This window comes from Oryx dammah, unplaced genomic scaffold, assembly GCF_014754425.2.
Source record: "Oryx dammah isolate SB20612 unplaced genomic scaffold, SCBI_Odam_1.1 HiC_scaffold_1, whole genome shotgun sequence".
Classification (NCBI taxonomy): Eukaryota; Metazoa; Chordata; class Mammalia; order Artiodactyla; family Bovidae; genus Oryx; species Oryx dammah.
This window is the reverse complement of record NW_024070185.1, coordinates 85,660,511-85,727,613: the sequence shown is the minus strand read 5'-3', so window position 1 is coordinate 85,727,613 and position 67,103 is coordinate 85,660,511. Positions and strand designations below refer to the sequence as shown.

General features: G+C 39.4%; 1 protein-coding gene across 1 annotated transcript; it reads right to left on the bottom strand.

Annotated features, from left to right (window-relative positions):
- Positions 1 to 6,393: 6,393 nt before the first annotated feature.
- Positions 6,394 to 39,998, bottom strand: DIRAS2 (DIRAS family GTPase 2). Its single transcript, XM_040246024.1, has 2 exons — positions 39,894 to 39,998; positions 6,394 to 10,284 (listed from the first exon to the last, which is right to left on the bottom strand). The coding sequence occupies exon 2, from the start codon at positions 10,246 to 10,248 to the stop codon at positions 9,649 to 9,651; it is 600 nt and encodes a 199-aa protein (XP_040101958.1). The 5' UTR covers positions 10,249 to 10,284; positions 39,894 to 39,998; the 3' UTR covers positions 6,394 to 9,648.
- Between the last annotated feature and the right edge of the window lie 27,105 nt (positions 39,999 to 67,103).

The following is a 67,103-nucleotide window of genomic DNA, read 5'->3' as shown; positions in this document are numbered from 1 at the left end:
GATGTCTTGTTCTCTCAGTTCTGGGGATTGGGACCTTGGGCAAAACACTTTGCAGATACATCCTAGACTCCCCATCCAAATAATTAACATCCTCTAGACAGCAGAACATAAAAAGCATAGAAATATTTTGATCCCTATCTTAGCTGGAAATTTTTTCCCTGATATAAAAAATCAAATTCAAAATAGTGTGATTGGGTGAGCAAATCAACCTCTAAACATTATGATGAAAAATCCTGCCCAGTTCCTTGAAGATAGCTTACAGAAATGCCAACAAAGAAGTTAAAATCAGCAATACTTAACTCACTACTCCAGTCTTTATAAAAACAAAAGCATAATTCTGAAATATCTCAAAATCCACTCAGACATTTTCCTATTTACCTTCATACATTTCCAGATATTCCAAATACCATTGCTCTGTACTTACAAAATGAAGAAAAAGTTCAAATAGTAATTACCATAGACTTCTATTAATAGTTAAATACACCCCAAACTCCTAAGAGAAAACTTGCATTATTTCTCTGTCTTTTGAAGTTATAAAATTTACTGGGGCTTTGAAATGTAAACATCCTGGAAGGTAATTAAAACTTTGCCCATACTAAAGGAAAAGGGGATAGAGTGGGATGTTGATTAAAAAAAAAAAAAAAAAAAGTACACACTGCTGAAAATGCTCTCTTGTCCAAAATCTAGTTTATAACCTTCTTAAAATGACATGTCAAACACAAATGCAAATCTTAAGAGTACAAAGCTTTAGCCATCTGGACATATAAACTTAACTTATTCCAACTGTTATGTATAAACTAGTGAGTTTTATATCATTATATCTAATTCATGACTGAAATTTTAAGATGAAATGAATAGAAAATAACCCATGTGTTTTTCTATGTGATCTAGGATAAATTTTGGTAAATAAAAGCCAGTTTAAGTTTGTTGGTTTAATGAATACAGATATATCTTTAGAGTTATCATTAAGCATAATATATTTTTTTCTACTTAGATTTACTAAAACTCAAGCTTATCTCTGTTACAAAATTATTAACAATAAAAATAACTTAAGATGATGGTTAGTTGCTTTAATGTCTCATTAAATCTTCACTCCTCAGGAGTAATCTAAGTATGATTGTTTTAAAAATGAATTAAAGAGATGTAAATGAGATGAGTTTTTAGATGAACTTTTTAAGTTGATTGTTTTATGATATATTCAGTTTCCCAAATCTCTTTGGCTTCTACACTTAGAATTTTGCTGATTGAAATGAGGTTCATTTCTTAAATGTTTGATAATTTCCAGATAAGATAAAACACTGAGACATTAATTGTTAAACAAGTTATCTACTTTTGATTTCTTATTATAGAGTCTAAAGATATTTGAGTCTATTAATAAATATGGCATATGCCACTTTGAAAACTTGTGCTATGTAAAAATGCATATATCTAGAAATTATGAAACACATTCCATAAATTTGCCAATCTAAAAACCGCTGTGTAATAGTTCACAATTGTTTACTTCTTAATTGTCACTAGAAATTAAAGTTTCTAGGGGTTGAGAATTCTAATTAATACATATAATTAAAACTACTGGAAATTATAAGGGAAACAATTTTATTTGCTAGGAAAGTGGGATGTAGTTTCAGTTAGAAAATGTATAGGATGTAAAGATGTATTTCTGTTGAGGAAAAATAAAATACTTCTGTCCTAAAATAAAGCTGAATGGGAAAACAAAGGAATAAATTAAAATGGATGTAGAAAGTTGAAGAAGGTTTATAAAACAGGAATCTTAGGAAAGATCAATGAGTTTGTTATAAAAATTTTAAATAACAAGTTTTACTATCAATAGTGTGCTTAGATAAAACTAAAACTTAATTTTTCTTCATCTGTTCTCATGAAAGGTTTTCCTGTATCTTTAATGTAATTTGCCTAGAAAAACAAAGATTCTGTGTTTTGCCTTTATCAGGTTTTTGATTATTTTTAAAAGTTAAATCTTTCCTATATTAAAATGACTTTTTACAACTATTTAAATTTTACAACTATTTAACTTTCTGTATTTGCCTATGAAATTTATAATTGTTGCCATTGTTTAATGAATAAGTATTGCTTCACAATAACCTAAGATCCTAGGGCTTCCCAGGTGGCACTAGTGGTAAAGAACCCGCCTGCCAAGGCAAGAGACATAAGAGACATGGGTTTGATCTCTGGGTGGAGATGATCCTCTGCAGAAGGGCATGGCAACCCTCTCCAGTGTTCTTGCCTGGAGAATCCCATGGACAGAGCCTAGTGTGCCACAATCCATAGGGTTGCAAAAAGTCAGACAGGACTGACGCGACTTAGCATGCTTGCCTGCAAGCTATGATCCTATTTAACCAAATGTTCTATAATCTCTTTGATATTTTTGACAAACTTCCCCTAAATTCAAATTCTAAATGAAGTGTTTTAGATCAAAAACTAACTCTGAGAATTTCTAGAGGGCTTCTGGCTCGCCTGAAAGGATTTACTGTGTGTCCTTACAAAAAGAGAGAGATTAAACTAATTAGGTGTATTTGATATGTTAAATTACATGGGAAACATTATCAAATAAGTGATAATAAATCTTCTTAGGTTATATTGCATGGGTAAATGTTATTAATGTAAGTACTCTAGAAATTATATCAAATTCCTAAAAATCTGATATGTTTCCAAGTATAATGTTATTGTTTGTGATTCTAACTGCTATTTTTAAAGTGTATGTCACAGAAATAATGTGATGTCAATTACATCAATGAATTTTCATTTGATCCTTAATCATGGGCATTCTTAAGTCTTTTTGCTCTTGCAACTATGTTTCATCTTCAGAAAAATTCATGGAAATGACTCTAAAGTGTTCTAAAATACAGTCTCTGATAAGTTTCAGATCATACCACTAAACTAGGTATGAAGTTACTAATAGAGAAACCGATGGCATTGTAAAACTGCTAGCTAAAGATCAACAAGAATTAATCAGGATGAACAGGATGATTTTAACTTTTTTGACTTTTTTGTTTGAAACATTGCCAATTTTTGTTAATGTTTTGTCTTCCAGATATAAGGAAACCTTTCCTCTTAAACTATGACTTACAGAGATTTGATAAATTATTCCTTTGTAAACAAATTGAAATGCTTATCTTTTTATCCCTACCTGATTGCTCTAGAATTGAAAACTCATTGAGTACTCTTTATGGCAATATAGTTATTTGCATAAGTTCACTAAGAATCTGTTCTCCTTATGCCAGGACACAATTGGAAGCATTGGCTATATTACCAAGGCTTTGACTAGAATGCCATGTTTCAGAGAGGCATGCATAAACCCAGATATGATTAAACAGATTTAAGAAACTAAGTGAAAGTCACTCAGTCGTGTCCAACTCTTTGCAACCCCTTGGACTATACAGTCTATAGAATTCTCCAGGCCAGAATACTGGAGTGGGTAGCTTTTCCCTTTCCAGGGGATCTAACCAACCCAGGGATTGAACCCAGGTCTCCTGCATTGCAGGCAGATTCTTTACCAGCTGAGCCACAGGGGAAGCCCAAGAATGGAGTGGGTAGCCTATCCCTTCTCCAGGGGATGTTCCTGACCCAGGAATCAAACTGGGTCTCTTGCATTGCAGGTGGATTCTTTACCAACTAAGCTATGAGGAAAGCCCTTAAGAAATTAAAGTTGACTTAATAGAGCTAATAAAGCCCCTTGAAAAAAATCTGATAGCTTGTGTCATGGTCTGTGCACAGGTTGGAAAAGAATTTTCAGACATGAGCAGGATTAGGGGAGAATAAAGTTGATCAGAGCGGGAGACGCTGTTGGAACAGCTGTTGGGCCGCTGTTGGGCCGGCTGAAGGAAGGGACAACTGAAGGGAGAAAAGTGAAGGTGCCAAAAATGTAGCAGGTTGACTTCCTGGCAGACCAGGGAGAGCTGATGCCTTTTACAGCTGCTGCTGCTGCTGCTAAGTCACTTCAGTCATGTCCAACCCTGTGCGGCCCCATAGACTGCAGCCTACCAGGCTCCTCCAACCCTGGGATTTTCCAGGCAAGAGTACTGGAGTGGGTTGCCATTGCCTTTCTCCATCCTTTCACAGGCTGGAGGCCAATTTTTATAGCCTCAAGACAGAGAAAATTCCTATGGGAAGGGTGGCATTATGTAACTGATTAGAAAGCTATAGGATGGGTAACAGGGTGGGTATTTTACTTAACATGAGGTCAGGGAGCTGGCCGATTTAGATCAGGAGGCGTATGGCAGCAGTTGCTATGGGGCTTGGTTAATTCCAGAGATAAAAGTCCTGTGATCTTGGCATAAGACTCCACACCTGTGTCATTGGCATAGAGCTCTATATAGGTTGCTTACACCTTTCCTGACAAACTAAACAGGTAAAAAAGTCACTTCCTGGAAAGTATAGGAACCTCAGAAAATGTTGGGAACTTCAAAATCAAAGGAATTAATCCAAATCTTTAGATCTTACAGGGGAAATCTGAAGACAAACAAGTCCTTGGCTAGCCTCCTAGCCTTGAGAAGCATTTAAAAGTTCAATCTGAGATTCCTTATGAAAAAATCCAGCAAAGAAGATTTTAAAAGATTCTATATGGTCAATCACTATTCTTGCTGCACTCATGTAAATAGCCAGGTCAAGTGTAATGAAGCTAATTTTTTCAAATAATCTAATGTGTCTATGTTTGGTAAAATTGAGGGTGATGTTTAGAGAGAAAAATTATGTTTCAGTAATACTCTTTTGTGGGTACTAGATTCTGTTGCAGGAAAAAGGAGCACAAGAGAATAGTCATGTCGCATCTCTTCAGAGTTGGGTGAATTTCTGGGGTGGGCTGCCAAATGAGAAAAGAATTCCAGAGCAAGCTATATAGTAAAGTGGAAGCGAATTTAGACAGATAAACACATTCCCATAGACAGAATGTGGATGTGGGCCATCTCAAGTGAGAGTGGCCCTGGGGTATGGGGGTGGTTAGTTTTTACGGGCTGGATAATGATATATGCTAACAAATGGGAGGAATAACCTAGCAATTGGGAAGAAGAGGTGAGGATTTCCAGGAATTGGGCCACCACTTACTTTTTTACCTTTTTGATCAAACCCCAGGTCTCCTACATTGCAGGCAGACTCCTTACCGTCTGAGCCACTAGGGAATCCCATAATTAAATTTTGGTTTTCTGTTATTCTCATGTCTATGTAATTATTAGGCCATCCGGAAGAACCTAGAAGTGTTGAGGAAAATTTTTCTTTGCCAACAGTAAGTTTCAAGACTCCTCCACACAATTCCAGTGTGCAGCAAAATTGGAGTATAAGTAGCCTTGCTACTCAGTGACCAGAAGCATCCATATCACCTGAGAGCCTGTTAGAAATGCAGATTCTTAGGCCCCCACCCCAGCCTGCTGACTCAGACTCTGCAGAAGCACAACGTCTCAAGTGCTTTATTTGCACATGAAAGCTTGATAAGCACTCAATGGGATGCCCTTTAATGGGGCCTAATGGGGCCTGCCAGTTGTAATTATTTCTGTAAATGGAAAAATCCCTGAATAATGTAGTATTAATGACCTTGAGAGGGGAAGGGGAGGGCAGTACTCGGAGAGTCAGACTGGAGAATGCTGTTAGAGGCTTAAAGAAACTGAAAGGTTCTGGTTGATTGTTGTATCTGCATGGATTAATTTTCACAATGCTTACAGACCTTCCAAATAGAGTCATACATCGTCCAGGGATTTCATTTCTCTTGAAAGCTCGGTGTGTGACAAGACAGCTCCAAGTGCTTTGTGCTTATCATTAATATAACTCTCAGGGCCACTCAGGCTGCAGATGTTAATGATTCCCAGTTTGCAGAAGCACAGGGTGGTTAAGAGCCTGCCCCCAGTCATCTAACTATTCATTGGCTAAATGATGGCTCTGTTGTGTTGAGAGCTATTGTCTTTCAAAATCAAAAGTAAGGTTTATTTTATAGTCAGTATTGCGAAGAAGGGGTAAGGACCAAGGAAGTCAGACAGAAATTGTGCCCAGGAACAGCACTGGGCTTTTTACATCAACTCCACTTAATAGCCTGGCCTTTGTGAGGAGGCAAGAGTTTGGGGGAATCAAAATTAAAGAGGAGCTTTTCTTCACCTCACTACGCCTATTCGAAGCCAAGGAGGGCCCTGCCTCGACTTCTTTCCTCTCACCTCACTCAGCCCGGAGCATCACATCAGCCCAGTGACAGGAACCAGTGACAGGAACAGCATCCCTGTACGAGCCTCAGCACACCGCGGGGCAAGCTGCTCTTGCCAAGCCCAGACCTGCAGGGCCTGACAGTCTCCCATGTGGTCATCAGGTGCAAGAAAGCAACTGTAGAAGAACTAGGTCATGATCATCACAGACGCGCAATGTCATGAACAGTAAGAAATATCACCACCTTCCAGCTGTGTGTCAGAACCAAAGCTTTATTTTAATATGCTTATTGTTTTCAGAACATCACTGGCAACTAGAAACTCATATGCAAGAGTGATTTTTATAACTGTAGATAAAATAGATAATGGAATTATAACAGTAAATACACCTTAAATATAAATATACACATTGCCATCCCACATGTATAAAAGTCATGCTCTGTAAATGCTCTGTCCACACACTATCTTTGTGGGACACTGAATTTCAGGATGGATCTTCGAGGGTTTACATGTGTCCCATTAGTTATATATTTCCAGAGATCTCATGTAGGAGCAACACATTACAAATTTTGAAAAAAAATTAAATATCACAGAACATTTTTTGAATATTTAATACTTTTGTTCTATAAAGAGTATTTCTTAAATATTATAAATGGTGAAACAAATATACTAGCTTACAGATATATACAATGTACTAATTTATACTTCAAAAATGCAGGAAGAGAAATTATATATATATATTTATATATATATATAATTTTAGATCTAATGAACAATTCAATATTGCTCTTGAGTTGGTCTTGCTGTATTGCATGCATGCCTAGGGCACGCCCATGGCTTGTCACCAGATGGAAGAGGGATTGGCAGGGACAGAATGGGACCCATGGAGTCCCAAGCTTATTCCCAGAGAGCCATCTTCTAAGCAATACATTGAGTTTTGTAACTTACTGAGGCGAGGTCAAAATCTTGTGTGTCCATACACAATGTAGGATGTGTCCTCAAGAATCACAACTACTTATTCGAGGATGGGGCCACATAAATGCTAAAAACATCTGATTCAGTGGAACTAACTCCTCGAGCCCTGAGTGTCAGTTGGAGAGCTTTGAAAAGATTATTTTGAGATAATCATCTATACCCTCAGTGCAGTTCATAAAAAATGATCTCAGAACAAAGACCCATGATTGAGGCATCAATAGCCTTCCAGTAAACTCACAGCCAAATTACAAAGGAACAAAATGTGTCCTGAATGACATCAGATTTTCAATAATTACAAGCTTCTCACATTGATAAAATTGTAAACACTTAAAAATGTAGACATTGCCTTGAGAGGGCTAAATGAATTTCTAACTTGGATCAGCAGTAATGTGGCAGTCATGGGGAGCCTGCAAATTGGGAGCCTTGTGGACAGGACAGCTCATGGCAGACATCACATTTGACCATTAGCTTAACCCACCTAAGATCTCTACAGTTCATTTTGGCCATGAAGTCCCATTTCTTCTTCCACTTAACCCAAATCTAAATTACAAATGGATGGCATCTCTCTGAGAATGGAAATAGAACAAAATATACATATATATATAGGGATAAGTTGAAAAGCAAATGTTCTAGAAAATTCAGCAATGAGATCTCACTGTGAAGGCTGTGCAACAGTCACTTGGAACAGAAGGAGCCCAGCAGACGGTGTGGCTGTTAGGACTTGGAGAGGGACTTGGTTCTGGGCCAGGAGTTCTGGGTTTCCCTGATCTCCACTGGTGACCAGGCCAGCCATCTCTACCCTCCCTACCCAAGTTCTATTCTAGGAGGCCAGAGTGGTGGGCAGACCATGGAGCCAATGGCTTGCAAAGTGCCTCCCACACACTAAATACATCACAAAGATGAGTTATTAGCAGAGCAGAGGGGATGAGAGGAAGGCAAGAAAATTAAACCAAAAAGGGGAATTTAGGATCTGTTGAGAGCATAGAGCTGCCCAGAAGTGGCCACAGCAGGAGGGGCAGGAAAAACACAGAAAGTGCAGGAGAGAGTGGTATCCATAAAGGTCCTGAACTTGACCACTCAGTACCAGCTAGCACTGCTGCCCAGCAGCCTGGAAGCATCCCTGTACGAGCCTGAAGGCAGCACTCACTCTGCCTGCCAAGCAGGTGACAGGAAGGTGTCCTGCAAGGGAACATTCCAGAGGAAGCCAGAGTGGGATGCAGACTGGAACCAAGAGGAAAACTTACAGGCTCTGTCAGTGGGAATTTTCAGGAAGCAGCTCCAAAACAGCCTTGATGCCAGCAGAAGAATTAGCTGAGGAGTCTGTGCCCTGCCTGTAACAGAGGCCTGCCCAACCTGTCTCCAGCCAGCATGCAGCAACCAGCAGTGGTTTGAGGATGCACATGAGATTCTTTCCAGAGTGAACCCAGCATAGGCCAGATTTTAGAAGACATTTCTAAAGGAACATGCACCATAATTGATTACTTGAACTGATTTTCCAGGAATATACTTGTTAGAGATAATCATCAAAAACATAGCGAACAACTTCTGTCTCAAAGCATTTCATTAAGGTGTAAAGTATGGCACAGACGTGTCGACGTCTATTAGAAAATTGATGTGCTTCTGGTCTTCAGAGGGCCTTTATTGGCTGTTACTCAGCTGGAGATAGAGCGAATTATTGAAAAAAAGATCATGTTGGAGGACAAAAAATGTCTAAAAAGTAGCTACTTTCATTGCTTTTATTTAAAATCTAAGGGCTGGAAGAGTTATACCCGTCATGGGTCAAAAGAAGGAAACTTCACATTTCTAAAACTCTCAAAATATAACACACAAAAATATTATTGTGATGTTTCAGTACTGTCACAATATCCTCACACAAACGTTTCAAATGGAAATTGAATAATTTCTGACAGAGTGGCACACTCTTAGTGAATTCACCATTGTATGTGAAAAGAAATACTCTAAAAGGTTAAAATGATACCTGCTAATAATTAGGCTAGTGAGGACATCCCCTCAGAGGGGCAAGGCTCACAGGTCAGCTGTATTACATTTAACTCAGTTAAAGAACCATAGAAGGGAACAACTTTGGCCTGGTCTTCTCACCTCCTCCTGCCCCTCCCATCCCTCAGGGATGTCACTGGCTTCGGAGCAGAGGAAACGCCAGTGCTCTTACATGTATCCAGATGGTACCTCCTGCTATCAGCAGAGCACACTCTCCTTCTGCAGGCAGGAGCTTTCCTGCCTCCTGAGGTACAAGGATGCCTCCAGAAATGGCTGAAGTCCCTTGGGTTCCCTGCGATGCCGAGCGTGTTGGTTTTCATTTTAAGCATCTGTCAGATTCCCTGATTCTGGAGAGGGGGTGCTTATTGGTGGTGGTGTGAAATGCCCTCTGAGGACAGTTGGGCACGTCTCAGTCAAAATGCAATATTTAACACGTGGGCATCTGACATGCTACCCTGACGACTGTGGTGTCACGTGGGAGGGTGAGGGGTGGAGGGTGGGGGTGGACACACAACCGTTGCTCCCACGGGAGGGCGGTTCACATGACCACGCACTTGCCCTTGAGCTTCTCTTTCCTTTTCTGCTGCTTGCTCTTTTTCCCGTCGATCTGGAGACTCACGGTCCTGCGCTTCTCCAGGTTGAGCAGCTCTTGGAAGAGCTCCTTCACGTTGAGGTTGAGCTTGGCCGAGGTCTCCATGAAGGCGCACTTCCACTTGCGGGCCAGCACCTCAGCCTCACTGCTCTCCACTTCGCGGTTCGGGCTCTCGTCACACTTGTTCCCCACCAGCATGATGGGGATGCTCTCCACGTCCCCTTTGATCTCGCAGATTTGCTCGTAGATGGGCTTGAGCTCCTCCAGAGACTGCCGGCTGGTGATGGAGTAGACCAGGATGAAGGCGTGCCCTTTGGAGATGGATAGCCGCTGCATGGCCGGGAACTGGTGACTGCCCGTGGTGTCCGTGATCTGCAGGGTACAGATGCTCTTGTCACAGCTGATGACCTGCCGGTACGTGTCTTCCACAGTGGGGATGTAGCTCTCCCGAAACGTGCCTTTCACAAACCGCAAGACGAGAGAGCTCTTGCCAACACCACCTGCACCGAACACAGCCACCCGGTAATCATTGCTTTGCTCCGGCATGTTGCTTGCGGGCTCCAACGATTAACTAGGAAGCACCTACCAAAGGAAGCAGATGTTTGAGAGAATTAGTGAAAGAAAGCCTAGGAAAAGACTGCTTTACCCTCTCTTGATAGCTTAAAGAAAAAAAAAATTAAGTGGTATTATTTGCTTTCATGGGTAAAGTGTCTGCCTACAATGCGAGAGACCCTGGTTCGATCCCTGGGTCGGGAAGATCCCCTGGAGAAGGAAATGGCAACCCACTCCGGTACTCTTGCCTGGAAAATCCCATGGACTGAGAAGCCTGGTAGGCTACAGTCCATGGGGTCGCAAAGAGTCGGACATGACTGAGCGACTTTCCTTTCCTTTCCTACATAACAATTCAAATTTCATTTAAAAATTCTCTAATTCTAAATCCAATTATAGATAACCCTCAGTTTCCAACAGGGCTGTTGATCTACTGAGTGGCTAACTGGAGTCAGTCTGTTCCTCCTTATTGGACCATGGTTCTGAGCAGCTTTGCTCTCATATCACCCAGCACCCAGGGAAAAGATGCAAAGTCAGTCCAAGGGAGGAAGAATCCAGGAGAGGTAATGGGGAGTTGGAAAGTAGTCAGTCCTCAGCACACACACACATCACAGCAGATCTTTACTATTTAACCTAAAGTGCTATGAACACTCAATATATGGTCATAATACATAATTTTTATAAGTACAGAGAGGGAGTTAAAGGGGAGCAGAATGCAATTAATATTTACACAATGTTTATATTAACTCATGAAATCCTCACCACCCTGCAGAACTGGCGTCATTATCCCCTGCAAAATAAAAAACCTGAAAACACAAAAAGAATAGGATCATGGCATCTGATCCCATCACTTCATGTCAAATAGATGGGGAAACAGTGGAAAGTGCCAGACTTTATTTTTTGGGGCTCCAAAATCACTGCAGATGGTGACTGCAGCCATGAAATTAAAAGACGCTTACTCCTTGGAAGGAAAGTTGTGACCAACCTAGATAGCATATTGAAAAGCAGAGACATTACTTTGCCAAAAAAGGTCCATTTACTCAAGGCTATGGTTTTTCCAGTGGTCATGTATGGATGTAAAAGTTGGACTGTGAAGAAAGCTGAGCACCGAAGAATTGATGCTTTTGAACTGGTGTTGGACAAGACTCTTGAGAGTCCCTTGGACTGCAAGGAGATCCAACCAGTCCATTCTGAAGGAGATCAGCCCTGGCATTTCTTTGGAAGGAATGGTGCTAAAGCTGAAACTCCAATATTTTGGCCACCTCATGCAAAGAGTTGACTCATTGGAAAAGACTCTGATGCTGGGAGGGATTGGGGGCAGGAGGAGAAGGGGACAACAGAGGTTGAGATGGCTGGATGGCATCACCGACTCGATGGACGTGAGTTTGGGTGAACTCCGGGAGTTGGTGATGGACAGGAAGGCCTGGTGTGCTCCAGTTCATGGGGTCGCAGAGTCGAACATGACTGAGTGACTGAACTGAACTGAATGTCCCTGACTTCACACAGCCAGTGAGGTGAGGTGAGCTGTTGCTCAATTGCTCAGTTGTGTTTGACTCTTTGTGACCCCATAGACTGTAGCACACCAGGCTTCCCTGTCCTTCACCTCCCAGAGCTTGCTCAAACTCATGTCCATTGAGTCGGTGATGTCATCCAACCATCTCATCCTCTATCACCCCCTTCTCTTCCTGCCCTCAATCTTTCCCAGCACCAGGGTCTTTTCTAAGTGAAGTGAGATGGGGATGCAAACTGACCTGTCTTTGTCCCACAGGCTGCTGGAGTCACAAAGGGCCTGAGTGTGAACTCTCATTAAGCACCAAGTATTGACAATTAACTAAGAAGCTTGGAGGGATCCTTTCATTCATCACAATTAAAATGATTATGGATGCTTTATTTTTAAGAATGATAAGAAGTGTTACTAAGATAATAGTATAAACCACTATTAATGGTCATTGAAATGGAGTAGAATGGGGTTTCCCTTCAATACAAATACCACCTCTTTCTGACATATAGATTATTAAATATCTTTCACACTGTACCTTTCTTGGTAAGAAAGGATACAAAATCATCCAAAAAATAGAGAATCAAGCAATATCCAACATTTTAAAAGTGAAGTAGACAAGTAATATGGTAATGTGAAATATAGAACCCATTTTCTCTAGGCAACATTTGCTGGCTTCACTTTTAACTTTCAATTTTACTTTTTTTGGAGTAACCGAGGGACAATAATAAAAGGCATTTCTCAAAATCATTTTCAGAGACCAGTAAAAATTAGATGTAATTAGCCATGGAAGATAATGGGTGTGTGCAGCGAATGTCTACTGGCAGACAGATCAGGTCAAAGCCCAGGACAGTGACATCTCATCTCATGATTTCTTTCTGAGTTCACTATGTACATTGGCCTGCAAATATGCTCAATTAAATACTCAGCTGTTCTCGTATGCACTTTGGAACCTCTAACATATCGAGAAACTTGAAGAAGCATTTATATACATATATATGCACACACACAACTGAATCATTTTGCTGTACACCTGAAACACAGCATTATAAATTAATTGTACTTCGAGTTTTTAAACAGTTACCACTTTTTAAGTAAAGAACAAAGTAAACCCAGAGAAAGAAAAAAGAAAGAAAGATTAGAGTAGAAATTAATAAAGAATAGAAAACTATAAAAAACAATTAATAGAATCAAAATTTGGTTTTTTGAAAATATCAACAATAATAATTTTTGCATTAGATTGAAGAAAAAAAGACTCAAATTATTGACATCATGAATGAAAGAAAAAACACTACAAGAAATAAAGGTTATAAGGGCATGACCAACTACAAGCTGACATGTTAGATAACTACGATGAAACAGATGCAAACTACTCAAGCTGACTCAAGAAGAAATACAAAATCTCAATAGAACTGTAATGGGATAATAATCAAAATATTATTTACAAAGGAAATGCCCAGGTCCAGATAGCTTCACTGGTGAATTCCAGGGAAGATCGCCTGGAGGAGGAAATGGCACCCCACTTCAGTATTCCTGCTGGGAGAATCTTATGGACAAAGGAGCCTGGTGGGCTACAGTCCATAGGGTTGCAAAGAGTCTGACAAGACTGAGCATCTGAGTACATACACATATATACATAAACATATATATGTGTATGTATGTAATATATATGTATATATAACATAACACTATATCAATGAAAGACAAAATCCACCATACCTCAGTAGATACAAAAAATTGACAACATTCAGCACTCAATAATGTTAAAATAAAAACAGTTTAAAGTAAAAGTGTAGTCACTGAATCGTGTCTGACTCTGTGACTCCATGGACTATAGTCTCTGTCCATGGAATTCTCTAGGCAAGAATACTGGAGTGGATTGCCATTTCCTTCTCCAGGGGATCTTCCTGACCAAGGGTAGAATCTGGGTCTCGCCCATTGCAAGCAGATTCTTTACCTTAAGCCAGCAATAGAAGTGAACTTCTTCAACCAGATAATGGGCATATAATGAACAATACCAAACTAACACAATACTTCATTGCAAAAAGGCTGAATGACTTCTCACTAAGGTCCGGAAAAAGAGTATTCGCTTTTATAGTTTCTACTCAACATGTTACTAGAGGTTTTAACCATGAAAATTAGGTGAGAAAATGAAATAAAAGGCATTCAGACTGGGAAGGAATGAAGCCAAACTATCTCTATTGCCGGTGGCATGACTTTGTATTAATAGATAGGAAATCCCAGGGAGTCCACTTAAAACCATTATAACTAATAAATTAGATCAACAAGTTTTCAGAATGCAACACACATTTTTTAAAAAAGCTATTTCTACATACTTGAAATGAACAATCTAAAATTAAGAAACCAATTCCATTTACAATATCATCAACAAGTATAAGATACTTGGGAATACCTTTAACAAAGAAGTAAAAGTACTCCTTTAAAAATTATAAAATACTGTTGAAAGAAACTGAAGACCTGCATTATTGGAAAGATACACACATTTATGTATCAGAGGACTTAATGTTGTTAAAACAGCAATAGTCCCTTGAATCATCTACAGATTCAGTGCAATCCTTTAGAAAATCCTAACTGACTACATAAATTGACAAACTGATCCCAGTATCCACAGGAAAATTCAAGAGACCCAGAATACTGAAGCAATGGTAACTGAAGGAAAAAAAAGAAGTTGGAGAACACACACTGTTTGATTTCAAACTTATTACAAAGCTACAATAATCAAGACAGTGTGATATTGCACAGGATAACAAATAGATGAATGAAAAACTTCAGAAATAAATTCTGACTTTTACAGTCAAATTATTTTTGACAAGGATATCAAGATAATTCAAGAAAATACCTTTTCAACAAATGGTACTGGTACAACTGATATTCATATGCAAAAGAAAGAAGCCTCCCTTATATCATATATAAAAATTAACTCCAAATGGATTGAAGATCTAAATGTAAGCCCCCAAACTAAAAAAAATCCTAAAAGAAAATACAGGCATAAGTTTATGATCTTTGATTTGGCATTGATTTCGTAGTGGTGATCCCCAAAACATGAACACAATTTTAAAAAATAGGTAAATCTTATTTCATCAAAATCAAAAAGTCTGTGTATTAAAGAACACTATTAAGAAAGTGTAAGGCAACCCAGAGAAAGGAAGAAAATTTCTACAAATCATATATCTGACATTTGATTAATTCCAGAATATATAATAAATTCCTGGCATTCAATAACAACAACAAACCAACAAAAATATTAAAATGGACAAAGCATTTGAACCAACATTTCTCTAAAGAAGCTATACTAGTGGACAATGAACACAAGAAAAGACAACATTACTATTACTAGTCACTGTTGTTGTTTTTCAGTTGAAAGTCATATCTGACTCTTTGTGACCCCATGGACTGCAGCATGCTAGGATTCCCTGTCCTTCACTATCTCCTTGAGTTTGCTCAAATGCATGTCCACTGAGTCAGTGATATACCTAAACATCTCACCCTCTCTCATCCTCTTCTCTTCCCTTGCCTTCAATTTTTCCCAGCATCAGGGTCTTTTCCAATGAGTTGGCTCTGACTCTTTGCATCAGATGGCTAAAGTATTCAGATGGCTTCAGCTTCAGCATCAGTCCTTCCAATGAATATTCAGGGTTGATTTCCTTTAGGATTGACTGATTTGATCTCCTTGCTGTCCAAGGGACTCTCAAGAGTCTTCTTCAGAACCACAGTTCAAAAGCATCAATTCTTCAGCATCAATTCTTCAAAACCACTCAGCTTTCTTTACAGTCCAACTCTCACATCTGTACATGACTACTGGAAAAACCATAGCTTTGACTATATGAACATTTGATGGTAAAATGATTGTCTATGCTTTTTAATACACTATCTAGGTTTGTCACAGCTTACCTTCCAAGGACCAAGTGTCTTTTAATTTCATGTCTTCAGTCAAATCCACAGTGATTTTAGAGCCTAAGAAAATAAAATCTGTCACTGCTTCCACATTTTCCCCTTCTATTTGCCATGAAGTAATGGGAAATGACTGGACAGTTTCCTTTTGAGTGATGAAATGTTCTAAAACTTACTGTAGCAATGATTGGACAACCCTGTGAATATATTAAAAACTACTAAGTTGCATACTTCAGTTGGATGAATTATATCTCAACAATGCTATAATTTTAAAAAAGACTTCTTAGGATAACACTCCACTGTATATGATGACGTTGTGTACTGATTCTGAAACTGATTCAGTGAATATTCTAAAGTTAATAGGCTCAGCTTTATTTGTAACAGCCAGTAGATGGAAACAACACACATCTTCACAGTAGAAATGACAAGCAAAGAATGGAATATTCATACTATAAAAAGCAATATACTGAATTAATTTATCCATACAATAAGAAAAAGCTATGAAAAGAACAAAAAATAATACATGCAACAACACGGTCGAATCTGACAGTTGAGATCTGCTAAGCAGCCTGCTGAGCGCCAGAAATGTTGCATATTTTCATTGGGTTACAAAGGTGTTAACACCATACTGTTATAAGATGGTTATACAGATTATTCTGAATTATTTTAAATTTATCACAGCAGGAGTTCCTTGGTGGCTCAGTGGTTATGACTTCGCCTTCTAATGCAGGGGTTGCTGGTTTGATCCCTGGTCAGGAAGTTAAGATCCTACATGCCTCATGGCCAAAAAGCCAAAAGATGTGGACATTGAGTAATATTCCTCAAACTGAGAAGGAACTTTGAGATTAAGAAATGAAGCAGGAAACTCCATGAAGTACAATTATGAAGTTTATTGAAGGTAACTTACGTATGGGGTGGATGAGGCCAACGGCAATCCAAAAGCATTCATAGCAGCACTCCACCCTGTTGAAAGGGCTACAGGGGAGTTTAAAGGGGCCAATGTGAAATATAGAATCTGATGACCAAGTGAGAAGCATGTATGCACCCATCAGGAACCAGTGGTTTTTCCTCCTGGAGGTTGATTGGTGTGTCTGTCGGGGGGTGGCTGTCTCATGACCATCTGTGCCAGCAAAGGCATTCATTCCACTTTTCATGTCAGGTGAAGGCTAGGGTAAAAGTTGATAGGAAACATATTCCACTTGTGAGTATTCCTTGTGAGTTAGGCAGAAGGGTCAGGGAGATTACCTGGAGAAGGGAATGGCTACCCACTGCAATATTCTTGCCTGGAGAATCCCATGAACAGAATAGCCTGGTAGGCTACAGTCCATGGGGTCACAGAGTCGGACACGACTGAGCAGCTCACACTTTCACTTTCAGTTATACAGAGAAGGAAAGGGGTAGGACTGAGAACTATGATGGAGCTGTCAACAAGGACTCAGTGTGGTTCAGCCACACAGAAGGAGATGAAGACCAGCAAAGTCTCAGGTAAGTGGTGTAGGGGAGTGAAAGTCACTCTGCAGTGGGCATAAGAGTGACGGGAATTGATGAGATGGTTGGAAAGAAAAGAAGTACAGATTCTATTTAAGGAAATTCAGGGATTAAGGAAAGGAGAGGGATAATTGGCAAAGGCTAAGGTAAGGGTTAGACAAGTGTGGAAGAATATCTATATGGGTCTGCTGCTGGGTATCCAATGGAACAAATCTGAAAGAAAACAAGAGCCACTGGGATTCAGGATGCACACACAGCAAGTTATTCTTCAAGGAGAGAAGGAAGGGCAGGTGACGGCAGAGGAAGCCCCAACTAAACCTGACCAGGCCAATCCCAACTGCTCCTGCTATCTCAGCTTAAAAACTTTAAAAACAAACAAATGAAAAATGATAAAATGCATGTACTTGGTTAAAGAAAAATAAAAATATTATAAAATACTCTTATCTACTCCTAGACCCCTTCCTTCAGCAGCTCTAGTCTCTAAGAATGGAAGCTCAATTGTTCCCTGGTGTTCACCTTTAAATTTTAAATAATGCATTCATTGCTTGAATAATACATCTTAATGTCCTGAGTTACTGATTTTTGGACCATCTTTCTCTCTCTCTCTGTAAAATTAGCTCTATTATCTTTCTGCATTGCCTAATTGTATCACTTATGCTCTATTTTTAAAGCACATATCAGTATTTAAATTTTCCAGCTATAATATTTACAATTTGTTCCAAAACTTATATTGTCTGCTATGGTTCTTCTGCAGGTTGTTTCTAAATGCTATTAATAAACAGCATTAAAAGGACTTTGTAAAGATTTTTTACTGAGGAAGTAGACAAAGTTGGACCCACTAAGAGAGAAAGGTCATTTTCACCAAACTGCTGATTGCATAATTTTCTGTGTCAGAAACACTGGGGTCTTACTTTTCCAGCTTTTTGTTTGTTTTTTTTTGCCTAAGTATTAATAACATAATTTTTGTATTTCAATTTATCACCTTCTTAGGATTTATTTTATACTTTGGTATAAATATTACTGATAATTTCTTTTAGATGACATTAAAATTTCTGAGCTCACATTCTTTTACTTGATTGATAGAATTCTGCAGCCAAATTAAGTTCAAATTCTTTTTTCTTTATAGACTTTAAAAATCATTTAACTTTATCATCCAGGGTTGCTGACACAAAATTCAAAGCCAGTATGATATTCTTTCCTTTGTAGGAAAGTTGTGTTTTCCCCTTCTCTTGGCAGGGTTAGGGTATTCTCTTTATTCTGGGAGTTATGACATTTCAGGATATATCTAGAACTGCTTTTTAATTGTGGTGACTTTTTCCCAGGGCAGGGCAGGAGGGTGGGGGGCGGGGGGGTGGAGCTGGTATGCAGCATGTAGCTGGTTAACAACTTAACCCTTTTGGCAACTTGGGAAATTTTTCATTTGCTTTTTAAAATTACATCATCTTAATCCTTGTATCTTTTTTCTCTTTCTGGAACTTCTGTTAGATGATGAACCAAGTGTACCTGTTCTTGATTTATCTAAAATCTTTTCCTTTATGTTGTAGATAAACTTTCTTGTACTCTGATTTTTTTCTTTCTCAAAGAAGCATTTTGTTATCAGGAAAGGTGATACCAGGCAGAATTTCAGTAAGACTATTAATTGAGATTTGTTGCTATTGTTCTTATCTGAGATTGCAGCCATGAAATTAAAAGATGCTTGCTCCTTGGAAGGAAAGTTATGACCAACCTAGACAGCATATTAAAAAGCAGAGACATTACTTTGCCAACAAAGGTCCATCTAGTCAAGGCTATGGCTTTTCCAGTGGTCATGTATGGATGTGAGAGTTGGACCATAAAGAAAGCTGAGCACCGAAGAATTGATGCTTTTGAATTGTGGTGTTGGAGAAGACCCCTGAGAGTCCCTTGGATTGCAAGGAGATCCAACCAGTCCATCCTAAAGGAGATCAGTCTTGAGTGTTCCTTGGAAAGATTGATGTTGAAGCTGAAACTCTAATACTTTGGTCACCTGATGCAAAGAGTTGACTCATTTGAAAAGACCCTGATACTGGGAAAGATTGAGGGCAGGAGGAGAAGGCGACAACAGAAGACGAGATGGTTGGATGGCATCTCAAACTCAATGGACATGGGTTTGGGTGCACTCTGGAAGTTGGTGATGGACAGGGAGGCTGGGCGTGCTGCAGTTCATGGAGTCACAAACAGTCGGACACAACTGAGCAACTGAACTGAACTGAGATACTTCTGGTTCCATTTCTTCATTGTGGTCCTTCTCTTTCACATGGTTGGTTTCACCAAATGTCTATTGGTCTCTTGTTGACCACTGATATACAGAAGAATCATACTGGCTGGAGAGGCAGCTAGACTGGGTTCTCTTGATGCACAGATCTGTTCACCAACAGCCTAGTCCCTGAATGGGAAGGCTATCTGGCATGACTTTTTACAGACAACCTTCAGCTTTTCTTGAACTTGTTTAGACTAAACAGAAAATGAAGGAAAGAATCAAGAAAAGAGGGTATCCTTTCCATTACAAGTTGTCATAAAATATAAACGTGTGTTTTATAATAAAAAAAATTTTAATGGGACATTTTAAATACTGAGAGTCAAATCAGAGGTGCAAAATTTTTGTTTATAAGAAATACATATTTGGTCTTTATCTATAGTTCTTAGCTCACAGCTTCCCAAACACTTGAAATTTCCTAAGAGGTAAGAGCAGTGAGGGCATCTTTGATTACACTATTTGGCCTATTGTCCTTAGTTCCTAAAAACACTTCAGAACCATAAAGTTGTAATGAGTGTTTTATTATTCATAAAAAGCCCATTTCCATCAACTGGGCTGATGCTAATAAGGTGACTTTTGGAAAGGACCTAAGACTAGAGTTTGGTTGCCAGGATAACTAAACAACCAAGAACAGAGGGCTGGAAATTTCAGTCCCACCACACATCTCTAGGAAGGAGAAGGGAAGGGGTGGGGGAAGCCTGTAGGTTGAATCAATTGCCAATGGCCAACTATTTAATCAATCACACCTCTGTAATGAAGGCGCTGCAAAAACTCAAAAGGACGGGATTAGGAGAGCTTCCAGGTTGGTTAACACATGGAGCCATGGGGAGAACTGTGAACCCGGAGAGGGAATGAAACTTTTGTGACCTTTCCCCATATTTCCCTAGACAGCTGTTTTATCTGGCTGTTCCTTTTAGCATAAACCAGTAACCTAGTCAGTAAAATGTTTTTCTGAGTTCTGGGAGCCACTCTAGCAGATTAAACAAACCTAAGGAGGGACTACTGGGAACCTCTAAATTATAACCGGTTAGTCAGAAGCACAGGTAACAACCTAGACTTGCAGTTGGCATCTGAAGCAGAGGTCAGTCTTGTAGGTTATCCTGTGGAGTCTGATGCCGTCTATGGGTGATAGTGTCAGAACTGAGTCAAATGGTAGGACATCCACCTGGTATCTGGAGAATCACGGGACATGTGGGGAAACCTCCTCCACACTGTAACTGGGTGAAGAATTATCAGAGACTTATCCTCAGCCTACAGGGTCCAGGACTGTATGGAAAATAGACTTTGATTCCCTGAGTCACAAGAGGTGCCCATTCATGGATCCTTTGAAAGACATGTTAGATTCACGTGAATAAAATTTTAAGAAAAGAAGAAACATCTCATGTAAAACCACCATCTTTATCTACATTATACCCTGAATTAAGCCTGCTTCAAAAAACCATATAATTGAATCCAGAGAAAAATCATAGATTACAAGAATTCAGCTGTCAGTATTTGGAAAAGCCAGACAATTTAGTGTACTATCTGATGCTGGGAGGGATTGGGGGCAGGAGGAGAAGGGGATGACAGAGAATGAGATGGCTGGATGGCATCACTGACTCGATGGACGTGAGTCTGAGTGAACTCCGGGAGATGGTGATGGACAGGGAGGCCTGGCGTGCTGTGATTCATGGGGTCGCAAAAAGTAGGACATGACTGAGCGACTGAACTGAACTGAACTGAACTGAATCCTGTCAAAAATGTCCCATGAACAGTCTGAGTTCAAGGGCACCTGCATTTCTTGAAGTTTATACAGGCTGTCTCAGATCAATTTTTGCCTTGGTTTCCAAAATGCTTTCTCCTTGAGTAAATATGTCTTTATTACAATATTTAAACTTTATTAACTTTAGGCAAATTTCATATTTAAAGTTGGTACTTAAGAGCTTATATTTAAAACTACTAGTAATAAAAAGTAAATGGGTCATTTAAGTAAAAGTAACTGGTTCCAAACAGGAAAAGGAGTATGTCAAGGCTGTATATTGTCACCCTGCTTATTTAACTTATGCAGAGTACATCATGAGAAACGCTAGGCTGGAAGAAGCACAGGCTAGAATCAAGACTGCTGGAAGAAATATCAATAACCTCAGATATGCAGATGACAGCACCCTTATGGCAGAAAGTGAAGAAGAACTAAATAGCCTCTTGATGAAAGTGAAAGAGGATAGTGGAAAATGTTGGCTTAAAGCTCAACATTCAGAAAACTAAGATCATGGCATCCGGTCCCATCACTTCATGGGAAATAGATGGAGAAACAGTGGAAACAGTGGCTGACTTTATTTTTCTGGGCTCCAAAATCACTGCAGATGGTGACTGCAGCCATGAAATTAAAAGACACTTACTCCTTGGAAGAAAAGTTATGACCAACCTAGATAGCATATTCAAAAGCAGAGACATTACTTTGCCGACTAAGGTCCATCTAGTCAAGGTTATGGTTTTTCCTGTGGTCATGTATGGATGTGAAAGTTGGACTGTGAAGAAGGCTGAGCGCCAAAGAATTGATGCTTTTGAACTGTGGTGTTGGAGAAGACTCTTGAGAGTCCCTTGGACTGCAAGGAGATCCAACCAGTCCATCCTAAAGGAGATCAGTCCTGGGTGTTCATTGGAAGGACTGATGTTGAAGCTGAAACTCCAATACTTTGGCCACCTGATGCAAAGAGCTGACTCATTTGAAAAGACCTTGATACTGGGAAAGATTGAGGGCAGGAGAAGGGGATGACAGAGGATAAGATGGTTGGATGGCATCACGGACTCAATGAACATCAGTTTGGGTAGGTCCCAGGAGCTGGTGATGGACAGGGAGGCCTGACATGTTGCAGTTCATGGGGTCGCAAAGAGTCAGACATGACTCAGCGAATGAACTGAAGGATTGTTATTGATATTACAACATAGATAAGGATATCTTTAAGAAATTAACAATTCTCAATGGAGCATACATTCTCTAGGTAAGAGAATGTACTTTTAAAAATTTTTAGAATTTCAACTTAATTAAGAATTCATTTCATGTACCTTCTTAGCTGAACATAAAAAATTGAAAGATTTGTTAATGAGAAATAGCTGCCTGATCATAAAGAAGAGTTAAACATCCCTGACTCACCTTTATCCAAGGAAGTAGAATCCTTTTTGAGTAATCTTGTTTCTTAGTGTTGTGAAGACACTCACCCTGGCAATATTTCTGCAGGTGCTAAAGCCGGTGACTCATCTGCACTCAGGTAATGGAGCTCCCATCCCATATACGGGGTCGGGGTTGGTGGGGGAGGGGAGTTCCTTAGGCACTCATCACAAGACTTGTGATAACAGCAACAATGGAGAAAAGTTGGGACATTTCTTGGAATGGAAAGGATAGAATAAATTATTCTTTAAGAGTTTTGTTACTGAGAGCCAAATAAGCCCACAGCTTAGGCACAGAAATAAGATTCACTGATGTCTGTCTAAATCGATTTCATTTGGGAAAAATATGAAGGCTAGGAATCCAAACAGCCAAATAAAATGCACTTAGTTACACTTTTCAGACTTACAAGAGCCTGACTATGTTTGGGGCATTTTCAGCTTTATGGCTTTTCCATGTGAGTAAGAGAAATAAAAAGACACACCATGTGAATAACAGATAGTACCATTGTCCTGGTCAAAGGATCAGTTACCAAGTTTGATCCTGAGTGACCAATGCAGTATGATAACCTTGCAGGGAAATTAACACCAAAAGATGAAGACAACTAGAGGGCAGAAACAATGCCAGCAAGGAGAAGAAAGTGCTCAATATCAGGAGTGATGGCTTAAGGTGCTACTCTGTGTAGCCTGATGTCCTTCCTTCACTGTCCACTTATTGGAACATGGCTCTTTGTATATGTACTTGGTTAGGTAGATTTCTATTTTTAGTCAAATGAAAGTTTACAAAATTGGCAAGTGGATAAAAAAAAATTCCTTCACACAATCACGAACTAGTTTATTACTCATGCTTTTGGTGTTTTAGCTAAGAATCCATTGCCATCATGAAGACATACCTCTATATTTTCTTCTAGGAGTTTTGTGGCTTTAGTTTTTATATTAAGGCCATTGCTCTATTTTGAGTTAATTTTTGAATATGGTGTGATGGAATCCAACTTCATTCATTTATCTGTGGATATCCAGTATCGTGAAACTATTTGTTATGAATGATCTTGACCCCTTATCAAAATTCAATTAACTACAAATGTAAATTAGGTTTATTTCTGGACTCTCAATTTTATTCCATGGTCTACGTGTCTATTCCTATGCCAGTACCACACAATTGGTCTACTGCACCTTTATAATAAATTTTGAAATCTGTAAGTATGAAGCCTTGAACTTTGTTCTTTCTCAAGATTGTTTTGGCTCTTTGGGGCCCCTTGTGGCTTCACATGAATAGATAAACTGGACTTGATCAAAATTAGAAACTTTTGTGCAACAAATGACAGTGTCACAAAAGTTAAAAGAGAACCTACACCATGGAAGATATCATGTATCTGGTGTACCAGATATCATATATATATTATGTATATATCATGTATCTGGTGTACCAGATATCATATATCATACCAGATATATGTACCAGATATCATATATCTGGTAAGAATCTAATATCCAGAATACAGAGGAAACACAACTGAATAACAAAAAGAAAAAAACAACTAAAAATGGATAAAGAACTTGAATAAACATTCTCTAAATAATATACAAATGGCCAATAAGCACAGGAAAAGATGCTTAACATCACACAGTATCAGGGAAATGAAGATCAAAACCGCAATGAGAAATCACCTCACACCCACCAGCATGGCTACTATCAAAAATCAAAGGAAAAAAACAAAACAGAAAATAACAAGTGTTAAGGAAGATGTGGAGAAGTTAGAACCCTTCTAGTAGGAATGTAAAACAATGCAAAATTCAACAGTTACCATGTAATCCAGCAATCTGCTTCTGCATATATACTCAAAATAATTTAAACATATATTATATTATTCAAATAGTTGAAAAGATATTTGTGTACCCATGTTTCTAGTTCCTAGCAGCATTATTCACAACAACCATAGCAACCTAAATATCCATCAACAGATGAATGGATAAACAAAATAGCACATATACAAATGGAACATTATATAGCCTAAAAGGAAGAAAATTCTGGTACGTCATGTGAAGTGAAATAAGCCAGTCACAGAAGAACAAATATCATAAGACTCCACGTACATAAAACATCCCTAGAACAGTCAAGTTTATTGAGACAGAAAATAGAATGGTGGTCTACCAGGGCTTGGGGGGAGGGAAGAATGGGGAGTAATTGTTAATGGGAATAGAGTTTCAGTTTTGCAAGATGAATAGTTCTCGAGATGGATGGTTATAGAACAATGTACATGTATTAAATGCCACTAAATGCAATTGCAATGGTAAATTTTATGTTACATATATTTTACCATGATAAAAATACATGATTATAAGAAAAAATATTTTTAGCAAAAATAAAACTATGAATTAAAAATTGCACCCATAATACAATTGGCATTGGCACAGCAGATAGCCCTTCTCCTTTGTCATCCATGTTACAAATTAAAAGCAATAAGAATCTCATCTGATCTCACCAGGCCAAAACAAAGTATCTAATTTCTTGCTGCTGCTGCTGCTAAGTCGCATCCGTTGTGGCTGACTCTGTGCAACCCCATAGATGGCAGCCCACCTGGCTCCTCTGTCCCTGGGATTCTCCAGGCAAGAATACTGGAGTGGGTTGCCATTTCCTTCTCCAGCTAATTTCTTGAGACCAAATGAAATGTACAGCTACTTCTAGGCCCTAATTTTATACTGTATCAGCGCTCCTGTTACACATCACTATTAGCCACTGCATTTAAAACTAAGCCCACAGTAGTCACTTGCCACGTGAAATTCAACTAGACTGAACTGGGATGTCCTGCCCTGGATTTTGAACACATATAAAAAAGAGTGTTAAATATCTCATTCATAATTTTGACACTGATTCCAAGTTGAAATGATATTTCATATACATTGGGTAAAATAAACTATATTATTTGAATTAACTTCAATTGGGTCTTTACTTTTTTAGATGTGGTTACGAGAAAATGCATGCGTGCTAAGTCACTTCACTTGTGTCTGACTCTTTTCAACCCAAGTGGACTGTAGCCTACCAAGCTCGTTTGTCCATGGAATTTTCCAGGCAAGAATATTGGAGTGGGTTGCTGTGCCTGTTTCCAGGGGATCTTCCCACTCCAGGGATGGAACCTAAGTCTCTTAAGTCTCTTGCATTGGCAGGTGGTTTTTTTGTTTGTTTGTTTTTGTTTTTTAACCACTAGTGCCACCTGGGAAGCTCTACTAGAAAATACACAATTATAGATTGGCTCAGAGTATTTATCTATTGGGCTGCACCACTTGAACAAATTATACTTTTTAAGCAAAGTTTAACACAGTATACTTAAACCAATATGCTACAAAATTTACACTTGATTTTTTAAATGGTTAGAATCTTTTTAATATTGAAAGGCAAAATGTCACAAGTCATTGGAAAAATACTTATTTTCCAGCTATAATATATAAAATAATACACCAAAACGCTTAATAACAAACTAAAATGCAGTCCTTTCTCAGAGTCCTGTAGGAAGATAATTAGAAGACAGTTACGAAGGTATCAAGAACCAGTATTAGAAGTTTCACAGGGGACATGTTTACTAAACAGAGCAAAGTAGAAACATTTCAAACATACTTCAGCACATCTATTATTTATTAGAATGATTCTCTTTCAATAATAAGATACTTTAGTACATATATTATTCTTTCACAGGGCTTCCCAGGTGGTGCTATGGTAAAGAATCTGCCTGCCAGTGCAGGAAACTCAGGGGATCCAAGTTCGAACCCCGAGTCAGAAAGATTCCTGTGGAGGAGGAAATGGCAACCCACTCTAGGATTCTTGCCTGGAGAATCCTATGGACAGAGGAGTCAGTGGGCTACAGTCCAAGGGGTCACAAAAAGTTGGACGTATGAAGTCACATGCAGCAGTACCATCCTTCTTTCAGTATTTATTATTTTGTGTTCTCTCTCTTCCTCTCCCTCCAATACCACTATCATAAAGGCAGGATCCCTGTGGGATTCACCCAGCAGCGCATAATTTTATTTAACCCAATGCTGGACATATCAGAAACACTTAGCACATGTTGATTACCTGCTGTTGAAATACATTTTTTGTGAGCTGACCAAGGAAAATTGTATGAGAGAAGATCAATGAACTCTTTAAAGAAACAAAATCAAGTTTTGAAAAAATCTACGTAAGAGTAACTGCTCATAGGCTGGCAATGTCAAGAGAAATAAAAAAAATCACATGAGGCTCTATGGTGACATTATAGAGACAGAAGCAGAGGTGAATGAATTTATTGCACTGTTCACCAGTCAGTTCTTGCAGCAAAGAAGCTGAAGCCGAAAAGGAGCTTTTGGGTACTTTATTTCTTAATATATAAGAATAAGACCTTTATAATATTTCATATGAAGATGGTGAGCCACGATGAAATTTTTTTTAACCACAGGATGGTTCACTAGTCATCTTGTAACAAGGCAAATATATGTGTTGCAGAACTAAAAGGCAAATTGAGTGTTTTTCTATTACACAAAAAGCAACTGTTCTATATTCATAACCATTTTCTGGGTGGCAGGCAGCTTTTAGCAATATGACATACAGCAGGTATTTTCCAAAAATAAGCACATTTTCTCCATCCCTGTAATAGAAAGGTGACATTTTAAAACATAAGAGAGGGATCAGTACCTACTTTAGAAAAACAACTGTCCTATGGAGAGGGCATTTTGAAAAGAGATATAACAGTGGAAACATTTTTATACATGATTTTGCCAAATGCAATGCAAATGTGTCCCTTAAAAGCTCTCTTACTTGTACAATCACAAACTTGAAAAGAAATGTTTTTGTCATTTTAAGTCTTCCAAATGAAGGGTTTCCATGGGTATGGGTACATTTGATAAGGGCATGTCAATGCAGTATCTTTCAGTTACATTGAGGATGTACAGTGGACATGAGAGGTGGCCAGAAGCCAGAGAAAGGCTCCCTGGAAAGTTGTTATTGGAGCAAAGATTTGAGAACAATGATGGTGTGAATTCTGAATATCTGGGAGAAGAACTTCCCTGGTTGAGGGAAGGGACAAACACAGATGCTAGCATATGTTCTAGGAAAAAGGATTCTAGAATGGAAGAAGGGGTGGGGAAAAGTAGATGGAGCCAGCAAGGTAACGGGCAGGGAATGTGTGGGTGGGGAGAGGCAGCTGTTACTGTGGTGAGGTCCAGCTGGGGCCACGATGGTGGCAGGGGGAGGTGGGTCAGTGCCATCACTCCGAATTAACTTGCCAGTTAGACAAACTCCCAATGGCTTAGCGTGTAAAAAATCCACCTGTAATTCAGGAGCCGCAGGAGATGTGGTTCGATCCCTAGATCAGAAGATCCCCTGGAAGAAGAAACAGCAACGCACTCTAGTATTCTTGCCTGAAAACTCCCATGGACAGAGAAGCCTGGCAGGCTACAGTCCATGGGGTTACAAAGAGTCAGACACAATGGAGCACACACTGCATGCAAGACAAGCTCACACCTCCACCCTTGTTCCCCGCCGCCCCCACCCCTGCTGTGCTCACCCCCTCAACAGTGTCGCTGGGTTTCACGTCTTTAGATGTCATCCATGTGCCAGTGGCAACAACCTGTATAGGCTAGGCTTCTTTCTTAAGCTGCAGACTCACACTGCAGAATCGTATGTCTCCCTCTCCCACCTGAACACCTCTGCTCTGACGCGTTGGAGACGTCTCAAATATAGTACGTGCAAAATGCAAAAACTCTCTATATCCACCCTAAACTGCCCCCTTTATAATCTGCATCATCTCAAGCAATGCCTACAGTCTCCTTCTGGGTGTCCAGGACAAACCCCTTGGAATCCTCCCGAACCCCTCGTGTTCTCTTGGACCTCTTGCCCATTCCATCAGCAAAGTATGTCGGTGGTATCTTCACATCCAGATTTAACCACAAATCACCTTCCCTAGTGCCCTCACGATCTCCTGGCAATCATCACCTCTTACCTGGATCACTACCACAGCCTCCTAAGCGGTCATTTGCTTCAAGCCTTGAGCCACTCCAACCAGTGCCTCCCCCAGGCACTAGATTACATCACTCCTGTGCTTAAAGCCCACTAGTCCCCCTGTCTCCCTGAGAGTAAAAGGTAAAGGGTTCTGCCCCAACCTGTACTCTCACTCACTGCCATTCTGCCCCCTGCTCACTTCATTCCAGCCATTTTTGTCTCCCCATTGCAACTTGGACACACCTGTCATGTTCCTGCCTCCGGGCTTCTGAACTGGCTGTCCTCCCACCTGGACTACTCTTTCGCCCACCACCTTCTGCAGGCCTGTGTTCACACGTCACCTTCCCAGTGAGAAGTTCCTTGACCCTTCAACTGGATTTACAGTAACAGCCTCAATTTCATCAGTCTTAGGCCTCTTCTTGCTTAATTTTCTTCCACAGCACGTATCCCTTTCTGAATATAATTTGCCTTTATACAACTGTGTTTATTTCCACTATATTATAAGCTCCAAGAGAGGTCTTTTCTGTTTCTTACACTGCTGTCTCTGTAGTGCTTGAACACTGCCTGGCCCATAAAGAGTGCACAATAAGAATCTGTTCAGTATGTAAATGAATCTGCAGTTGATTTCTAAAGAACAGACTGGAAAGGACAGGCCAAGAAATGCGCCTCAGGCAAGAGCAACGTGAGCAGAGACCTTGGCTTCATCTCTACCTGGCCATCACTACCTGTGGCAATTACCCTTGCTTTGGTGGTGGGCTGAGTGGGATCTCAGACATGGCTTTGAGGCTACAGTGACAGAGGACTAGTGTGGACCATACCATTATGTCAATGGCAGGGCATTTCTATCTCTGGAGAGGACTCATCCATGGCCATCTACTACAGCAGTGTATTAACAAAGCCAGGCCAAGACTGTTTGCAGGCCCCCTGGAGAGAGAGAGCCCTCCACATTTGATGCTCCATATCTGGAGCCCTCCAAACACTGTAGGAGGGTGGCATGACCATCAGTTAGTGACATCAATAGCAACGAGTGATGGCTGGTGGATGAAAGGGTTAAGACACAAAGAGATAATAAAGTGTCAAGAAAAAGTCCTAAGGTTTCCAAGTGGTGAAACTGGAGAGATGAGATGAGATCCAAGGCCAGGTTTTAGGGGGAAGTCATGAGTTTGGTTTTCAGCAGATAGAGCACAGCTGGAGGATGTATCCAGAGCAGCTGCAGCATCAGGGATCCAGAATGCAGACGTGGAAGTCATCTGTGCTGTGGTAGGGACTGAAGCCAAGTCTGTGGATAAGATGACTCCTAAGAACAAAGAGAAAATAGTATAGGACCTAGATAGAACCTCAGGAGACTCCAAAATGTACTGTTTGAAAAGGCAGTGGGTAGGCAAAGAATTAGAGAGGGAGTGACCAGACTTTAGAAATAAAAACAACTGCACTGAGGGGCATGTTGTGGAAGCCGAGGAAAGGGAGGACTTCAAAAATGAAGAGAGGGCTTGACTATGTGAACTGGTGGTGAGCTATGAAGTACAGTGAGAAATTGAAAACACCCACTGGTTGAGAAACAATGAACATTATCAGTGACCTTAATGAGAGATGTGCTTAAAGCACCCTGGGTGGAAGCTGGATTGCTGTAGGTTGAGGAGTGAGCATGGAAAAGTGAAGCGTTAGTCGCTCAGTTGTGTCTGACTATTTGTGATCCCATGGGCTTTAGCCCACTAGGCTTCTCTGGCCATGGAATTCTCTAGGCAATAATACTAGAGTGGATTACCATTCCCTTCTCCAGGGGATCTTCCAGATTCAGGGATTGAACCCAGGTCTCCTGCATTGCGGGCAGATTCTTTACCGTCTGAGCCACCAAGGAAACTCAGTGAGCATGAGACACACACATTGATACATGAGATGCAGACATTGATACAGGAAGCTCTGAAGCACTTCCTGAGATTATCATAAATTGGAGGAAAGCTTGTGAATCGAAGGCTGAATGCTACCCAGTTTTGATTAAATACAGAGACATGCTGTTGCTGCTGCTAAGTCGCTTCAGTCGTGTCCGACTCTGTGTGACCCCACAGACGGCAGCCCACCAGGCTCCCCTGTCCCTGGGATTCTCCAGGCAAGAACACTGGAGTGGGTTGCCATTTCCTTCTCCAGTGCATGAAAGTAAAAAGTGAAAGTGAAGTCGCTCAGTCATGTCTGGCTCTGAGCGACCCCCATGGACTGCAGCCTACCAAGCTCCTCCATCCATGGGATTTTCCAGGCAAGAGTACTGGAGTGGGGGTGCCATGAATATGTTTACATGTTAATGGCAAGGAAGCTTAATACACTAGCAAGATAAATGGTAGTTCTGGGAGAGGCTCAAGGAGAAATTGGGCAAGGATGCTGTAGAATGAGGACGCTGTGGTCAGGGAGAGGATGCTCCACTGTTCTCTGGAAGTGGGAAAGCCTCTTGCATTGATGAGATCTCCTGGGGTTGCAGGTGTTGAATTTAAGAGGGGTGGAGGGAAAACATGAAGTCACTTGGATGACATTTGAGCATAAGGTGAGGGAGAAGACTAAACCAGAGGGAATGCTCTTGGTGAGAGTAGAATATTCAGGAAGTCTGAAGTTGATGGACTGACAAAAGGCAAGGGCATCCAGTCAGGAGCTGAGAACCATTAATCAATGAATACATGCTTGTGTCTGTTCTCCGGCCACTAGGCAGGCCAGCAAAATTTGCTGTAAAAGGCTACAGATACTGATGTGTCTAGAATCCAGTGACAACATCAGACAACATGTAGTACTACCTGCCCTCAGCAGGCTTCCAGTCAAGGCCAGGACCACTGGAATCATTACCAAGATAAATATCTCAAAACCAGAATAACAAAATATCAAGCAAGGTCTATTCTTGCAAAACTGTGACTTCAGTTACTGAATCAGGACTGTCTGTGGAGAAATGAGCTCAGTCGAAGACCAGAAGAAAAGAGTGCTCTGGAAAAAGGAAACATGGATTTAACCAGATACAAAATAGGGAGTCCTGTAGGTCCAGCTTAAAAACAAAGCTGTAAAGGAAACAAAATCAATATCTTAGGATGAACTGGAGAGTGTGCATACTAGGTAAATTAGGAGAAGCTAAAACTGAAGGCCAGAATTCTATCCAGAAGCAAAGCGTAACCATGAGACAATGGGCTTCATCCCAGGCTTTGTAAGAGAATAAACCTGAGATAGTGAGAGAGAAGAATCATTAAGATGCTGATAAGAGCAACCACCAACACAATCCAGGAGTCCTGACAATCTAGCCAGTGTTGAGAGGTCTGATCTTTGAAATGTCTCTGATTTAGTTATCAGCAGCCACATTTTACAGAGAAGAGAGCTGAGACCTTAGGTGGTTAAGGTAACAGTGCACTGATGCGAAGCTGGTAAATAGCAGAACCTGCATTTCAACTCAAGTTTAGCAAACCCTTTAAAGAGTTCTGGCCAATTCAAATTAGAAACAAGTGAACAAGGAGCTCCGCATTTTGAAATGTTGGAGGAAGTTTTTCTACACTAACATCTAGTTATTGTCAAGCAATTTTCAGAACATCTCATATTTATTTAAAAATAATAATAATGGTGTCATTTAATCACTAAGTCATCTGACTCTTTGGCAACCCCATGGACTGTAGCCCATCAGGCTCCTCCTTCCATGGGATTTCCCAGGCAAGAATACTGGAGTGGGTTGCCATTTCCTTCTCCAGGGGATCTTTCTGACCCAGGAAGGGATCGAACTCATGTCTCCTGCTTGGCAGCAGATTCTTAACCACTGAACCACCTGGAAGCCCAAAAACGATGTTGCTGCTGCTAAGTCACGTTAGTCATGTCCGACTATGTATGACCCCATAGACGGCAGCCCACCAGGCTCCCCTGTCCCTGGGATTCTCCAGGCAAGAACACTAGAGTGGGTTGCCACTTCCTTCTCCAATGCATGTAAGCGAAAAGTGAAAGTGAAGTCGGTCAGTCGTGTCCTACTCTTCGTGACCCCATGGACTAAACTACCAGGTTCCTCCATCCATGGGATTTCCCAGGCAAGAGTACTGGAGTGGGGTGCCATTGCCTTCTCCAACAATGATGTTAGGCAATGAATAATGGATGACTGTGTATGTTTTCTGATTCACCAATAAAGTTAGAGATGCATTATCAAAAGTTGAACACTGAGCAACCTTGTGCTGTGCTTAGTTGCTCAGTCATATCCTACTCTTTGTGACCCCAAGGACTATAGCCCATCAGGCTCCTTTGTCCACAGGGATTCTCCAGGAAAGAATACTGGAACAGGTTGCCATGCCCTCCTCTGAGCAATGATACCAGTGGTTAATATAACATCTGCTTGTATAACATGTGTTATACTTACATCATACATATTTGAATCAATATTTTAACTTAGCCCTAATGCCAGGGACAAAAGTATCCTGATACAGCTGACCAATGAAGGGCCAGGACACAGGAGACTGGAGTCAGAGTAAGAGTAAGTAACTCTGATATTCCTGGTCTTCACAGGTCTTAAGGGAAGGCAATGGGATGATACAAAATGTTTAGGACTCACATGCCTTTCAATGCTGCATTAAAATAAAGATTTACAGTTTCTAATTAGCACCAGTCCTAAAATTAAGTTTTCAGTCACCTTGGCTGTCTCAGGGTTGTAGAGCAAGATCCCTGTGCCCAAAACATGGCTTGTATTTCTGTAACAGAAGTAGAACAGCTTCTGTGCAACCTCGAATTGTCCTAAAAGATAGAACTGGGTAATTGCATTGTCATCCACAAATTGGTACTTGCCATGGGTGCTTGCCATCTACCTCTACAGGTTTAAGCCATATGCTGCTGCAGCTGCTGACCTCCAACACTCCTGAAGGAGTTCAGGGCAGAGAGAAGAAATGTGGCACTCTCTGCTTTGGGAAAACTGACAAGACAAGTCTTCAGATAGTTAGATATTCTCAGGAGCTGATTTTATGAGCCTAATGCTTATATCTCCTCATATCTAGGAAAGCAGTAACATCCTTCATGGTGATGACTGTTTCTCATGATTAGCAGAAGTTTCATGAGACCAGCAGAAACTTTCTAAAAAATCATGTGCTTGATTGCATGTATTCTCCCTTCAGCAAAATTACATATATACTGTCCTTTCCCCCCACTGCCTCTTAGGAACAGTTTAGACTCTGGCTACATAGAGCTACATACCAGCTACATAGAACTCACTAAATGGCCTATCATTTATCACTAATTTCTCACTGATTGCTTTCTTTTTTCCTCAACAAACTCTCATCACATTTTAGAGTTGACTAACCTTCTATAAATAAAAATACTGGATCAAACTGTATGTGCATATTAAATTTGGTAGAGATTGCCAGTTGCTCTCCAAAATTACCACCAAACTGCCCTAGTAATGTGTGACGGTGCTAGTTCCATGGCCTGGCATAGCCCAGTGTGGGTGTATTATCAAAGTTGTAGCTCCTCCCCATGTAACAAGAAGTCTATTACTCATGATTGATTTAATTATATTTGATTTGTGTGAGACTGAGGATTTATTCATACGTTTCAAGTAATTGGTATCTTTGAGGCCTGCATGTTCCTGCGCTCTGCTCAGATTTCTATTTGTTAGCAAGGATGGTATTTACCCTACTTCAAGGTGGTCACTCTCAAGCTCGTCTCAGCAGACCAGAGCTATCCTGCTCATCTGGGACCATGTTCCACCTGCTCTGGCCCCACTGAATCACAGTCTCTGGGGATCCACAGGTGTAACTATCTCATCAGGTGATTTGGGTGCTTAACATTTGAGACCTACCATACTAAGATAATTCGACCTCTTTTGAAATATTTTCCAAAATTTTATTCCCAGCTGCCATTCATCCTTTGCTACTGTTTCTTCTTCCTAGACAGAAATTTTAAATTTCTGTGAAGCCCAATTTAAGAAACTTTTCCTTTTTAGGATCCCAGTTTGGCATCATCCTTAGAAAATTCTTCCCTGCTCTGAGATCATTAAACATTCTGTCTATCCACATTTTCATTATTTATGTTTAAATATTGGCTCCAACAACATGGAGCACCTTGAAACGGATGGTTTATTTAGAGGAATTTAAGCTATCATTTAAAAAAAAAGGGAAGAACAAAGAGGAGGTACATAGAGTGCCATTTGTAAATCCACCTGGTATGATAGAAAATATATAAACACATGGTTATCATGATATCCTGGAAATTTTAGATTCCTTTAAAAATGTAGGTCACCTAGTCATTTCTATCATTCAACATTCCCAGCCTCATTTTACTTGCATGTAGCTTGTCCAGACTTTACATAGATATACACTTACATAAACCTTAAAAAAAAAAGTAAGGTCAGATGTACATTTTGTGGTGCCCTCTTGACCACCATCCTGCAGTCAGGAACCCACAAAGTCTAAAGGGGCCTCCAAAGAGAAGCACAATCTTTAAGTGTCAGAGACTATTCCACAAAGGCCTTTCTTAAAATCTCAGGGGACTATTTCAAGAATGCAATGAGATAATCCACTGCTCTTATAGGTGTGTGTGTAATGATGGGGTGGCAGCTGGGTATGGGGTTTGGGGAGATGCGTTCAAGTTCATACCAAAAGGAAAATGCCTTTGAGCTGGATTTTTAAAGTGACAGAGACCTGAGAGAACTGGCTTTGCTCTGGATGCAAAGACCTGAGTACTACTGATCATTTTTCCTCTTTGCTCAGCATCACTCAAAGTTAAAGTCCAAACTCAAAAATCATAGAGGTGCTCCAATAAAACAATCTGCATGTAAAGAGGACATAGGAAGGAAAGTTTACCCCTGCAAAGGCTTCTCTGTCTAAATACTGATAAGTAGCTAGATCTTTCTGGAGCCCAGCTTCAGAAACTGAGTGGGTAGGAGCAAGGGGAGAGAAAGAGACAGAGAAATTCATTACTATAGCAAGGCCTAATACAAAGTTCCTCTGTTCTCTTACTTCTTTAGAAAAAATTAACTTTCCAGACATTCATTAGCTTTAGAAAAATAGCATATAGACTCCTTTCATACAAAACATAGTTCTCTTTAAATGTCCTACAATCCTTTCCAAGGCAGAGAGTCATATGATAGAAATTGTACCCGTGCCCACCAGCACTCATTGATCACAGAAGCTATCCAGAGACCCGGGTAAGAAACTGACATCTTTTCATAAGGACACTTATATCGATGTGTCAAGAAGTCTCTGTGCTATGCTGTGCTTAGTCGCTCAGTCGTGTCCGACTCTTTGTGACCCCATGGACTGTAGCCCACCAGGCTCCTCTGTCCATAGGATTCTCTAAGCAGAAACACTGGAGTGGGTTGCCATGCCCTCCTCCAGGAGATCTTCCAAACCCAGGGATCGAACTCCAGTCTCCCACACTACAGGCAGATTCTTTACCATCTGAGCCACCAGGGAAGCCCAAGAGTACTGGAATGGGTGGCCTATCACTTCTCCAGGGGAACTTCCTGACCAGGAATCAAACCTGGGTCTCCTATATTACAGGAGGATTCTTTACCAGCTGAACTACCATGAAGTCACTACTAAAACAAATATTATATATTAATGCATATATGTGAAGTCTAGAAAAATGGAAGATGATTTGCAAAACAGAAATAGAGACATAGACACAGAGAACAAAGGTACAACACAAGGAGAGAAATGGAGAGGGGATAAATTGGGAGACTGGGATTGTCATGTATATACACTGTTGATACTATGTATAAAATAGATACCTAATGAGAACCTACTATATATAATAGTTCAGGAAACTCTATTTAGTGCTCTGTGGTAACCTAAATGGGGAGGAAGTCCAAAAAAGAGGGGATATATGTGTACGTATAGCTGATTTGTTTTGCTGTGCAGTAGGAACTAACAACATTTTAAAGCAACTCTACTCCAATAAAAATTAATTAAAAATTTTCAACACCCCTACCCCAAAATAGAAGTCACTGCTCATGGATCAGTCAATCATAAAGTATTACAATTAACCAAACTTTATTTAATGGTGTTGAAACAAAGAGAGAACAACATTGAAGATATGTGAAGGATAATATAAAAAGACCTAAATGCTGGCTCACTATTTATTGATTTTCCAGTAGGCTTGCTGCTACTCATCCAGTAATTTAAATATGAAAATGGAATGACCTCCAATGAGGCATGGGACCTCACATGCTGACATCTGTCATCAGGAACTGGACCAAAGCAAACTCATGTAAAATGGCAATGTCCACCATAAGGTCTGCTTCCTTTGTTTCTGCTACAGTAGATCTCTAAGCTGCATGTGGGCTGAATTCACATCTACTGGTTATTTTTCATAAAATCAAGGGAAGTATTTGACCCAATCCTCTTGTTTTACTGATAAAGTAGTAAAAATAGGTTCAAGACTTCACAACTAGTTAATGGCAAGGAAGGGTAGGACACAGGTCTTATAGCAATTTAAGATCATTTGTATATTTATTTTTGATAGGGTTTAACCAGTTTAATTTAATAGCTCCTAATATTTCAGTTTTTAAATTGCTTTGCCAAAAGGTTAACATTCTATATTTGTGCTGGTTAATACAACAGTCACTAGCCATGCAGGCTATCGACATCTGGAAACATGGCTAATCTGAATCAAAGTACTCTGTAAGTATAAGACTTAGCCAAAAAAAAAAAAAGTAAAATATCTCATTAGTATTTTGTATTGACTACATCTTTAAATGGTCATTTTTTTAATATACTGAGTTAAAGAATATATATTATTAAAATTAATTTCACCTGTTTTTTACTTTTCTATCATGACTACTAGGACATATTAAACTATGCATGTGGCTCACACACTTTATTTCTATTGGACGGTACTAATTTATGGGAAGACACTTAACTGCACTAAGGAGAGAACTACAAGCAATCTTCCTTTCCTGAATTTGCCCATGACAAAAGCAAAGGAAGAGAGAATGAGACGGCATTTGTTCCAAATACTTAAAAAAATACTTACCTGGTCAACAAACCCAGACTTGCAAGCCACATAATAAAAATAAAAACTAAAACATAATTTGAAATAATTTTATGTTAAATGTGCATGCATGCATCAATTTAATGTGTAAAAGAATATTAGCAATCATGACAACATGAAAATCATCACCTCCCCTTTTAAGAGCAGCTATTTTCCTAGAAAAATCATACCCAAAACCAATTAGTGTCCTAGAAATCAGTTCTGCCTTTAAAGAGACATCTGTCCATTATAAACATCCATACCAAGTAGATAAATAGATGGCTGATAGCTGGATGATAATTAGATAATGGGCAGACCAACAAAACAGACAAACTCAATTCGCCATATAAGTGGGAATGGGGCATCATGGTCATCTGAATTGAAAGTTACAGGTCAGCACTGAGTCCATTTTAACTTAAAACAGCTGGCAGCCAACCTCCTCATCCAGATAGCCAAACACCACTCTTTGTAACAAAGAAATTCTCCTGTGCAAAAACTGATTGCCTTTATCTTGGGGGAAAATAATGATTTTGTCTAAATTAATAGGTTAATTTGCAATATACTAGTATATATCCAGTATGGCCACAAAATTAGAAAAGTGAACATATGATTTTATTATCACAGCTATACTCTTTTTGATAAGAGAACCTTGTTAGTTTTCAAAGGTTTTAATTTTTCACTAAGATACATAGATATCAGCGTAGAGACAGTATTTACTTCTGAAATAATATATTTCTAATAAAGTCAGGTGTGGTTCCTAGGAGATGTACAGCGTGAAATGAATAAAGTCTTCTCTGTTCTTCCCAGGGTGAGATGGCACTGTTGATTGCTGACAATGCTACTTGCTAGCCACAAGCTGAAAAGGGACTTCCACAACTTGGAATTCAATTTGAGTGTTTTCTGAGTCTCTTCTTTGGAAAAACTCTACTAAAGCTGTAACAAGAGAGGATTCTGGAGATTTCTGCAATAGCTGTGCATACATATTTGCCATCTGCAGAGATAACTGAGCAGCAGTTCTGTGCGATGGTGGAGACAACAATCACCTCTCTCCACCCGCCTTCTTGAGTTCACTGGGCACTGGAGTCCCTAATACCAAATTAGATGCCATGTGTTAAACGGGATGAAAATGCTTCCCTGCTTTGTGTCTTGTTTCTATAAAATGAACTATGGATTTTCTATCATCTCAGCCCATAGGATCTCCTGCATTTCCAAAGATAGAATTGTTGACAATTTGCAATTTCAGGCAATGACCAAAAAAAAAAAAAAAATAGTATTATTCCCTCACAAATTTGTTAAATTTATTCTAATTTTATCCCCCCCTTTTCTCTCCCTCCCACTCCACCTCCTCGAATCCAAATGTCACTGGGAAAGAAACACATTTGGACTGATCTGGAATGTAAATGCTCCAACCTTTTACTGTTATCTAGAAAATCTTCCTTAAAAAGAAATTTTTCCTCAAGCTTTTAGTTCAAAACAGAAAAGGTCCCCTATGCTAGGACCAGCTTGTCACATGGAAGGGGGTTATTCAAAAAGTAATGTGAGCAAATATGTAGAATAAGTTCCTAAGGAAGGCAAGTTGTGTCTCTGCACAGTGGGAAGAAACTGAATTCCGCCACAGCCATGTAGATAACCATTCAGTGGATATAACATGATTCACAGAGCTTCTAGTTTAAAAGTCTCCCAAACCGCCATAGAACGCGAACTGGAGTTTTACAGGGGAAACCCAGCATTTTTCAGTTCAGAAGACTCCAGCAGGTTCCCACCAGGCGAAAAGCCGACAATGCTTTGCAGGCGAGCCTGGGAGCTGTCAGCGGCCATTGTCATCTTACGGGAACCACAATCTTACAACTAAAGATGGGCTGCGGCGCCTTTCCCATCTTCTCTTCTTACAACAACAAAACAGAAGAAACACATGTAGACATCACGAAATGCATTATTTAAAAGGAGAATTAAAACACTTAGCCAAGTCTCAGCCAAGCCCGCAAAGAGCTCCGGTCTAGTACGAAAACACGCTGAAACACAACAGCAGCCTCTAACGTGCTCTCACTTTGGACCAGATCTTTTCAAGACTCCCGTAAAACCACTAAATCAACTTCTACATAATAGAAACACCTGCACCGTATAATTTTCTAAAACACAAACTCCTGCTTCGGAATTCCAAATAATGTGTAAGACACAGATGTTTTCAAAAGGATATGTTTATAAAAATATCAAGATGCTCACTCTCTCTGACAAGGATACAGAAATGCAGTTTTTTTACTCCAATCTTTATATTGCTGACTCGCCCTCCCAGATAGCATTAAGCCCTTTTAGGGGACCAGCAGACAAGAATGCCAAAGCCGTCAATGTTCCAGTGCAGAAGTAGCGAGGCCACAGCGAAGGAAGAGAAATCCGGTTACCTGAGGATGAACACAACTCTTCTCAGAGCTGCTTCTGAGCTCGCCTCGAATAGGACCGGGCAGCGCAGGCTGTGCGGATACGGGCTCCTCCCGCAGGTAGGCGGGGCGCGAGCTCCCTTGCGCCGCCGTGACGATGCTGTCAGCTATTTGCCCGCCCGTGCGCCCCGCGCCCCCGCGCACCTGCGGCCGGGCGCGTGTGCCCCGCGCCCCCAGCGCACCTGCGCCGCCCAGCCCGGGCGGGCCCGGAGCTGTCACTGCCACCCCACCATCCTCCAGCCTCCCCCACCTCCTCCCCTCTTCAATCTCGGACTTCTCAGCTGTGCCAACTGCTGCAGCGGTGGATGCTCCTGCTTAAATGGCGCCTGCTCGCCTCCAGAGAGCGTTTAGGTGCCACCTACTGCATGCTCCTGGAATAGATAGATGGTCAGGACTGGAATTCTCAGCGAATTCAATGAATTAAAATAATTTCATTGAAAGTGCACCAGATTCTTTTGTTTCAGATTGTTCACATTACAGACTATAGTTACTACTAGGCGCCTAAGGCTTTCATTCAGTGTCCAGATTCTAAGTTAAAAACCTCATTTGTAAAGCAGATAAAACCGGGCCATGGACAGGCAACTACACATTGCAGATTAATACATTCTAATTTAACAGGCTCCTCTAGCAAAACCACCATGGGCAATCCGGGGCTAAAACTGTCTTTACACCAAGTAGTTTCACATTAGTATTTCAGGGAAATAACTAAGTATATTTTCTGACGTTGATAAACCGTGTTGTCAAAGAAGCATTGATCAAAAACAGGTGAATCAGCAAGAATTAGGTTTATGGCTAGCAATTCTGTGCTGAAACTTTTAAAGAAATGCTCTCCTATAACATGATCCATATTAAATGTAAACTACACTTAAGGAAGATTTCTTCTCCCTATTATAATCCGTTCTTTTTTAATACCAAAATTTTCTAAAAGAATTGGACATTTTCTTATTCTTTCAACTTGATTTAGCTTAAAGAATCCCATTATCAGTTCTAAGATTGTTCAGAATTTACATTTTCAGTTAGCATTACCCTATGATGCTTATTTCCAAAATAAATTTCTACCTTGCTACTCACAGAAAATATGTGGGTTTTTTAAATCTTACTTTAGTATGATAAATATAATCAGGAAATTTTTTTTTAGCTTGCCAGTCCACCCTAATTCTGACCTTGAAGCTATGGCTACTGGAATATGAATAAAATACCACTTCTGTCATGTAAGGCCACTATCAGCAAATCAACTCCTATTTTAAAGATATAAGGATATAACTCTCTTCCCAGTTTCCTATTCATTACAAAGGAGTGGATAGCTATTAGGAAAGCCATCCTAAACCTGGAGGAGGGCTCAGAGACCCAGAGACCCTGTGTGTCTGCCTCCATTTCTGGAATCTGCAAGAACCATCAAATCAAGGTGTTTTCCATGACAATCCTGAAATGTAGATTATCAATTAAATGAAAAAAAAAGGAAGTTGAGGGCTGAATAGAGAAGGGTGAAAGATATAAAGAGGTAAAAATATTGAAGGCAAAAAGCCAATTCTGGCACCAAACTAGTAGGGAGAAAGAATCTCGAGGTGGTGAAGGAAGTCAGTTTGATTCTGCAAACTCCACACTGCAGTGGAATCCTGCATTTTGCCACATATAATCATTATTTATTTTGAGAATGTGAAGCAAGGGTCCCAGAGGGCCCATTTAAACAAGGAACAACACACTTCAAATGATGGTCCTGCTGTCTTGTCACTCTCCACAACCCCTGACTTTTCATCGGCCAGAAGAAACAGATTGCTCCCAGGACTACAGCCTCAGGATCTGACATAATAAGATCCTTAGAGTTCTAGACCTGTTGGAGGTGGGATGCTCTAAGCCAGTTTCTCTCAAACTCTAACACACATCAGAATCATCTGGTTGGGGGGAGCTTGTTAAACAGCCAGCTGGTCTGCACCCCAGGTTTTCTGATTCAGCACCGCTGGGTTAGGTCCCAAAATGCATGATTCTAACAAGATCCCTGGTGTCCCTGTGGCTGCTTACAGCTGGGACCCACTGAGCTCAGCCACCCATCAGGTAATGCAGAGACTGATAACAAGTGGTAATGTGTTCAGGGGCAAGAAGTGTAACATTCCTCTATTTTCTAAAGCACATTGAAACTCACTCAACCCAATGTCCCTTACTCTGAGGAAACCTGGTTCTTCTCTACAGAGTCACACATGTACCCTGGGACCTTTTGGGGGTTGTAAAAAGAAACTTTCCAGCTGTGTTCCCATTTTTCCCTTCTATGTAGGACTCAGCACAGGTACACTAGGCCTCTATGCAAATTAGAAAAAAGACCCTGCTCTGGGCAGACTTGATCACTGTCCCCCTAAGACAGTACGTGGCTTGAGGGACAGAGGACGCTTTGTGCAAAGAATGTGCCAGGGGCAGGTGCAACCCACTCCAGGTCTCCAGCTGAATGAGTCGGGCACCTGTTGAACCCTAGCCCCACTCTTGCCATCTATTGGTCAGTTTAGTACATTACTCAAACTGCACAATCACATCAATTTTACTTCCCTGGAGCCAGCATGGTCCAGGTGAGGGCTGGCAGCTCCGTTTAGGACCTGGGTCTACAGCTCCAGAGTGCCAGATTCCATCAAGAAAGAGGTAGAGCCACATTCTAACAATGGGGTCCTGAGCTGAGGGATAAGGTGGGAGGCAGTCTAGCTTGCAGTTGAGCAAGCAAATGGAATGAAAAGACACAGCTTTGGGCTATGTTATGTGTCTTGTCTTACTTTCGACCTGTTTTCTCTATCACAGTGGTTCTGGACAGCAGCATCAGAATCAGCTGGGAAGTTTTTAGAAGTGGACATTTTAGCTCCCTTTACTGTACCAAACTCTGAAGGTAGGGCCCAGCAACCTGTGTTTTAGCAAACAATCCAGGTGATCTGGTGATTTTGATGATGCAGACTTTGAAACACATCAAACTAAAGTGTTATATTTGTGTGTGTGTGTGTATGTATGTGTGTTTAACAAATGCCATGTCAACATATCTCCTTAAAATTTGTTGAAAGGGGAGCAATGCGCCCCCTCCCCAGATATTTCTGCTTCTTCAGATTTCCCCGGCAACCCAGATACGAGTGGGGTATAGGACTCCACCGACCAGAAGACACCCCCTTTCCCAGCAATCTTACCAGCAGTTGGGATGTCTATCTCTAAGGCTGGCTCTCTTCACCTCAAACTCCTGCCTCTATCTTCTCCCCCATAAAGTCAGGCAAACTAACCCCTGAAAATGCCTGACCCTCCAAACTGAGACCTTAGCACTAAAATGCAGAAAGATTTGCACATCTATGTGGAGAAAAGAAACACAGGCTTATGAACATAAGGGAAGGAGAAAATAAATTTGACTTCGATTTTTGATCATGAGTCCCCTAGCCCCAAAATAAGACCTTTGAAATTGGGTTGGCCCTTCAAAAAGGTCCCCCACTGAGAGCCACCCTGGATTAGTCATTGTATGTATGCTCTCCTCCCTCCATTTCGAGGGCAAGTCCCAGGAAGGAAATCCAGCTGACAGCCTTCAACAGCAACACTCCAGCCACAGGGGAAGGAGGCTTCAGTCTCGAGTGGTGGTCATGGTGGTGTGTGGCAACACCCTCTTCAGAAGCCAAGGATGATCTGGAGAGAATGAAATCAATTTGTCATGAATGAAGAATTTCAGAGGCAGAACTTTTTACAGAGAATAAAAGATTTATATTATTCTACTAGTTTTAATTATGCTTCTGCATTTTTACTCGTCCTTTCAGGCTCTGTACAACTGTATAAGATGCTTTTCAAGTATAGAGAGATTTTGCCTCTCACCTTCCTTGCCTCCCTCCATACTGTGTACAACCCAGTAAGGACAAGGCACCATGCTTGCTATCTGTTATTAATCTTTTCAGCTTACCCAGGCTACACAGATACTAATGCTGACATCTGTTTTCTGTAATCTCAGAGAATTTCGCATCCCTGCCTTATCTAATGTTGACCTAGTTCTCTTGGTCCACTAAAATATTAGTAAACACATACAGATGATTCTATCCACAAAATGCAACCCTGTGCACTGCTCTGCACATCCCAGGATCCAAGCCATCAAACCCCTTGCCTTCCCTCCTCCCCAGTCTTCCATTCTAGCTGATGAAACATTTCTGTCTTATTTATCAAGTTCCTCTAAATCCTACACTGCTTTGTGGAAGAGTTTGCCACCCCCTTTTCCCTATTTAAAAACTGATTGTTCTCCAGTCTCTACTTTTCCTGTAGCATCTCAAACAGAGACTGTTTTCTTTTTTCTCTCTGCTCCATTATCTCCTTGATCTCAGTGCATTGTATCTTCTATCTCCCTATCTGGCTGCAAAACCCTGACTTCTTTTACACTGTACCACCGTCTTCACTTCATCTTGCTGTGCTTTGGGTCTGATGGCCTTCCTCTTTACCCGGATCCAGTGCCACTTAAAAGATTCATCCTACTCTCTGCTCTCTTCTTTCCATGGTCCCTTTGTTCCCAGTGACTCCTCCCCACCCCATCCAAGTCATCTCCACTGATGGCCACAGCCTGCTCTCTGGGATCATGATACCTTACAGGACAGTGAGATATTGGTTTCAAGCATCCCCTTTTCTAGTCACTCCTCCTCCTGAACAGGCCAGTTTCTGTACTGTGCACAGGGTTACTTTCCTCCTAAGCATTTGTCTCTTGCATATCATCATTTCTCCCTTTTCTATCTGTATAATACATAGTAGAAACATGTATTTTGTCCCTCTCACTTTTGACCCCTTTGAAAAGTCAAAAAGACTGAAGATATCATTGAATGAGTCTGAGCTTCTAAGCTGTCTCCCCTCATCTATGCTTTTGATCACTAGTCTGTTCCACAAACAGCCAGGAAGATTGGAGCAAATACAGCCTAGAGGGGCATCCCAGAGTTTTTAGTATCAAGCCCAACATTTATGTTGGCTCATGAGGCTCTCGTGATCCAGTGGCTTGCTGCGTTTCCAATTTCATTTCATGCCCTACGTCCCACTGCTGTGAAGTGCCAGCCAAACTGTCCTTTCAATTTCTCAAATACACTGAGGCTTTCCTTCCATTAAGGCTGCTGCATGTATTCTGCACATCAGCTCCGTGAGCTTATTTTCCCATGGTCATTCCACTACATTCTTTGCCTCAAATCTAGTTCTAAATATGTTGTCTGGAGAGAGATCTTCCTTGACTCCTCTGTTTAAACTTGTATCACCTCCTGCTGTGTGTTGAATTGTGCCTCTCCAAAAAGATACGTGAAGTTCTAATTTCTAGTAACTCAAAATGTGACTTTCTTTGGAAATAGGTTTGTTGCCAAAATAACTGGTTGAGTAGAGATAAAACCAGTCAATCTTAAAGGAAATCAACTCTGAATACTCATTGGAAGGACTGATGCTGAAGCTGAAGTTCCAATACTTTGGCCACCAGATGCAAACAGCCAACTTATTGGAAAAGACCCTGATGCTGGGAAAGATTGCAGGTAGAAGGAGAAGATGAGATGGTTGGATGGCATCATAGATTCAATGGGCATGACCTTAGGTAAACTTCAGGAGATGGAGAGGGACAGGGAAACCTGACGTGCTGCAGTCCATGGGGTTGTGAAGAGTTGGACACAACTTGGCAGCTGAACAACAACAACTAGAGTAGAATGGCCCTCACTTTAATTTGGTTGGCATCCTTCTAAGAAGAGAAGAGATATACAGGGAGAAAATAGCTATGTGATGATGGAGATAGAGATTGGAGAGATATATATTCAAGCCAAGGAATGCCATGGGTCACCAGAAAACACCAGATGATAGAAAAGGCAAGAAGGGATTTTCCCTGAGAACAACTTGAAGCTTCTAGAACTGTGAACTGTAGCTTCTAGTCTTCTAGCTTCCAGAATTCTGAGACAACAAATCGCTGTTTCTTTAAGCCCCTCAGTATGTGGTACCTTGTGGCCAGTGCAGCAAACTAATACACTTCCTATCATCCAGTCCTTAGATTCTGCTTTCTGTAGAGTCTAGATCATGATTAATTCACATTTTCTATTTGTTTATTTATTAGTTCTTTATATACCTATTTATTTTTGTCTTCCCTTTCTGTAAACTGTAAATGAATGCAGGCATCATAATTACCTCATTCATCATTGTACCAGTACATTGGGTTGAAAAAATCTGAGGGTGAAGTACATAAAAACTACCCTCTCCCCACCCAAATTCTAAACCAATTAAGATTATAAGCCAAAAAATTTGAGCAAGATGGTAAACTGGGGAGCTTCAGACCCTTGTTCACCCAGGGAAATATCAAGTAAAGGACAACAGGCCAAGTGAAGTAGCTCTGCTGGAGCTCTAAAAACCAGTCAAGAATATGCAGCAACAAAGTGAATGCCCAATCAAGAAAAAGTCACATTCAAATTGGTAGGAAATTATCTTGGTGTTTCTGCTTACTCTGTTCCAGTCTGGGGTCAGAAGAAGGCACAGTGTGGTACAATGGAAGGCCAGTTCTTAGGCCCTCCCTTGAGTCAAAGGGAAAAAGGTGGAATGTATTTGCAACATTCTATCTCATCTAGAAGCTACCCAAAGGACAAGGTTTGTCTTGTCTGATTCAGAAATCACATAGGACTGATGATGAAGGCATTCACAGTATGCCACCCCCAAATATGCCACTTTTGTATATGAATTATTTTGAGCTGAAGGCAATAGGGAACCAACAAACTCAGGAAAACCTCTTTACCTCCCCCTTACCTCCCTAAAGTAGGTAACCTAAAGTAGACAGAAAGTCTAAATTTCCTTATTGGAAAGGAAATCTGCAAAGGAAATTTCCATTAGAAAAGATATCTATACCAGATAGAGAGCTATTTCCAAAAATAACTTTATTCTCCTTAGAGAATCTTACCTGAATAATAAAGCAACATTAATTTTAAATACATTTTCTTTCCTTATCTTCCTAAAATTTGCCTTCCTTACACCAAGAAGTTCCAAACCCTTACCCTTTTCTTATCTTAGGATGGTATGTTAACCTCAGTCATCTGGCTGCCTCTTTGAGTCTCATATTTTTGTGAGACTCCTATTCATATATAGGTAATTAAAATTGTTTTTTTTCTCCTTTAAATCTGCCTCATATCAATTTCACTTTTAGATTTTTGTGATTGTGAAGTCACTCAGTCATGTCCGACTCTTTGTGACCCCATGGACTGTAGCCTACCAGGCCCCTCTGTCCATGGGATTTTCCAGGCAATAGTACTGGAGTGGGTTGCCATTTCCTTCTCCAGGGGATCTTCCCGACCCAGGGATCGAACCCGAGTCTCCTGCATTGCAGACAGATGCTTTACCCTCTGAGCCATCAGAATCTAATAGAGTAGAAGGAAAACCTCTTTTTCCTCTATCGTGGCAATATTTGTATATCAGGTGCCAAAACACGTGAAAACTCAGGAAGACCATAGATTACAGGTAGAGGAACACAACAGAATGTCTAATGCAATGGGAAGAAGCAGGGGTGAAGGACATTAAAACATTTAAAAACAGTCATGTATATGGGGAAAACAATGGGGGAAAGCACAGAGAGAGAAAGTTCCAGAGAAGGCGCATGCCCACAAAAGGCCTAGGAAGACTTTATGCCTTTATGTCAGGCTGATTAGTAAAGGCCTTCCCCTGCACAGAATCAATCTACAAAGATGGGGAAAGTAGGCTGTTTTTTTCCCCAAATGTCCAATTTTCAAAAAGAAATACACGAAGCACAATAAGAAATAGGTAAATGTGGCCCATTGAGAGGAATAAAATGAATCTCCAAAAATGAACCCTAAATAAATTTAGGCTTTAGACTTACTAGACAAAGACTTTAAAACTCCTACCTTAAAATTCTCAAAGAACTAAACTAGAACATGGACAAAGAACAAAAGGAAATCAGAAAACGATATATGAACAAAATAAAAATATCAAACCCTTGACAATTTATGAACAAATTCAACAAAGTTATAGGATACAAAATCAATATGCAAAATTAAGTTGTATTTCTATTCAGTAGCAGTAAACAACATATTAAGGAAATTAAAAAAAAAAAACAATTCTATTTACAATAACCTCTGAAAGAATAAATCATATATAAATACTCTTATCCAAGGAAACAAACACCTGTAGACTGAAAACTATGAAATATTTCTGATAAAAATTAAAGAAGACACAAATGAATAGAAAGACATCATATGTTCATGGATTGGAAGACAATATTAAGATGCCAATACTACTCAAAGGGATCTATGAATTTAATGTAATTCTTATAAAATTACAGCAATGCTTTTACAGAAATAGAGAAATAATTTTTAAAATTCAAATGGATCTCAAGATACCCTAAACTGATAAGTCAATCTTATAAAAGAAGAAATTTGAAGGTCTCATACTTCTTAAATTCAAAACTTACTGCAAAGCTATGATAATCAGAACAGTATGATACTGGCATAAATATAGACATAGCAATGAAATAGAATAAAGAGCCCCAAATAAACCCTCATATATATGATCAAATGGTTTTAAACAAACATAACAAGATCATTTGATGGATAAAGACAGTCTTTTTAACAAACGATATTGAGAAAACTGTACATACATATTGAAAACTATGAAGTTTGACCTTGGCCTTAACACAAAAAATTAACTCAAAAATGATTTTTAACGTCTAAGCATAAGAGGTAAAACATATAAAACTTTAGGAGAAAATATAAAGGGAGAGTGTCATGACACTGGATTTGTCAATGACACCAATAGATATGACATCGAAAGCATAGATAAAAAGTTAAAAATAGACAAGTTGGTCACATGAGAATTAAAATTTCCTGGGTATAAAACAAATAAGCAATCAATAGGTGAAAAGCAATTCAATGAATGGGAGAAAATATTTTGCAAGTAATATTATCTGATAAGGAGTTAATACCCAGAATGCTAAAAAACAAACAAAAAAACTCCTACAACTCATAACCATAACAAAATATGTGAGGAATATGTGGAGAACAATTTGTGGGGCTGTAAAGCTCATACTGCTAGAGGAAACAGTATTATGGAACCTTAAACAATTTAGTATAATTCCAAATCAGGAAAGGAGTACGTCAAGGCTGTATATTGTCACTCTGGTTATTTAATGTATATGCAGAGTACATCCTGAGAAATGCTGGGCTGGATGAAGCACAGGCTGGAATCGAGACTGCTGGGAGAAACATCAATAACCTCAGATATGCAGATGACACCACCCTTAAGGCAGAAAGCAAAGAACTAAAGAGCCTCTTGATGAAAGTGAAAGAGGAGAGTGAAAATGTTGGCTTAAAGCTCAACATTCAGGAAACTAACAGCATGGCATCTGGTCCCATCACTTCATGGCAAATAGATGAGGAAACAGTGGAAACAGTGTCAGACTTTATTTTGGGGGGCTCCAAAATCACTGCAGATGGTGATTGCAGCCATGAAATTAAAAGACGCTTACTCCTTGGAAGGAAAGTTATGACCAATCTAGATAGCATATTAAAAAGTAGAGGCATTCCTTTGCCAACAAAGGTCTGTCTAGTCAAGGCTCTGGTTTTTCCACTAGTCATGTATGGATGTGAGAGTTGGACTATAAAGAAAGCTGAGAGCCAAAGAATTGATGCTTTTGAACTGTGGTGCTGGGGAAGACTCTCGCGAGTCCTTTGGACTACAAGGAGATCCAACCAGTCCATCCTAAAGGATACTAGTCCTGAGTGTTCATTGGAAGGACTGATGCTGAGGCTGAAACTCAATACTTTGGCCACCTGATGCAAAGAGCTGACTCATTTGAAAAGACCTGGATGCTGGGAAAGATTGAGGGCAGGAGGAGAAGGCAATGACAGAGGATAAAATGCTTGGATGGCATCACCGACTCTATGGATATGAGTTTGAGTAGACTCGAGGAGTTGGTGGTGGATAGGGAGGCCTGATGTGCTGCAGTCCATAGGGTCGCAAAGAGTTAGACACGACTGAGTGACTGAACTGAAGTGAACCAAATATAGAATTATTGTATGACCCCACAATTCCACTTCTAGATAAATATCCAAAATATTTGAAAGCAGGGTCTCATACAAATATTTGTACATCAGTGTTCACTGGAGCATTATTCATAATAGCTGAAGGAGCAAGTACCAAAATGTCAATGATGAGTTATTGGATAAACAAAATATGGTATACACATATCATGTAATATTATTCATTCCTAAAGAGATAATACATTCTGACACGTGTTATAGCATTGGTAAATCTCGAGGATATTGCATTAAGTGGAATAAGCCAGACACAAATGTACAAATTATATAATTCTAATTATATGAAGTACCTGGGGATAGTCAAATTCATAGAAATGGGGAATGATAGCATCAAAATGATGTCATGGGACATTTCCAACTTTAGTCCTCATTACAAGAAAATCAACTAGAAACTGCCCATCAATGGACCCTGATGTGAAAATCCTGGAACTCAGGCATGAGGCTGGAATATCCCACTGTAAAACAGAGGCCAAGACAAAGCAAGTTAGAAAAGATAGTCTACACTCTGACTGAGTCACCAGCCTGGGTATAGTAAAGAAGCTCCCATGGGCCAACAGTTTCTCCAGTGGAAAACAGAGTACCCAGTGCGGACATTCAGCATTGTAGGATGCTTCCCAGGAGTTCCATTTGGATTTCATCTCATGACAATTACTGGGAAAACTTACCAAGCTTGACCTCTGAGGATCATATAGAAATGTAGAAAGGGGCAGTGTTTATAGCAATGAATGCACTCAGATCTTGGTTTCTGCTTTCAGTTCAGTTCAGTTCAGTCGCTCAGTCGTGTCCGACTCTTCACGAACCCATGAATCGCAGCACGCCAGGCCTCCCTGTCCATCACCAACTCCCAGAGTTCACTCAGACTCACGTCCATCGAGTCAGTGATGCCATCCAGCCATCTCCATCCTCTGTCCTCCCCTTCTCCTCCTGCCCCCAATCCCTCCCAGCATCAGAGTCTTTTCCAATGAGTCAACACTTTGCATGAGGTGGCCAAAGGACTGGAGTTTCAGCTTTAGCATCATTCCTTCCAAGGAAATCCCAGGGATGATCTCCTTTAGAATGGACTGGTTGGATCTCCTTGCAGTCCAAAAGACTCTCAAGAGTCTTCTCCAACACCACAGTTCAAAAGCATCAGTTCTTCGGCGCTCAGCCTTCTTCACAGTCCAACTCTCACATCCATACATGACTACAGGAAAAACCATAGCCTTGACTAGACGGACCTTAGTCAGCAAAGTAATGTCTCTGCTTTTCAATATGCTATCTAGGTTGGTCATAACTTTTCTTCCAAGGAGTAAGTGTCTTTTAATTTCATGGCTGCAGTCACCATCTGCAGTGATTTTGGAGCCCCCAAAAAGGAAGTCTGCCACTGTTTCCACTGTTTCCCCATCTATTTCCCATGAAGTGATGGGAACAGATGCCATGATCTTCGTTTTCTGAATGTTGAGCTTTAAGCCAACTTTTTCGCTCTCCTCTTTCACTTTCATCAAGATGCTTTTTAGTTCCTCTTCACTTTCTGCCACAAAGGTGGTGTCATCTGCATATCTGAGGTTATTGATATTTCTCCCGGCAATCTTGGTTCCAGCTTGTGTTTCTTCCAGTCCAGAATTTCTCATGATGTACTCTGCATAGAAGTTAAATAAGCAGGGTGACAGTATACAGCCTTGATGTACTCCATTTCCTATTTGGAACCAGTCTGTTGTTCCATGTCCAGTTCAAACTGTTGCTTCCTGGCCTGCATACAGATTTCTCAAGAGGCAGGTCAGGTGGTCTGGTATTCCCATCTCTTTCAGAATTTTCCACAGTTTCTTGTGATCCACACAGTCAAAGGTTTTGACATAGTCAATAAAGCAGATATAGATGTTTTTCTGGAACTCTCTTGCTTTTTCCATGATCCAGTGGATGTTGGCAATTTGATCTCTGGTTGCTCTGCCTTCTAAAACCAGCTTGAACATCAGGAAGTTCACAGTTCATGTATTGCTGAAGCCTGGCTTGGAGAATTTTGAGCATTACTTTACTAGCATGTGAGATGAGTGCAATTGTGCGGTAGTTTGAGCATTCTTTGTCATTGCCTTTCTTTGGAATTGGAATTAAAACTGACCTTCTCTGGTCCTGTGGCCACTGCTGAGTTTTCCAAATTTGCTGGCATATTGAGTGCAGCACTTTCACAGCATCATCTTTTAGGATTTGAACCAGCTCAACTGGAATTCTATCACCTCCACTAGCTTTGTTCATAGTGATGCTTTCTAAGGCCCACTTGACTTCACATTCCAGGATGTCTGGCTCTAGATGAGTGATCACAGCATCATGATTATCTGGGTCGTGAAGATCTTTTTTGTACAGTTCTTTTGTGTATTCTTGCCACCACTTCTTAATATCTTCTGTCTATGCCCCAGCCAGTAACGCTGAAGAAGCTGAAGTTGAACGGTTTTATGAAGACCTACAAGACCTTTTAGAACTAACACCAAAAAAAGATGTCCTTTTCATTCTAGGGGACTGGAATGCAAAAGTAGGAAGTCAAGAAACACCTGAAGTAACAGGCAAATTTGGCCTTGGAATGTGGAATGAAGCAGGGCAAAGACTAATAGAGTTTTGCCAAGAAAATGCACTGGTCATAGCAAACACCTTCTTCCAACAACACAACAGAAGACTCTACACATGGACATCACCAGATGGTCAACACAGAAATCAGATTGATTATATTCTTTGCAGCCAAAGATGGAGAAGCTCTATACAGTCAACAAAAACAAGACCAGGAGCTGACTGTGGCTCAGATCATGAACTCCTTATTACCAAATTCAGACTTAAATTGAAGAAAACAGGGAAAACCGCTAGACCATTCAGGTATGACCTAAATCAAATCCCTTATGATTATACAGTGGAAGTGAGAAATAGATTTAAGGGCCTAGATCTGATAGATAGAGTGCCTGATGAACTATGGAATGAAGTGCATGACATTGTACAGGAGACAGGGATCAAGACTATCCCCATGGAAAAGAAATACAAAAGAGCAAAATGGCTGTCTGGGGCGGCCTTACAAATAGTTTTGAAAAGAAGAGAGGTGAAAAGCAAAGGAGAAAAAGAAAGATATAGGCATCTGAATGCAGAGTTCCAGAGAATAGCAAGAAGAGATAAGAAAACCTTCTTCAGCTATCAATGCAAAGAAATAGAGGAAAGCAACAGAATGGGAAAGACTAGAGATCTCTTGAAGAAAATTAGAGATACCAAGGGAACATTTCTGCTTTCAGTGGCACCCAATTAGAGATCTCATCTGGTGGCCAGTGGCTTTATCTTGATATGGAACATAGTTCAGATTTCTACATGATTTGGGTCCTCAGCAGTGGGATGTACTGGCATGGAGCTTATTCCATGGTCTCATCCAGGTAGGGAGGCAAATTTGTACTCCCACCCAATGGCTCATCATAGCCTCCTGTTGCACTATGGCAATGCACCATAAAACATAGCTACAGAGTCTCAGCAGCTGTAGAGCATATCCTAAGGCCTGCCAAGGCAAGGGAGCATATTTGCACTCCTACCCAACTGCTGAGCCTAGCCAGCAATCCTGCCCCTCCAGGATATCTGACAGCCACAGAGACCATCCTATTGTCCACCTGTAGAGAGGCAAGTTAGCAGCCCCACCCAAGTGCCCAACTGCCGGAGTCCAGCTCCAGCAGCCAGGGATTCAACCTGAAAAGATGAATGGTGTCGGCGATGATGTAGCCTCTGACTCATAGTATGGGACTACATCGACGGGCGATGATATAGCCTCTGATTGGTAGTATAGGACTACATCTTGATGTAGCCTCTGACTCAAAGTAGGGACTACATGTTTATTTCAAGCTTCGGGTTTTTTATACTTTGAAAACAGCATTACATCAGAGGTTTGACACTCCCAGTTTCTCCCACCCAGATTTATCATTGTTGCCCTACAAACAGAGTTCTTGCTTCAGCTGATTCTCTCAGAATGGGCTCAACTATGTATTATCTTCTTTCTCTTATGTGTCCTATACTTAACTTGTGATTACATTGTAACTCATGCCTCATTCCTCAGTTTATTTATTATCTTTCTAGAAGATCATTATCTCCTAAAAAGGCTTCTAGCTATTCTTAATTAATCCTAAACCTTAAACTCAGCAAACTTCTTTTGCCATAAACATTCCCCTCACAAACAGGTCTCAGATAATAATCCTTCCCATGGCCTCAAGCTGAGGACTATGTGCTCATCCTAGGACATTCTTTGTAAAGATCCTTGAACAAATGTCAATGGTTATTTTATAAATTATTTTCTGGGCACAACTGTAGAAGGCTTTGTGCCTTCTCGTTCTCCTCTCAAGAACAGTAAGCACCTTAATATTCCTTTTCAGGCAACTCAGCCACGGAGAGGAAAAGACAAGTCAGAATTACAAGGCCTAACTCTTTCATCCAGGGGCCGTGCCTGCAGAATGAGGAGAGGGGTCTGGGGCCGTGCCTCCATTTTGTCAGCAATGCCTAATGCAGCTCCCGAAACCCAACTCTTAAGGTACCCCCAGATCCTACATAACCAGGAAACTTAATGAGTAACTCTGAGCAGCATCAGATCTTAGTCTTTGGTACCATAAGGCATGAAGCCCAGCTCTTCTTGATTGCTCAACACAGCCTGTGTTCTTACCTACAAAATAGTTTGGGACTTTAATACTGTACTCTTAACATTGGAAGGCTCATCCAGAGAGAGAATCAATAAAGAAATAATTGATTTGACCAAGACTATGGTCTTCCCAAGTAATGCTAGTGGTGAAGAACCAGCCTGCCAATGCAGGAGACATAAGACAGGCAAATTTGCTCCGTGGGTCAGAACGATGTCTTGGAGAAGGAAATGGCAACTGGCTGCAGTATTCTTGCCTAGAAAATTCAATGGGCAGAGAAGCCTGGTGGGAAGCCCTAGTATACAGGGCTGCAGAGTCAGACACGACTGAGCAGATGCATACACACACACATGCGCACACACACACACACACACACACACAGTGTGCGCGCACACACACACACACACAGAGATCACATGATCCTAAAAGACATACACTGAGCATTCCATCCCACAACAAAGACACACATTTTCCTCAAGCACACATGAAACATTTTCTAAAAGTGATCACATATTTGGTCACAAACCAAATCTCAACAAATTCAAGAAGATATAAATATCTTTTTCTGAACACATTGTCATGAAACTAGAAATCAATAAGAAGAGGAAAGCGAAAAAAATTCACAAATATGAGGAAATTAATGCATTCCTGAATATCCAATGGACCCAGAACAAAAGGAAAAGAATATATTAAAATATATATCTTGAGACATATGAAAATGAAACACACCACAAGTTGTGGTATAAAACAAAACCAGTTATAAGAGGAAAGTTTAGAGCTGATAAAAGTAAACATCAAGAAAAAAGAAAAATCTCGAGTAAGCAACTTAACAGTACACCTTAAGGAATTAGAAAAAGAACAAAGCATGAGCAAAGTTTGAAGAAGGAAGAGATAATGATTAGAGAAGAAATAAATAAAATAGATGATAGAAAACAATAGACAAGATTAATATACTAAAATTTGATTCTTTGTGAAGATGAACAAAAATGACCAATCTTAACTAGAATAACCAAGAAAAAAGAAAGGATTCAATAGGAAAAATTATAAATGAAAGTAGAAACATTATAATAGATAACACAGAAATACAAAAGATCATAAAAATTACTATAAGCAATTAAAAGACAGCAAATTAGACCTAGAAAACAATGGATAAATTCCTAGAAACATATAGCCTACCATGACTGAATCATGAAGAAAGAGAAAATTTGAACAGACCAATAATCACTTAAGAGTATTGAATCAATAATCAAAAACCTTCCAAAAGTTCAGGACTGGATGGTTTCACTGGCAAATTCTACCAAAAATTTAAAGAAGAATCAATACCACCCCTCAAACTCTTCAAAAATTGAAGAGAAGGTAACACTCCTAAACTCATTTCATAAGGGCATTACTTTAATACCAAAGCTAGATAAAGATGTTATAAGAAAACTACAGGCCAATACTTCCAATGAATTTACATACAAAAATTCTCAACAAAATACAAGACCAAATTCAACACAACATTAAAAGGATCATATACTATGATCTTGTGGGATTCATCCTGTGATGAATAGATTATTCAATATGCCCAAATCAATAAATGTAATATGTCACATTAGTAGAATAAAAACTAAAAATCATGTTATGATATCAATATATACATAAAAAATTTAACAAATCCAGTATCCTTTCTTGATTAAAAAGAAAAGCTCAACAAAGTTGGTATAAAAGGAATGTACCTTGACATAATAAAGTCCTATTTGACAAGCCTACAGCTGTCATACTCAACAGTGAATGGTTGGAAGCTTTCCCTTCAAAGTCAGGAACAAGACCAAGACAAGAGTGCTCACTCTCACTTCTTCTATTAAATATAGAACTGGTATAATACCTAACTAAAGAAATCAGGCAAGAAAAATAATTTAAAGGTGCTCAAATAAAAAAGGAAAAAGTAGAATTATCTGTTTGCAGATTAACATGAACTTATATGTAGAAAACCTTAACAATATTGTAAAGTAATTAACCTCCAATTAAAATAAATAAAATAAAATTATTGCCAAAAAAGTAATAAATTCAGTAAAGTTGAAACAAAATCAACATTAAAAAATCAGTTGCATTTCTGTTGCTGCTGTTGTTCAGTCTCTAAGTCACATCTAAGTCTTTGCAGCCCCATGAACTGCAACATGACCGGCTTCCCCGTCCTTCACTATCTCCTGGAGTTTGCTTGAACTCATGTTCGTTGAGTTGGTGATGCCATCCAACCATCTCATCCTCTGTCACCCTCTTCTCATCCTGCCCTCAATCTTTCCAGCACCAGGGTCTTTTCCAAGGAGTCGACTCCAGTACTTTGGTCACCTCACATCTGTTGGAAGGGCAATTATCAAAGGGAAGTAACAAGTCCAGGCAAAGATATGGAAGAAACAGAACCCTAGTGCACTGTTGGAGAAGGCAATGGCAACCCACTCCAGTACTCTTGCCTGGAAAACCCCATGGACGAAGGAGCCTGGTAGGCTGCGATCCATGGGGTCGCGAAGAGTCCAAAAGACTGAGCGACTTCGCTTTCACTTTTCACTTTAAGGCATTGGAGAAGGAAATGGCAACCCACTCCAGTGCTCTTGCTTGGAGAATCCCAGGGACAGAAGAGCTTGGTGGGCTGCCATCTATGGGATCGCACAGAGTTGGACACGACTGAAGTGACTTAGCAGCAGCCGCAGCAGTGCACTGTAGTACTGTAAGGAATGTAAATTTCTACCGTCACTGTAGAAAATAGTGTGCTGTTTTCTAAAAAAGTTAATGGAACTACTATACAATACAGCAATTCCACTTCTGGGTGTATACATTAAGGAAATTAAATCACTATCTTGAAGAAATACCTGCAGCTCTCCCCCCATCCTCTGCAGTATTATTTACAATAGTCAAGACATGAAAACAAGAGTTCACCAATGGATAAATGATAAAGAAATCTTTAAAAGAAAAGTTACAGAAGATAAAGACCCACTCTTTAACATAGTCTTTGGCAAAGCAAAATTTTTAATTTTTATTAACTTCAATTTACCAAATTTTCTTTTATGGATTAGGCTTTTGGCATTAAGTTTAGGAAGTCTTTGCCTACTATTACATCTTAGAGATTTTCTCCTGTTTCTTGAAAAAGTTTTAATAGTTTTACATCTAAGTCCTTCATACATTTTGAGTACATTTTTGCAAAATGTGTGGGACATAGTTCATGGTTCTTTTTTATGGGGGAAAGGTCAATGGATATTCGATTAACAACATCTTTTTTTTTTTTTTTTTTTGAAAATGTTCTCTTTTTTCATTTGAGTTGTTTTTGCAAGATGTATTAAAATGTCAACCAGACATATTCATGTGAGTGTTTTCTGGACTCTCTACTCTATTCTATTCTATCCCTCTACTCCAATCACATAGTTTGATTAGAGTAACTATAAATAAGCCTTGTATCTTAACCCTGTAGTCCTTTTTATCAAAGTCATTTGAGTTATTTTTATAGTTTTTCATTTATATAAAATTTAAAGTAATCATGTCTATGTCTAATAATAAATGTAGCTAGGATTGTGACTGAAATTTTACCATATCTGTAGATAATTTGGGAGAAATTGACTTCTTTTTTATGTTGAGTCTGTAAGGGCAATAGATGCTTCTCTATTTATTTGAGGTTTTGTTTTTGGTTTTTTTTTCTTTCAGCATGGTATAGCTTTCAGCATATAAGTTCTGTTTTGCTAGATTTACACCTTAGAATTTAAATTTCTAGCAATTATTATTGATATTTTAATTGTGGTATCAATGTGTTCATTGTTAGTATAGAAATACAATTGATTGTTGTATGCCTGTCTTATATCCTGTGATATTGCTGAATTCAACTATTATCTCTAGATTTTTTTTTTCTGGTCAATTCTTGTGACATTCTATACGGGTGAAAAAAAGTTTTGTTTTATTTTTTTCCTTCTTGATCTTTATGTCTTTTGTTTTCTTTTCTGGCTTTATTGCATGGGCTAAAACTCCAGTGCTATGTTGAATAGCAGATGTGAGAGAGGACATACTTATGAGAAAACATTATCTTTAACCATTAAACCTAATGTTATCCCTAGGTATTTTGTAGTTGCTCTTTATCAACTTAAAGAGGTTTTCCTCTATTCCTGTTTTTCTGATTTTTTTTTTATCATGAATGAATGTTGAATTTCATTGAACACTTTTTCTGCATTGATTGACATAATCATATTCTTTTCTTTCTTTTTAATATAGTGAATTACATTGACTAATTTTTGAATATTGCTTTGATTTCACATGTCTAATAAAAGCAGAAATTTTCCAAGAAAGTAGAAGTTTTCAAAGCTCTTTGGGAGTAAATTTGAAAAACTAGTTTTCTGGTAAAATATTTTAAAATTAAAACACCCTAATTGAAATATTAAAACATCCTTACCAGTTATCAAGGGATAAAAATAGATGAAGCTCAAAATCTACCTCACTTTTTGTAAGGGAAAAACTTACAAAACTTTCTCCTTTATTCTCACACTACCCTACTTATACCACTTCAGACACCCAGTGTGAGTTTTACCCATGCAATTCTGCCACACCAGCTGGTTATCTTAGCATTTAACTCAGCTCTGAAACTATTTACCTCGAGATAGTATCAGATCCTACAGTTAAAAACTCAGACTTACAAGACTGTCCTCATCCCACTTCAGACATCAATTGCAAGTAGGAAGTCCCTGCATTACCCATAACCCCTGTCTAATATGGCTACAAATTGGAAGTTCCTGTGACCACCCCCTTTCCCTGGATTTGAATATTTGCTAGAAAAGCTCACAGGGCTCAGAAAAATACTTGCAGTTACCAGATCATTATATAATAAAGGGTATCATAATGGATACAGTTGAACAGTCAGATAAAGAGGCACATACAGTCAGGTCTGAAAGAGTTCTGGACATAGGAGTTTCTGTCCCTGTGGAGTTGGGATATGCCTTCCTGGTACATGGATTTGTTCACAATTTAGAAGCTTTCTCAACTCTAAGCTTTGAGATTTTTATGGAGGCTTCATTGCATTAGCATGATCAGTTGGCTCAATCCCAATCTTCATTCCCCATCTTAAAGGATGAGGGTGAGGCTGCAAGTTCCACACTTCTAAATATGGCTTGATCTTCTATGACCAGCTCCCAACCTGAAGATATCTAGGAACCACCTAGAGTCACCTCCTCAGAACAAAAGACACTCAGGGAATTCCAAGGAATTTAAGAACTCTGTCAGGAACTACAGTCAAAGACCAAATATTAGAACAAAAGACAGTCCTGGTACATTTATCATATAGGAAATTATAAGGGTTTAGGGACCTCTATGACAGGAACTGGGGACAGAAACCAATATATATATTTTTCTATCATTTCACACTCTTTGAGGGTGAAAGGCTCAGATATCTTCACAGGTAAATTTTTTCAAACTTCTAAGAAATAGTTAATGCTAACATTTAAATTTTTATGCTGAAAAATAAAAGAGTATACTGATTTTATACAAATATTATTCACTTTCTAATATGATACAGATAGAATAAAAAATAATATGGGAAAATTACAGACAAATTTCACTTATGCATGTCTATGTAAAAATATCAAGCAAAATATTCAAAATCGAAGATAATTGAATGAATACAATCACATTAACAGATCAAAGTAGTAAAATAATATGATGATTTTATTATATGCCTAAAAGGCAATGAACAATATCCCACAGTATTTTGGAATAATAAACACACAAATAAACATTTAGAAGAGTTCCAATAAGACAAGAATGCAAATCCTCAGTATTATTTTACATTTTTCTGGACTAGTTTACTCTGGTAGATGAGCAATGGATGCAAGGGATAAAACTATTAAAAATGGAGGCAAAAGAATCACTAATGGTAAATAATATGATTGTTTATTCAGAAACCCATAGGGGTCAACTAAAAAACAAAAAAACAGAATACAGTAAATTGGTTGGATTCAATATAAAAATACCATTAACTTTCTTATATACAAATCATAAGAAAATTAAGAATTGCAGTGGAAGAAAATAGTTAATATACAATATCATTTACAAAAAGAATGAAGATCTTTTAAATCTCATATGATTGAGTTTTATAGGTATTTGCAGGAAACAGGTGGCTCAAACTTCACCACTTTACTGGGAGCAGGGAGAGGGAGGGAAGGCAGGAAGGAGAGCCTCAGGTAAAAAGATGCACTTAAAAGAATTATTAACCTAATATAAAAACATTTATTTTCTCTAAGTTAACATAAAATTTGACAATTCCAACTTAATATACTTTTTAAGTTAGTACAATTATAAAAAATTCTCATGGGCAATTGCTCTTTCCCTGGATTCACAAACCATTTTAATATAGAATCTGCCAGCTGTTTACTCCACTATGTATTCTCCCCTCTTTCCTTAGTAATAAAACCTTCTATTTTATTTTGGGCAACAATGTACATTGACAAATTAGGACATTTGCCAGCCTCTTTTGCAGCTTGGAATCCACAAGCAACACGTTCTGGAAAATGGCATCTCTAAAGTATTTTGTATGACTTTCCACCTTGGAAAACAGCCATCCCATGTACTGTCCCTTCTTTGTCCTGCATCCTGCTGACCTGAACACGTGTATACTGTTGGGAACACTAGAGACCAGGAAGATATGGAAAATACTCTGGATGGCAGAATGCATAAGAGGAGTTCTGGGTCCCATATCATCAAAGAAAAAGCACTCAGCTTAGGATAGTCTTGCAGTTAAGGTTCATTTTGTGTGTGTACTTGAGAGAAACAAATTACTCTTTCTTTTAAGTTACTGTATTTTGATGTTTCTGTTGTACTCAGCCAAACCTGGTAATACTAACTGATACAGGATTCATGGAAACCAATAAGAAATTGGAAAGTTAAATCAAATAATTCAAATAACGACATAGATAGTTTATTCGATTGTGTCCTAGAAAAAGTGCAGTAAGATACATGCAAAAAGATGTTCTTTGCAGTATTATTTCTAAAATCAAACACAACATCTGGAAAGAATCAAAATATCCATCAATAGGAAACTGGATATACCATTGACAATTATATATGATAGAACATTGCATAGAAGCTGAAAAAATAGATTATAAATATAGTGCTAATGTCAAGGGTTCCCTAAGATTTTTTTTGTCAATAAAAAATCAAGCTTTCAAAGTTTTCTTTGCTTTAGAGGCAAAATCACAGAATCCATCCACTTGAGTAAGTGCTAGATGATGTTAGATAAAATATTTTGAACTATCAATATTAAAATTGCATGAAGGATGTAGAATAAAAATAAAGGAGCTCTTTGGAGTCAAGGAGCAAGAGGAAAGTGCAAATCTGTCACAAAGATTTTCATTGGTGCTAGAACTAACAAGGGCTTTGCTAATTCCTGCTGACCCTGAGCTGAGGTTTTATTGGGCATTTTTACTGCATTTAGGGGATGGGGAAAACCTTGAGCTCTCACAGCCTGATTAGGAATGCTTACCAACCAAAGACTTCTTCAGAACCATTCCTGACTCAACATGAAATAAAACATCTTAAATAGAGAAATAATGTGGATATGGACTTGTCTTAGAGTAGGAGATGAAAGAATTTTAAAAATAAATAAAAGGATCTTATCTGAGAATTCTTAATGCAGTTGCACCATGTAAGTTGGGGCTTGTCTTCATACTATGCTCCTGCTGCTAAGTCGCTTCAGTCGTGTCCGACTCTGTACCACCCCATAGACGGCAGCCCACCAGGCTCCCCCGTCCCTAGGATTCTCCAGGCAAGAACACTGAAGTGGGTTGCCATTTTCTTCTCCAATGCATGAAAGTGAAGTCGCTCAGTCGTGTCTGACTCTTCACGACCCCATGGACTGCAGCCTACCAGGCTCCTCCGTCCATGGGATTTTCCAGGCAAAAGTACTGGAGTGGGTTGCATTGCCTTCATACTATAAGCGTGCCTAATAAACCTAAAGCAAAAAATGAACTTACAGTGGTTGCCGGTTACTGATATTCCAGATGGCTGGCAATACATTAAACCCCTCTGGCAGAAAGCAATTTGATCCCAAGGTCTAAGGAATTTCTGTAGATGGAGTGCCACATAACACAGAATGAAATGAGAAGAGATTAAGCACGCATAAAAAAGGGCTTCAAGAAGACGATTGAGCAGCAACACTACAGAACTGTATCAGCAAAGATTGCTGATACTGAAATGATTAGATATGGAATATCCCAGGAAAAATATCAACAACCTAGATATGCAAATGATACCATCCTAAAGGGAATTGAAGAGCCTCTTAATGAAGGTGAAAGAGGAGAGTGAAAAAGCTGGCTTAAAACTCAGCATTCAAAAAATGAAGGTCTTGACATCCGGTCCTGTCACTTCATGGCCAATAGATGGGGAAAACATGAAAATAGTGACAGATTTAATTTTCTTGGACTCAAAAATCACCGCGGATGGTGACTGCAACAATGAAATTAAAAAACACCAGCTCCTTGGAAGAAAAGCTATGATGAACCTGTCTGCTGCTGCTGCTGCTGCTGCTAAGTCGCTTCAGTCCTACTCTGTGCAACCCCATAGACGGCAGCCCACCAGGCTCCTCTGTCCCTGGGATTCTCCAGGCAAAAACACTGGAGTGGGTTGCCATTTCCTTCTCCAATGCATGAAAGTGCAAAGTGAAAATTGAAAGTGAAGTTTCTCAGTCATGTCTGGCTCTTAGCAACCCCATGGACTGCAGCCTACCAGGCTCCTCCATCCATGGAATTTTCCAGGCAAGAGTACTGGAGTGGGGTGTCATTGCCTTCTCCGTGATGAACCTGGACAGCATATTAAAAAGCAGAGACATCACTTTGCTGACAAAGGTCCATATAGTCAAAGCTATGGTTTTTCCAGGAGTCATGTGTGGATGTGAGAGTAGGACAATAATTAAGACTGAGCCCCAAAGAACTGATGCTTTCAAACTGGTGCTGGAGAAGACTCTTGAGAGTCCCTTGGACAAAATAGAGATGAAAGCAGTCAATCTTAAAGGAAATTAACCCTGAATATTCATTGGAAGAACTGATGCTGAAGCTGAAACTCTAATACTTTGGCCACCTTATGTGAAGAGCTGACTCATTGGAAAAAAAACCCTGATGCTTGAAAAGATTGAAGGCAGGAGAAGGGGGCAACAGAGGATGAGATGATTGTATGGCATCCCTAATTCCACAGACATGAGTTTGAGCAAACTCAGGGTGATAGTAAAAGACAGGAGTGCCTGGCATTCTGCAGTTGATGGGGTCACAAAGAGTCAGACATGACTTAGCAACTGAACAACAATGACATTCTATATTTAGTAAATTAAAAGAACACATTGAAATCTTATTTTAAAAAATACACCATTAAAATCAACCATGGGCTAAAACAACAGATTAGATGAAGCCAAATGAAGCCAGAAAAAGACCAAGTGAACTGAAGAAACCAATTTTTCAGGATGATAAGAATGCACAAAGAAGTGGGGAACAAAGAAAATAATAAACCTGAATAATCTAAACAAACATTGACTCTTTTAACAACAACTTCTATGTGGATTAAACAATTTCTTTACATGGATCAAAAATTCAACATAAAAGATAATAAATAACAGTAGTTATTTATATAAATCAAGGGGAATTTAGTATAAATTTAATATAAATCAAGGGGAAAGATAATGAGAGTTAAATTTTCTAAGATTCTTACATTGTTTAGGATGATGGTCAATATAATGGTTAACTTTAGAATTTGAGAGAAAATTTCTAGGTACATCACTGAAAAAAATAAAAGCACTGTTTATAAGTTGCAAATCAGAAGAGAGAGAAAAAATAGAAAGAGAAGGTAAATGAAATCAATCTGAAAGGGGGAAAAAAGAAAGACTAGAAAAATAATGAGATAAATAGGCAAAATATAAATGAGTCTAAACATATAATCACAATAAATAAAAATAGAACAAACTTTTGAGAACAAATGGGAAAAGCACATTGTGAGACTAGAGATTGCATTTTGATGAATAAGGCAAAAGAACTCAGAAATAGATGAGTGAAATCTGGAAAGGAAGAAATGTATTATTATCTATGAATAATATGACTATTTAAATAGAAAATCTAACAAATTCTATGGATAAATTATTCATATTGTTTTGTGAGTTTACAATGATTTCAAAATATAAAATTAATGTGCAGAAATAAATTTAATATATTCTAGCACAAACACTTGGAGATGCAATGCTTACAAAACTATCATTTACAGTAGAAAATCAATAAGTAGGAATAAATCTAGCAGAATATGAGCAAGACGTTTTTAGAGAAAAGAAGAAATTGTTATCATTAAAGTATAAAGATAATTTATCATGCCAAATGTAATAGAAAAACATCTGCTCCTGTTTTATTGAATATGTCAAAGCCTTTGACTATGTAGATCACAACAAACTGGAAAATTCTTCAAGAGAAGGGAATACAAGACCACCTGACCTGCCTCCTGAAAAATTTGTATACAGGTCAAGAAGCAACAGTTAGAACTGGACATGGTACAGCAGACTGGTTCCAAATCAGGAAAGGAGTATGTCAAGGCTGTATATTGTCACCCTGCTTATTTAACTTCTATCAAGAGTACATCATGTGAAATGCCAGGCTGGATGAAGCACAAACTGTAATTGAGATTGCCAGGAGAAATATCAGTAACATCAGATATACAGATGACACCACACTTATGGCAGAAAGCAAAGAGGAAGTAAAGAGCCTCTTGATGAAAGTGAAAGAGGAGAGTAAAAAAGTTGGCTTAAAACTCAACATTCAGAAAACTAAGATCATGGCAGCTGGTCCCATCACTTCATGGCAAATAGATGGGGAAACAATGGAAACAGTGAAAGACTTTATTTTGGGGGCTCTGAAATCACTGCAGATGGTGACTGCAACCATGAAATCAAAAGTCGCTTGCTCCTTGGAAGAAAAGCTATGACCAACCTAGACAGCATATTAAAAAGCAGAGCCATTACTTTGCCAACAAAGGTCCATCTAATCAAAGCTATGGTTTTTCCAGTAGTCATGCATGGATGTGAGAGGTTAACTATAAAGAAAGCTAAACACCGAAGAATTGATGCTTTTGAACTGTGGTGTTGGAGAAGACTCTTGAGTGTCCCTCAGACTGCAAGATGATCAAGCCAGTCAGTACTAAGTGAATCAATCCTGAATATTCATTGGAAGGAGTGATGCTGAAGCTGAAGGTCCAATACTTTGGCCACCTGATGCAAAGAACTGAGTCATTAGGACAAAACCCTGATGCTGGGAAAGACTGAAAGCCAGAGGAGAAGGAGATGACAGATGAGATGGTTGAATGGCATCACCGACTCGATGGACATGAGTTTAAGCAAGCTCTGGGAGTTGGTGATGGACAGGGAAGCCTGGTGTGCTCCAGTCCATGGGGTCACAAAGAGACGGACATGACCAAGCAACTGAACTGAACTGAACTGAATATATGTGTTATATTTTATATTAAATTGTTATTTTCTCATTAAATTATTATTATATCATGAAATATTTGTATCACTAAATTATATAAACTAAAATATACATGCGAGTATGCTAAGTCACTTCAGTCGTGTCCAACTCTTTTCAACCCTATGGACTGTAGCCCACCAGGTTCTCTGTCTATGGGAGTCTCCTGGCAAGAGTACTGGAATGGGTTGCCATGCCCTCCTTCAGGGGATCTTGCCCACCAAGGAATCGAACCCATGTCTCTTAAGTCTCCTGCACTGGTAGGCAGGTTCTTTACCACTAGGCTCACCTTCCTAGGTGAAACAAAAATTTTTGAAAGATAGTAAAGAAAAAAAACCTATAGCTTCACTGAAAGATAGTAAAGAAAAACTATAGAATTAATCATTGTCGGAAAGGAATATTAAGTTGGTGCAAATAATTGCAGTTTTTACATTGTTGAAATTTGCCATTTGATATTGGGATACACTGTTAAGTAAATGTGGTTATATACACATTTACATATAAAATACATCATTTTAATGCACATTTCTCATTTTATTTTTTTCGGTAATGACATTACTTGCTGCTTATTTTATTTTTATTTAAACTATGGAAATGATGTTAGATAAAAAGCAAATTCGAGTGCTTTTCTTGAGTTCAAAATGTGTCATAAAGCAGCACAGACAACTCATAACATCAATAACACATTTGACTCAGGAACTGCTAAAGAACATGCAGTGCAATGGTGGTTCAAGAAGTTTTGCAAAGTAGATAAGAACCTTGAAGCTGAAGAGAGTAGAGGCCAACATCAGAAGTTGACAATGGCCAACTGAGAGCCATCATCGAAGCTGATCCTCTTACAACTACACAAGAAGTTGCTAAATAACTCAATGTCGACCATTCTATAATCATTCAGCATTTAAAGCAAACTGGAAAGGTGAAAAGCTCAATAAGTGGGTGCCTCATGAGCTGACTGAAAATTTAAAAAAAAACTGTCATTTTGAAGTACCATCTCTTATTCTAGACAACAACAATGGACCATTTCTTGATTGGATTGTGATG

Coding starts and splice junctions, on each gene's coding strand:
- DIRAS2 (XM_040246024.1), bottom strand. CDS start 10,248: ATGCCGGAGCAAAGCAATGATTACCGGGTGGCTGTGTTCGGTGCAGGT.